Source organism: Prenolepis imparis, unplaced genomic scaffold (assembly GCF_030444845.1).
Source record: "Prenolepis imparis isolate NDT839.2.m4 unplaced genomic scaffold, iyPreImpa1.0 SCAF_23, whole genome shotgun sequence".
NCBI classification, from domain to species: Eukaryota; Metazoa; Arthropoda; class Insecta; order Hymenoptera; family Formicidae; genus Prenolepis; species Prenolepis imparis.
Window position 1 is genome coordinate 316,493 of NW_028141181.1, and position 71,230 is coordinate 387,722.

Here is a 71,230-nt window from a genome sequence, read left to right on the forward strand (position 1 = left end):
AATATCGGCGATTGGAATTCAGGCATCTGCTCGGGTTCTGTTGAACCGGGCGTCTTCTGGGTCGAGTGACGATGCACTCCGAAAGGAGAACTTACTCTTGCGTGGGCGGATATCGCTCTTGGAGGATGAACTCAAGAGTAAGGGGGGAGCTGATGCGGCACAGGACGACGACAAATCCGCAAGAAATAGGGGACCTCAACCCCGTTACAAGGAGTCCACTTCTCCCGAGCCTGACAAAGGTGCTATACCTTTGGCTGCGCTACCTCTGACTGCTCAAACTGTGGGGGAACTAAATAAAAAGGCTGCTCAGGCAATTGGTCTGCCTAGTGATGTGACGTCCGGCGGAGACGTTTTGTCTCCTCTGGTTGCTCGATTAGACTTACTAATTGAGCGGAAACTAGCTTCCGCGGTGGAATCCATCAAAATTCCTATACTAGAGTCTGTTCAGTCGTTGATGAAGGGATACGGGAGGGAGCCTCAGCCCCCTTCTGCCCCTGTATCAGTACGAGATCCTTCGGATGGAGGATGCGGGGATAACGGCATCCCGTTTATAGACTCTTCCGGGCCTAGAGTTCCCACTTATGCCAGTACGGTGGTCAAAGGGAAAACGGGTGCGGAAAACGCGAGGGGTAGGAAACTACAGAGTTCCGCTGCTTTAAGGCAGGCTCCGAATGTCGGTCCGCGATTGAGAAAACCGGATCCGGGGAGAACACGGATGGCGCGATCTATACGTCCTCCTGTCGCGGCTGCTGTCCTTATGACGGCAACCGGTAAGGAGAACACCAACACCTACGCGGATATCTTAAAAGAGGCTCGTTCGAAGGTTAAACTCTCGGACCTACAAATTACGAACACCAGAATGAAACGTAGTGCCACTGGGGGAATTATTGTAGAAATCCCGGGACAGGATTCGGGTGTTAAGGCCGACGAATTGGCTTTGCGACTCCAGGAGGTCGATAACCCAGACGTGATAATATCCAGACCACGAAAACTCGCGGAAATTAGACTCCGTGGTTTTCTGGGGGGAGGGATTGCAACTGGAGACAACATTACGGAAGCTCTCGTTACTTTAGACCAGTGCTGGGATTTACTTGCCATTTACGGCGAGATTTCGAGACGCACGCCTCTTGCCCCCCACTCCTCGCTCGCGCCGTAACAACGCAGCGCCGGCCGCTCGTAACTAAGGAGCGCGGCACATAGTCTCAGGAACGTGCGTATCAAACGCAATAGCACAATTAGCATTCTAATAGCAAAAGAACACATATACGTGATTAATAATAGAATAATAACTATTTGTATTATTAATACAAAATAAAAGATTGAATAGAAAATTTTAATAATAACTTTTGCTATTAGAATGCTAATTGTGCTATTACGTTTGATACGCACGTTCCTGAGACTATGTGCCGCGCTCCTTAGTTACGAGCGGCCGGCGCTGCGTTGCTATAGCGCGAGCGAGGAGTGGGGGGCAAGAGGCGTGCGTCTCGAAATCTCGCCGTAAATGGCAAGTAAATCCCAGCACTGCTTTAGACGGATGTCAGGCGATAGATGTGAGGGTCGGAGAAATTCGGCCCTCTGCATCATCTGACATGGGAACGGTATGGGTGCGTTGTCCGGCTCGCACCGCGAAAAAGGCTATACTCGCCGGTACATTAAATATGGGATGGGGGACTCTGACCGTCGAATTACTAAAACCGCGTCCCATTCAATGTTTCCGCTGCCTGGAATACGGTCATATCAGGCATCAATGTTCGGGTGTAGACAAGTCAGACTTGTGTTACCGTTGCGGAGTTTCAGGACATCGCGCGGCGGGATGCAGAGCCACTCCCCATTGCCCGTTGTGCACGGGCAAGGGTAAGTCGGCCAAACGCCGTCTGGGATCGCGGGAGTGCATGGAGCACTTTCCACTCAGACCACACGGCGCCGGGAAGGAAAGTGTTGCGCCAAATCGGAGGCAGGCTCCCGGTCGTCCCGATGGGGGACAACCTGGCGGAGCAAACAAGCCTCCACTGGTCCCCAGTGGAGGGGAGGTCGAGGGTATGGAGACCGATATCTGAAACTATGGTATCGGTCTTGCTCCCTCTCCTCCCTGGGTGTACCAAGAGAGCGGGGAATGGGAAGCCAATTTGGGGCACCCCTATAATTCCTGCTCTCCGTGGCGAATGTGCTCATGCACATTTTTATGTGAATCAATGTAATCGTAATCGTCGCTCAACTTGTATCGTAGTCCCACTGTTTAGTCCTTACCTCGGTAGACGTTAGTCCTCTGTATTCGTGGGGCCCGGAGGCAGGGGGGCTGAAATTATTGCCCTCCTACCCTCTACGGGGTTACCCCTTATGTCTTTTATGAATGTTGTTGACGTTTTTATCACTGGTTTGTCCGTGGTCCGGGGGAAGGTACACTTTCGGGTGTCCCTTTTTCCGTTTGAAGATTACAGGGGGGCATGAACGGGAGTTCCTGCTGCCCATTACACGTAATCTCTCGGGCGAGGGAGAAGGTCAGAGTAGCCGCTGAATCTTCTCCTGTTTTCTTAAGGGAAAACACGGGAGTCATAGGGTTTCGGCCCTCAAGGGGGGGCGCGTTTCATTCGTGCAAGGCCATGGATCCTCCCTGAAGTTATGCGGAAGCGGTTCCGGGGGGGATCTATCTCGTGCACGCGGCAGCTATCATCGAGTTTTAGTGAGGTATTATATCCCGATCCGCAAGGGTGGGGGTATCGAGTCCCACACTATCCTGGCATCCTCTCCCGAGGGGTCAGATGTGCGTAAATGCATTTCTCGATGTCAAAAAAAAAAAAAAAGGGTTAGCATGGGTGGAGTCCGGGATTGCACTAAGTCCGTTGTGGTACGTGGCTAATTTTTTGTCCACATAAAAGTGTGGTTTAATCGACTTAGTTTGTGTTGCTGAGTGTTTTGGGGCATCGATGGCGATAATCCATATCGTCATCTATGATGGTACATGGAGAACAAATGATCAGTGGCTTAATTAATTAATAATTAACATTTTTCTGTCGATCGGACTCCGTTACCTCTGAGTTTCTGCCTAGTGACATTACACGTGGCAGCTGAATATACTTTATAAGTGTTTTCTGAATTATGTTTGTGGTTTCGATAATTGATATACACTTTGGTGATATTAATATCGGCTGTGACTTTATTTTAAGTGCTTTTATTAACTCTATATATTTAATTTTTTTTTTGTTAGATTTAAGCGTTATAAATTCTTACTATAGCTGTCTTTGTCGCACTCGTGGGAAATTTTGCTCAGTCTAATTTCTATTAATATAAATTTATTTGGGAACTGGGGGTATTTTGCTACATTCTTTGTTCGTACACGAGCATTGTGCAAAGGATGCAGCGTCTTTTGTTTGTTAGTAACTGAGTAATTAATACTTTAATAATTGAGTAACTTTTCGCGTGCGCATTCTCTCGCGCAGACGAGTGTGACGTCACTTGCGCTCGCGTGTGCAAAAGTGTGGTGGCAACTCGTAATTTACTGAACACGTGACTGGTGAACGTGTTTGGATTGTTCTGCGTGGATGTCTGCGCAGCTTGTGGCTGTGTCGTCCGCTACAAGTGTGCTCGCGTGCTCAACACTGGGATGGCATCCCTGTATAGGCAGGTCTCCTTAGTCTTGGGGCGCAGGTGCATGCGGTGATTTCCAGCTGTCACGTCGGGGTCTTATACTTGGGTGTAGCTGATATTTGGTGACGTATTGCTTATAGGATGTATTTTACTTGGTCTATTATAGACTCACGTATATGCAAGTCCTGTATGTTATTACAACTTTACATTGCGACCGACAGGCGCTCACAGCTCGAATATTCCCGTTTCAGCAGCAGAGCCGAGACCTGGATCTTCCAAGGAGTGAAGCCAAGGTACCTGTAAATAAAAAGAGAGACATGTATATAGTTAGTTATAAGTTTATTTAAAATAATAGTTATAAAGTTTAAAAGGAAAAAAGAATTATAATTAAAATTATAATTGGAAAAGGAATAAAAAGTTAAATAAAGTTAAAATGTAAAATAATATAAATATTTAAAGGTAGATCAAAATAGACTTAAGTTATAAAGATAGAGTTTTGAATAAAAGAATAAGTTGTTTTTATTTTGTTTAGCAAACTTTAGGTTTGATAAGACTCTAATTATAGAATGCGCAAGAGCAAAAGTTAATTGAAATAATAAGAGCGCAGAAGGAATAGTTAATTTTGATTTATAATTAAAAGGAAAGATAAATCCTAGAGTTATTTTGAGTTGAAACATTAATTATAATATACGCACGATAGAGCGTACGAACAGAGGTTCGTAATATAATTAATAATAATCTTTTAATAATTAGAATAAGTTTGTAACGTTGGAAGAAATTGGAATATATGAAAACAAAATAAAAAGGAAAGAATTAGAGAACGATCCGTATGTGTATCAGTGCGAGGTCAATAAACGAAAGCTGACGAATCGTTATAAAACTCTAATTACGTAACCCTATAAATATTTAAAACACATTCCAATCATTAATTCAGTTAGGAAATTAATTTGAGTTAACGTAATGAAAAATCAATCATAAACAAGTGTTGAAAAATAAAGACACTGATTAAAAATTATTTTATAATTTAAAGCAAGCAGACAGATGCTATTTATTTTTAGTTTTATTAGAATTATTAATTGACGTTATTTTTAGTTGTGAAAATCAATCACGGTATGAAGTCAATTAACAACATTAATTTATTAATATTATGTTCAAGGAATAAATGATTGAAGTGTGTATATATGTAAATATGAATGTACAGATAGTTGTAAGCATTATAATATACGCGAAGCGTCCGCTAAGAACGCGAAAAGGGAAATGATATGATTGGCTAGCGCGAGCGTGGTGGGGATAACTAGGTGACTACCCAGCGGCGAGCGCGGACCATAACGAGATGCCTGACGCGCTATTGGCGCTGAACGACTGCCAGCGCGGAGGACACGGATTGGCCGGTGACCCAGTAGTGGGGAGACATAGTATAAGAAGCGGCGATCCGAAGACTCGAGAGCGAGAGTCTCACCGAATCCCGACGCGTAAGGATCGCTCGGCGATGGGGGTTTCCGCTCATACCCTCGTACCGCGTAGAAAAAACACGTTCAAGCTCGTTGACGCGAACGCGAAATAACTTGTAACGAAACGTGACGTGATATAAGTGCGAGAATTGTAACCGCGTTATTACCTGCCATAGTAAAACAGCGCGAGTTAATTTAATTGAGATTCCCTGTAACAAATCATAATTTCATTAAATATATATAACGTATTAGTGACAATAAAAATCGAGTGTTACTTACCTGTGATACTTACCCAATCCTAATCGGTTGAGTGACCATCCTTGTGAATGGTTGTCCTGTCGATGAATCAGGATCCTACGGGCGGTGCATCGATGTCCAACGGCGACCTGAAACAGAAAAAGAAGGAAGTCTAAATCGAGGAAATAGGGAAATTGGCCCGAAGAAGGATCTTTGGCCAAAGTTGTCCATCGTTACTTATCAAACAACCAAACCTTGGTATTTCCACTGGTTAAAATACCTGGCGACCGATGAAACTTGGCGAAAGCGTTGCAACCTGGGGACTGGTGAGTGATACGTACCACGCGTTACTCTCTAAAAACCGGTCACAACATAACTTAAAGTGAGATTGCCTGTCAATCAATTCTATTACAAGGTGTAACTAGTGCAGATGCACATGAAATTCGATACAATCTTCTTGTAATAATTTCCACTGAAAGCTGAAGCTATTATTTTCTTATCATCTGTATTTCCTAATGAACTATGGTGGAATGTGCGGGCATATGCCGTTTTGCTAAAGAAAACTGAGTGAATAAACAATTAAGTATCTAATCATTATTGGTCTGGGTGCTGCTGTTCGGTGTAGCTGCATAAGTTTGAGTTTTTTCCGTTTTGCAGCGCCACTTCAATGAGTAGAGTTGCATACCGGGTGTATTATTATTAAATTCACCGGAGTTACAAAGATTTGTTAACTTTATGTATACGTTGGCGGAATGACTTTATTGGACTTAATTTTCGAACAATGTGATAATATATGCTTCGTTGTTGTTATGCTGGACTTCTAGCAACAATTTTACAGGCATAGTCATATAATCTCCTGACGTTATATAGTTTAACTATCGTGTAAATTGAGTGGCTACAAACTGTATTTAAATACAGTTAAAGTTAATAGCATTGTTAATATTATAAATATTATTAATATTCTGATTAGTTTCTGAATTTGACATTTGGGTAATTGTTTATGAGACACTTGGTATGTGATACGGTGGCGAGACTCAAAACTATGGCGCTGGAGTTGTTAATGGAGCTAGCAGCGCCACCAGATACTTGAGTGTCTTGTTTAAGGGGTGTACTTCCTAATTTGCATCAATCTTATTGATTTACAATTTTTGGGGAATTATTAACTGATGTGTTTGAAAAGTTCTTATTATTATGTACTAAAGGTAATTTAGTTAGTACACTTACAAAATTGTGTTAAATAGTAGTTTCATTTAATTCTGAAACTTTTTGTGTGAATTAATGAAAAACAACTCTATTTGATTGACTAAAATGTGAAACAGTTACTTAGATAAGTTACATAACTATAACATTGTCTAAAAGACGTGTCTGTAAATATTGTGATAATAGTGATTTTTGACTTATAATTATTTAGGAAGTGATTTAATAGCAAACTATTTTCCTAGCTAATTTCTTAAAGTTATTAGCGAATTCAATATTGGTTATATTTATCAATATTGCTTAATTGTGAAGAATTTAACTTTGTATATTGTCTTGAGACCCGTTGTGATTTTGGTGGTGAGACTTGAGGGTGCGGCGCTAGTGTTGCTTTTACGCTTGCAGCGCCACCAGATGTTTGAGACTCACGGAGACTTAGTATAAGGGGTGTACAAATTAGTTTAATTTTTTCCTAAGTTTATAAGACTGTAGAAACAATCTGAGAACTTTTTCTAATTAAGGATAAGTCTAGAGTTGGTGTATGAGTGTATTGCAATGCCTCACATGTGACTTTTCAATTAAACCACTGATTTTGTAATTTTTAATAATTTATGGTTTAATTAATACTTTTTGGACACACTTTGTGTAGGTCAGTGAAATTCTGGCCTTTGACTTCAAGTACAGTAGGTACAGAAGTGTATATAAATTGGAAAATTAATCTGACTTATAATATAATTATTAATACTGTATGCAGTGGATGTTAGATCATAGATAAGGACATATATATTTAGATAAGGACATTGCCGTTGTATCCTATTCATATCTAAAGCAATCTATTTCCATCTTTGATTAATTTGGATTACTGGCAAGCACGTGGTTGATATTTTAAATTATTTCTGTCGCGGACTGTACTTTACGCAGCGGCAAAGTGCGAAACTTTGGCGCTGGTGGTGAGTGGCACTTGGCTGCGCTTTCTGCACTCAGGTTCTACACTGAGTTGTCGGGAACGGTATAGACACGTGCTCTTACAGTTAGTGAACAATTTGGATTATTTATTAACATTGTTGACTGAGGGGGGGCCTCAGCACCCTCCAGCGATAGTGCGGAGCGAACTATAGTGATCTATACATTTTCCCAGAGTGACAAGTGATCGTATATGCTGCCTGAAGACAGAAATAGTTTCGATATATATCGAAGTTAGTCTAGGAGTAACTTTCGTTAATTATTGCTATAATTAGTGTCTACTATTAAATACCAAGGGGCTGGTTAACGTTGTGGCGGTTCCCTGATGCACCGGAGTGCGTATCACATGCTTTTTCGTGTATTTATGATACCTTAGGCCTGGTTCACAGGGCGCCTGAGGTGTTATGTCCGGTTCACAGGTCTTGTGAACAATAATTGAATAAACACTTCTACGCGCTTCTGGCGATCTTAGGATCTAGTTTTTCGAACTTTTACATAGATATTTAGTTATAAATGACATTATTATTATTTTTCTTCATATCTTCGTTTATGAACGATTTATACTTACTTAATAGTTAATAAAATATGTACTAAGGATATTATAACAATAAGTTAGCATAATTAAGAAATCTCTTGCGAAATTCGTGTTTTGTAATACTTTGCTGGCATTTAGACATTTATAGCTTTATATATTTATACTTTTTTTTTGGATCATATGCTATAATTATTATTTTATAATTAATACTTAAATTCCGAGACACATGGTGTATTGCGGTGATCCTCGGAACCTTGGCGCTTGGATCGATGAGTGAAATTGTCCACTCGGTGACTCGATAATTTTAAGGTGCGAAACGATTGTAAAAGTGTATGGTCTGTGACGAAGCGAATTTGTACTTGTGAGTCACGGGTTGTATGGATTGGCCTGTCTTTTGGGGTGGCGCTCGCGTCGGGGTGGCGCTGATGGTTTCTACAAGCTATGTATGCGCCTGAGGTTCGTACATGGTTGTCAGTCCAGGAATGTGTGCAGGCGTGGCAGGACGCAGTATTGCTGCTCGGCTTTATTCATTTATTATACGGGTGAAATACTACTCTTCAATTGCTCGTGTTGTTACTAATTAGCTATAATTCTGCATTTTGAGGTATCAAACTGGAACGAGGGTGGTGTTGAACAGGACGCACTGCAATAGCGACGAGCGCAACGGTGTGTGCACATTGGATGGAGGCTTAGACGATCTCTGGCAAATTATACGTAGATGGGATGACGTGGCATACGGCTGATGTGTTGCAAAATCCGAAGAGGCTTTGTGAATGTATAGACTATACCTTTTAGGGAACGTGAAGTGATATATTTGTAGTTTTCAAACTAATCAGTGGTGCCTTCGATTAGATTTATAATTATAACATTTAAATTAGATTTAATTTGCTATAACGGGGAGTTCTTTGATACTCTCATACTATCTGCGGCGTAGTGTAAGATATTGGTTGTTTTACTATCGTTATTTCTATTGTTCCCATCATTCTTTTCGTAGGTCGGACATCCGGATCCAGGAGGCTCCTGTTGACTGTGTTGACCAGATTCTACCTAATTTAATTTAATTGATTAATTATTATTATTATTATTATTTCATTTATTTCATTATTATTTTCTTTATTATTTCTGTATTTCTATTTCTTCAATTGATTAATTAATTCTAAATTTAAATATTCTAATTAACTTTAACTATTTTATATTATTTTATTTTCCTTTTTGCTCTTTTTATTATTATCTTCTAGCAAGTGGTCAGCACGGTTTACGGAAAAGCTTACAAGCAGGTTTGTGCAGATTTGTACATAATTGTGGAAGATTGAAGTGAATATTATTGGGTATTATAGACTATATTACATTTTTGTTTAACTACGGGTAATCTGGGATTTGATAACCGGGCTTGAATACGACGCTTATTAACATTGGTGAGTGGGTATTTAGCTTGACTACCGATCTACTTAGCTAGTGTTATTTATAATACGTTGAATATTATTTTTATCGGGAGGGTAATCTAAATAGTTAATTCAAAGGTACTTTTCTTACATAATTAAACTTAATTAAATAGTAATATTAGCTTTCTTTAGCCTAGTTTAGGGTTCTATTACAAAGTAGAATAGTATCATTAAGAATACGCTAATTAGTGTTTTTTCTGCTTGCATCTTTAATTTTTCTGACCTTGGGCGATATTGTCGATACAATTTCTTCTCAGGGTGGCTTATATGCAAGTATACTGTATACGCGTAACCTAATCACATAAAACAGACCTCGGGAATCTTCCTTATTATTTATTTAATTCGAGTTAGGATTCTTATTAGGTCGAAATATTTTTCTCCTATCTCTATCGTAGAGTATTATTTAGACGTGTTTATACTATCAAAATGGAGCTATTTGATATTGAGGCAGGCATGGACGAATTATTGTTTGAGGGGGTATCGGCGGACAGGCTAGCAATGAACACAATTGAAAATCTCCACCAAGTAGAGAGATGTTTTCTACCGTATGAACATCGCCATATGCGTAACACAGTTAGGAAAACTATTTGTCTGGTTAAACTGCTATACGACCATGGACAACGAATGGATTTGGCGCGAAAAGTATTATTACATAAAACCAGGCAACAAGAGCTGGGACTTCAAAGACTAAATGATGAGATTAGCGTCATACGGGCGTTGTCATCTGGAGAGGAGCTCTCTTTTGATAAAAGCGGAGGTAAGGAATTGTCATCTGAATTGATCGAGGTTAAGGCTGCATCTTCTACTGATATAGATAGCAATGCCTTGTTAAACAAACTGGATTATGCTCGAGACACGCTTATCAATGTGTCACAGAAAATAGATGACAAGAAAATCGAGTTAATTTGTATCGACTGCGAGGTAGACATGGCTATGGCAAGCTTTGGGCACGACGGTAACCTCGATATAACAAATATGGAGACGCAGGACATCAGCTCTCATTGGACGGATAATACTATGCAAACTGGCGATCAACCGGACATGAGGGGAAGGATACCCCGGTATAAAACCAATTTAAATTATGATGACATGGACAAACATATGGAAAAAGAGTTACCACCACAGGAGGACTTCGGAACCTCCAGTGGTCGGCGTGTCGGCACGGTACCCGGTGCTGATCCGTCGTCATCGAGAGAGGGGAATGTCTGCACGTTGCCAGCGAGCGTGCAGGCTGATACAGCTATCGCCTTGGACCGCGCTCAATCTGAGGCAAGTCGGAGAGAACCTCTCGCTGACCATGAAGCATCGAGGGAGGCATTGCACGGTGAGGAGATTACTCCGGGAATCTCCTTATCTGTGAAAAGAAAAAATCCACCTTCACCAGAGGAGAAGGATGGTTTGGAGGAGGGTGGACCAACGAAGGCCAGAATTATTGAGGTTGCGGCAGTATATGAAGAAGCTACATCAAATTTGGCAACAGAAATGGAATTTACGGAGGACTCAAGTTTGGAAGAGCTAGATAAAAACAAATTAGCATCTTCATCTCCTGAAGTATCTAGAAGAAAAACTAGAAACGATACACGGAAGACTGAAACAAAGTCAAACTTTGGGGAACTGAAAGCCAAGAGAATAGAAAAACTTAACAAGAGCCTAAATATGAGCCAAAGCAGCAAGGTAAACTTGTCAAATGTAGTGGATAGCGACTCCAGTAATAAATCGGCAGGGTCTGCTGAGTTTATTAAACCTCAGAGGAAAAACATAACGCGGCAAATTACAAGTAATCAGAGTACAGGTAATCGGAGTGTATCTGAGAGCGAAGAGGAAACAAATACGTCCTTTAAATCGAGTGCAACAGAAGGATCTAAGAAGAAAGCTAGAAAAGCTAAAAAGGATACGGATTATGGAGAGGAAAAGGACACTCCTATTGCTGGTAATAGCGATAGCGAGGAAGAGGAATCGAGAGGCAGTAAAAGGGTTGTAAAAAAGGGTAAAGCAAAGACAGAGAAGACTTACCGCACACCAGTTAGAAGGAAGTCCAACAAAAAAGAAATTGTTTCCAAAGACGAGATAGACAACGAAATCACGTTTGATAGAGAAAAGTGGCTCGAATTTGATGGAGAAAAACTAGGAGCGAGAGGCTTGGACTATCTCGCGGAGCTTGAGCATCAAAGATCCATTTGTAATAACCTGGGAGGACGAGTCGAAGGTAAGCTCAAGAGCTGCAACGAGGTCGCCAGAAATATCTTCAAGGCTCTTATAGAAAAGGTGGTTGCCGAAGGAGATGTTCTCTACATGAAAAGCCAAAATTTTCAATTGAAAGAGGAAGTAAAAGAACTCAAGAGAAAAGAAATAAGACACAGTAAGGAGATGTTGGACATGCAAAACATGATCAAAGGCCTGCAAAAACAAATTACGGCAATGAAGGGGGGATGTGGTCCCTTTCAGGCACCAGATCCTCCTCCTTCTTCCTCTTACACAGGAAGTTATAGCAGTAGGGATACGCCAAAGAAAAAGAGGTCGCCAGAAACGGTGAGGAAAGTAATGGAGAAGGGTGAACCTAAATTTAAAACTAAGATATATTCTAATACTAATACTTACCGAGAAGACGATGGATCACCGATGGACAGCACGCCTGGTTGCTCGCGCAACGAGGAATATATGAACAGGAAAGATTCATGGCCGCAAGGTCCGGAGAGTATGGATTGGCAAACCCCGGAGCCTTCTGTCGAGCTATAAGGTGTGTTTAGAGTACCTAAAAATAAAAATAAAAATAGGGTAGATGTAGGACAGCGTAGGGACATCAAAATTATAGAAAATAAGCAACTCATTCCCCCGAGAGATGAGTGGAACAAAGTTGGGAGGGGAGGAAGGGTTAGTTATAATCCTTATCCTTCTCCTTCTCCTTCCAAGGTAAGGCTGTGACCGGTCTTTAGAGAGTAACGCGTGGTACGTATCACTCACCAGTCGCCAGGTTGCAACGCTTTCGCTAAGTTTCATCGGTCGCCAGGTATTTTAACCAATGGAAATACCAAGGTTTGGTTGTTTGGTAAGTAACGATGGACAACTTTGGCCAAAGATCCTTCTTCGTGCCAATTTCCCTATTTCCTCGATTTAGACTTCCTTCTTTTTCTGTTTCAGATCGCCGTTGGACATCGATGCACCGCCCGTAGGATCCGGATTCATCGACAGGACAACCATTCACAAGGATGGTCAACTCAACCGATTAGGATTGGGTAAGTATCACAGGTAAGTAACACTTTATTTTTATTGTCACTAACACGTTATATATATTTAATGAAATTATGATTTGTTACAGGGAATCTCAATTAAATTAACTCGCGCTGTTTTACTATGGCAGGTAATAACGCGGTTACAATTCTCGCACTTATATCACGTCACGTTTCGTTACAAGTTATTTCGCGTTCGCGTCAACGAGTTTGAACGTGTTTTTTCTACGCGGTACGAGGGTGTGAGCGGAAGCCCCCATCGCCGAGCGATCCTTGCGCGTCGGGAGTTGTTGAGACTAAAGCTCTCGAGTCTTCGGATCGCCGCTTCTTATACTATGTCTCCCCACTACTGGGTCACCGGCCAATCCGTGTCCTCCGCGCTGGCAGTCGTTCAGCGCCAATCGCGCGTCAGGCGTCTCGTTATGGTCCGCGCTCGCCGCTTGATAGTTACCTAGTTATCCCCACCACGCTCGCGCTAGCCAATCGTGTCATTTCCCTTTTCGCGTTCTTAGCGGACGCTTCGCGTATATTACAATGCTTAAAACTAACTGTACATATATATTTACATAGTTACACACTTCAATCATTCATCCCTTGAACATAATGCTGATAAAATAATATTATTAATTGACTACAAACCGTGATTATTTTTCACAACTAAAAATAACGTCAATTAATAATTTTAATAAAACTAAAAATAAATAGCATCTGTCTGCTTGCTTTAAATTATAAAATAATTTCCAATCAGTGTCTTTATTTTTCAACACCTGTTTATGATTGGTTTTTCATTACGTTAACTCAAATTAATTTCCTAACTGAATTAATGATTGGAATGTGTTTCAAATATTTATAAGGTTACGTTGTTAGAGTTTTATAACGATTCGTCAACTTTCGTTTATTGACCTCGCACTGATCATACGGATCGTTCTCTAATTCTTTCCTTTTTATTTTGTTTTCATATATTCTATTTTCTTCCAACGTTACAAACTTATCCTAATTATTAAAATATTATTATTAATTATATTACGAACCTCTGTTCGTACGCTCTATCGTGCGTATATTATAATTAATGTTTCAACTCAAAATAACTCTAGGATTTATCTTTCCTTTTAATTATAAATCAAAATTAACTATTCCTTCTGCGCTCTTATTATTTCAATTAACTTTTACTCTTGCGCATTCTATAATTAAAATCTTATCAAACCTAAAGTTTGCTAAACAAACTAAAAACAACTTATTCTTTTTTTCAAAACTCTATCTTTAAATATTTATATTATTTTACATTTTAACTTTATTTAACTTTTTATTCCTTTTCCAATTATAATTTTAATTATAATTCTTTTTTCCTTTTAAACTTTATAATTATTATTTTAAATAAACTTATAATTAACTATATACATTTCTCTGTTTTTATTTACAGGTACCTTGGCTTCACTCCTTGGAAGATCCAGGTCTCGGCTCTGCTGCTGAAACGGGAATATTCGATCTGTGAGCGCCTGTCGGTCGCAAGACCAAGGATTGAAAAACCTACGAATAGGAAGGTTAATCAATCGGATAACATTAAGCCGGGCAAAAGATTGGTAAAGCCAGCGGTGGTGACAATAACCAGTAGATCGGGGGGAGCCACTTACGCTGATATACTTGGCAAAGCTAAGAGCAGTGTCTCGCTTAAGAGCCTCGGGATTCAAAACACCCGCATGAGGAGGGTGATGAATGGAGCCATAGTGATCGAGATACCTGGACCGCAGGGCAAACAGCTGGCGGGTCAACTATGCTCTAGCCTCGGGGAAGCGCTTGGAGAGGATGCAAGAGTGGAGAACCCGGTAGCTATGGGGGAAATAAGACTGCGTGGTATCGATCCAGCAACGTCTCAAGAAGAAATAAGGCAGGAATTGGCGTGTATCAGCGACTGTCCACTATATGATATGAAAATTAGTGGTATCAGTACAATGCGCGACCGTATGGGCATCGCCTGGATATCCTGTCCACTGGAATACGCAGTTAAAATCGCGGAAAAAGGAAGTGTAATGCTAGGCTGGACGTCAGTTCGTATTGAATTATTAAAGAAGCGACCGATACAATGCTTCAAATGTTGGAAATTCGGGCACGTTCGAGTTAATTGCAGAGCTAGCGTAGATAGAACAGGTTCTTGCTTCAAATGTGGTCAGGCAGGGCATACAGCCAATGGCTGTAATCTTATTCCCAAGTGTGTAGTCTGTGAGGAAATAGGCAAGGACCATCGTCACAGATTGGGCTCACCTCGCTGTTTGGAGAATCAGGGTTTTCCCAGCGGGGTGCAAAGAATTAGAAGGGGTTCGGTGGCGGTAAATGGAGGTAACGCGCCTGTCCGCATTGGTGATATTTAATTATAGATACGATGGGTATAAAGATTTTACAGATAAATTTAAATAGAAGCTGGCCGGCCCTAGATCTGTTAAAACAATATATCATGGAGGAAAATATAGGATTATGTCTAATATCCGAACCTCCGGGAAACTTACGAGATTCCAATCGGTGGTTTGCAAGCGATGACAAGCTTGCGGCTATTATGTGGAGAGCGGAGAGTTCTTCAGGTTTAATATGTAAATGTACTAGGCGAGGTAGGGGGTTTGTGGCAGTTAAATGCGGGGATGTAAATTTTCTTTCGTGCTACATTTCACCCAACGTCAGTATTAGAGTTTATATGAACTTTCTTGAGGAGTTGGATATTTGTGTTTATAGTTTGACAGGCCCTGTGGTAGTATGCGGAGATTTTAACGCCTGGTCTGTCTTTTGGGGCTCCTCTTATACAGACAGAAGGGGTGAGTTATTGGAAAGGTGGGCAGCTTCGCGTGATTTAAGACTGATCAATCAGGGCAATTCATACACCTGTGTAAGGCCTCAGGGGGATTCGGTTGTCGACCTTACATGGACGACACCAAGTCTCCTTGGGCGTGTGGTAAACTGGGCGGTGTTGGAGCGTGTGGAATCTCTCTCCGATCACCGGTACATTGAGTTTGGAATCGGTAATTTTGTCAGTACCGTACGCGAACCCGCAAAGAGTAGGTGGAACCATAAAAAGATGAACAAGGAGCTATTTATGGCTACCTTGGAGTTTATAATCGACGCTCAGGTTCCGGACGAGGCTACTCTTTCTCCGGATCGTTACGCTAATTGGCTAATAAAGATAATTAGTGAATCGTGTAACGTCTCAACACCTAGGATACGTACAAACAACAAGAGGAGACAAATGTACTGGTGGTCGGAGGAGATCTCCGACTTAAGGAAGGCGTCTGTGCGTGCGAGAAGACGGCTCACTAGATTGAGAAGAGTGGGTGTCGCGGAAGATATCAGATCGGCGGAAGTTGGTTATGGATATGCGAAAAAAGCTCTGAGAAGAGCTATTAAGAGATCCAAGCATACTTCATGGGGGGAGTTGATCGATTCGATCGACAAGGACCCCTGGGGGGTTCCGTATAAGCTTGTGCTTATTGTGCGTAAATTGCGTAAGTCCAGTCCCACCCTATCGGAAGTTTTGGATAGGGACGTGCTAACTGGGCTTTTGGACTCCTTGTTCCCTGATGACGTGGGGGTCAAAGGCGTGCCTGAGACTCTTGCGGAAGAATGGAGCGAGGAGTGCGAGGTGAATTTTATGGAGGTTGAGGAATTTGTTAAAAAGCGCGCTTTGAGGGATGCCGCTCCGGGACCCGATAACATCAAGGCGGTAATCTGGAAAAGGACCCCGCGAATAGTTATGTGCCATTTGGCAAATTTATTCTCGCTTTGCCTCAAAGAGGGGGTTTTTCCGGTAGCATGGAAGAAGGCCGTTTTAGTGCTTATTCCAAAGGGTCCGGTGAACGCTCCGAACGAAGTAAGGGCACGACCCATCTGCTTGCTAGACGAAGTGGAGAAAACTTTGGAGCGAATAATCTCGATGCGTATTAACATTTGGTTGGAAAATAATCTAGAACACTCGCTTTCGGACAATCAATTTGGCTTCCGGAAAAACCGATCGACGGTAGACGCGCTTATTCGGGTAAGGGACTGCACTAAGAGCGTAGTGGACGAGGGTGGTTTTGCGATAGCGGTGGGGCTGGACATCGCGAACGCCTTCAACTCCATCCCATGGAGTGTGATCTTGACCGCGATGAAAGACAAGGACATACCGATGTACCTTAGGAGAATCGTTGCGAATTATCTCTCTCGTAGATCCGTAACGTACAAAAATCCGGATGGTTTGTTGGAAGAAAGAGCGGTGAGGGCTGGTGTTCCACAGGGGTCGGTAATGGGGCCGCTCCTGTGGAACATAGCCTTCGACTCAGTATTGGATCTGCACCTTGAGGACGGGTGCAAGATCATTTGCTACGCGGATGACACTTTAGTGATTGCTACCGCTGACAGGTTGTTTGAAGCAATTATGAATACGAATATTCAGGTAGCGCGTGTTCTTAGGCACATAAATAAGCTGGGTCTTACGGTATCCGAAAGTAAGACGGAAGCGGTGTTGTTTTGCAACAGAAATCCAGACGCCATGCCCCTGATTAGAGTCGGAAAGTCGGATATCGCGGTAGGTAAGTCCATGAAATACCTCGGGGTAATCATCAATGGCAAATGGAACTTTAGGTCGCACTTTGAATATATAGAGGCGAAATTAGCCAAAGTATCTAGAGCTTTGAGCCGCCTCATGCCAAATCTCCGGGGACCCGGTGAACGGAAACGAAGACTCTACTCAGGGATATTGACGTCTGTAGCAATGTATGCGGCGCCGGTCTGGAGTAGGGCGTTATCCTCTGCTCCGGATAAAGTTTTGCGTCCTCTGCGAAGGGTTCAGCGATCCGTTGCGATAAGGGTCATTGCGGCGTATCGTACCGTCTCTTTTGACGCGGCAACACTGCTCGCTCGAATGCCACCATGGGCTCTGGAGGCGTCCTTGAGACAAAGGACTTATCAGAGAATGACGGAACTAAGGAACAGCGACGAATGGAGCCTAGACGCAATAAAGGAAATAAGAATGGAGGAACGGATCCTGCTCCACAGACAATGGGCCATCTTCTTGAGCCGGCCAGGAGCCTGGGGGCGCAAGACTATCGATGCTGCGAAGCCGCACTTGGTACGCTGGATGGAGAGGGAGCACGGGGCTGTCACGTATCATCTCACCCAAATTTTAACTGGGCACGGCAGCTTCGGGCACTTTCTCTGGCGAATAGGCAAGAGGACAACCTCCGAATGCTACCACTGTCATGCCACCGACGACACGCTTGAGCACACGTTAGCGGTTTGGGCCAATCTAAGAGACAGACTATCGGGAGACTTGGGTCTGGACCCGGTTGAAGGCCTCACCTTGACAAAGGTAATGGACATTATCCTGATGAGGCAAGAATTCTGGACTGCGTTCATGGAATTCACATCCTCAGTCATGAAGATGAAGGAGGAAGAGGAGCGTAGACGGGAGGGGATGCTCTCCGTTTCTCCGTCATCGTCCTCTACATGATGGGCGAAATATTGTGAAACCTTTTATCCCTATCCTACATTTCCTATTCATACTTCCTTATTCCTCTTTACATAGAGTGCTAACCCATCATGCTTGGGGCAGGTGACACAAACGGGGTAGTTTGTGTGCGCCATAGCACGCCCGAATCATGGTGGGCAGGGCATTCCGGCAATTGCACGTGGCGTTGGAATGCCCTCTTCGAGTTGGTCGACCCGGGTCTTACATTGGCCCGGGTCTCTTAATTTTCGCGTTTTTAGTTTGTGCGTAATAACGCAGGCGCGAGGCAAATCCCCGGAAGTTATGCGCGAGCGGTTCCCGGGGAGTTGCCGCCAAGCGTCAGGATGCCACCGGTGAGGTTTAGTTGGTAGTCGGTCAGGTCGGCGGATGCGTCACCACCGGAGTCCAACACTACCCAATGCTTCCCCCGAAGCGGCGGGTGTCAGTAAAGACTGATTCCTCATCGAAAAAAAAAAAAAAAAAAGGGTTAGCATGGGTAGTCTCTTGTGTGCGCCGAGCCGTGCGGACGTGTCTCGATGAGCTCCGTATATGAGGAGTATCATTAAATGAAGTTTCGTAGTTTTGGCTAATAAATTGTGTTTCACGGTATATTGGAGTGACTATCTGTCGTCTGATACAGATAAAACTTGGGTGCAAGTGTTCTGGCAATTATAAACATTTGTTAAAATTTATCGTGGTAGTGGACTCTAATTTTCCATGCCACGTATGGAAGCCACGTGTGCAGAAAAGATAATCGTATGGATTTCTCAGTACATATGGGTATTTGACGGATGGATTGTGGGTGTTATATGCAGAATAGTATTCTGCATCTTTATATATAGTTTTCTTATGGTTTATTAGTAAGGATTATTAATATTTTGTGATAATTCTGCTCTTAAATTGAGCAGAGATTCTGCTTAAGATAACGCGCATGTGCGTTATTGAGCAGGAATTCTGCATTAAGTGGGACGCATGCGCGTCTATGACGGACAGTGGTATTAAGTGAATTAAGGTGAATTAGACTGAGATTTAGCCTTTAGACAGACACTTGATAGTGATTTGTGTTCTATACGGAAGGTTTTTGCTCCGTTTAAACTGGTTGTTGTGAGGTATTAGTTATATTAATATATTAAGGAGGAGATACTTAGAATCTAATTAAGCAGAGTTTCTACATGGTGTAGTGCGCATGCCTGTAGTCATGAGCTGCCTGGAAATTGAGCAGTGATTCTGCTTGGAGTTAGCACATGGGCAGGGACGGAGCTAGCAGTTGTTCTACATGTGACATAGAAGGATGGCTAATCTTTTACTTATGGTGTATTAGGGTGCAGCTACTTATGGTGATGTACAAGCTTTTATGTAGCTATACATGTGTATACTGCATTTCGTAATCTATGCTGTTGGATTATATTGTAATCTTAACTGGTTGTAATATTTAACTTAACATTTAACATTTATTCTTTGATAGTAAAATAGTGCCTTATATTATATATATATATATAAATTCTTAATGATATAATGACTATTGAAGGATATACTGCCTTACAATCTGTTTTAAATGCACATATTTAATTATTGGCAAGTGTATAAAACTTTTGGGTGAGATTGTACTCTGGCGTAACGGTAATGTTGGAAACATTGGCGCTGCTGTCATATGTACCTTCGATGTACTTTTGTTGTACTTCCGGCACTTAGTTTACACTGTAAATTAGCTGGAAGGCATATTGACAGGTGTTATTTTATTGGGTGATTTAATAGCGTTAAAAAGTTAATCGAGACTTGAGGGTGGCTATATTACACTCCTTATTAAGGATTTATATGATTAAGTTGTTGCCCTGGACAATGTGAGGAGTTCATTTGTGGTGAGATAAATGACATAAACTGCTTCGATATATCGAAGCTCTCTTTGAGTCTCTCTCCTAGTTATATCCTATATATAGGAACAGATGGATAAATATATTTGTGCTGTGAGCAACCTCTGCATATAGTCGAGGTCCGCTTTAATGGAGATGTGCTAATGGAGATGATTATTCTTATTGGCATTTTGACAGTTAATTAGGACTATTTGTGCGTGATCTGTAGTTGGTGATTGACGGTTTGCGCATCTGTTGCGCAAGACAGAAGCCCGCCTTAATGGGTATGCTGACGAAGGCGGAATCTCACCTTAATTTTGTAAGCGCAGATGAACGGCAGTAAAGAAATTGTTCTAAATCCCTCAGTGAAAAATAAGATAGAATATATTTGGCTCAAGATACAATATAATTTGGCAATGTCAACGGTATTAAATTCGAGCGAGGACTGTCTTTTCCGACAGTTAATCGGCTGTATTTATTTCTTTCGCTTAGACTTCTAGATAATTCTTGACTTTTCAGTTATTGCTTTGTCTTACGACCTCGTCAAGGTAATCGGAGATATTGTTTTTACTTGGCTGTCTCACGAAACAATCCGAGTCGACTTACATTGTTTTGTTTGCGTCCATATTATAATACCGAGTTTATCTCGAGTAAATATAACGGTCGAGACAAATACTTTTATTATCGATTCGCAATATCTAAGATAATTTATTCACGCGATACAATATTATAATTTAAAATAATTCCGATCCTACATTCGGCCGTTCTGACAATTAAATCTGTCCTCAGATTTCGTCATGATTATTATCGTCATCGCAAGAATCGTCGTTTTCTAGCCATGGTTTTATGTGATCGGCGGCTGTTGAAGTTTCGGTCCTTCGTGGTCGCCGATTTTTCTAACGACATATCTATCGTTGCGCAAAATTTTAACTATCTGATATGGTCCTAAAAATTTAGCGGCGCATTTTAAACCTGGTCCGGCCTGTGTTCTCTTAATAGCTACCAAATCGTCCTCGCGATACTGCTTCGCTTTTTTACGGCGCTTATTATAATTTCGCCTATTCTCGTCTTGTGTGCGCATTATACGTTCTCGCGCCTGCTCTCTTAACTCATCTCGACCAATACTGAACATCGCTTCCATTTCCTCTTCAATTAATTCTCTCAATTGCGGATTATCTCTCAGCCTCATATGCGTACCGAACATTACTTGAAATGGAGTTTTACCCGTGCTTCGACTCGATATCGCGTTTAAATATTGCTGAGTTTGACTCAAATATTTGTACCATTCGTCTGGTTTAGGAGCGGTCAATTGTCAATACCGGTATCAATGTTCGATTTATTCTTTCTACTTGCCCGTTCGCCCGAGGAACGCCTGTCGTAATTAATACGTGTTCGATATTTTCTTTTCGACAGTACTCATGAAATTCATTCGAAGTGAAGGCCGTTCCTCGATCCGAAATGATTCTTCTCGGGTTTCCGAAATTAACCGCCAATTTATCAAGCTTATCTATTACTTCCGCTGTATTAGTCGATCGCGTTCCGAAAAGCCATACGAATTTAGAGAATGCATCTACGACAACGAAAATGTGGTGATATCTTTTTTTCGTCGAAGGAAGCGGTCCTAGGTGGTCGATATGATATGTCTCAAGAGGTACATGACCTTTAAATATCGGATTTAGGTACCCATCTAATTTACCTGTCTTTTTGTTTGCTAAAATACAATTTACGCAATTCCGAATTATAGTTTCGACGATTTTACGCATGTTTGGGAACCAATAATTTTGCTTAATCAACGCTTCGGTTTTTTCAACCGCAAAGTGACCGTTTTCATGCGCGTGACGAGCTACCTGCGCTTGTAAACATTTCGGGACAATTACTTGTAGGTCGCCCTCGTTTTCTTTATACAACAGTCCGCTTCTCACTACATAACCGTCTCTCTCTCCTTTATTAGCTAATGTATAAATATCTCGCAAATTTACGTCCTCTCGCTGGGCCCTCCGAATTCTCGCAACCATACTCTCTTCTGATTCACTTATTAACATACTATGAGGTAACGGGTTTCGACTCAAGGTATCCACGTGAATCATATTCTTACCCGGACGATGTACAATAGTGTAACTGAATTCTTCTAATAGTAAAGCCCATCTAGCGACGCGAACGCACAGATCTTTTTTGTTCATTGTTAACGCAAATGCTTGACAATCTGTCACGATTTTAAAATTAATCCCCAACAAATAGACTCTAAATTTTCGCAGAGCCTTTATTATTGCTAGAGTTTCTAACTCGTAACTTGTATATTTCGCCTCGGCGTCCGTAGTTTTTCCGCTCGTGTAGTATATCGGGTGCAAAGCACCATCGTTATCGCACTTCTGGAACAATATAGCGCCGAAACCGTACATTGATGCGGTGTGTAATTCTGTTTCCGCTTTTTGCTTATACAATCTTAACAGCGGTTTTTCGCTCAATATAAATTTCAATTTATCAAAGGCTTCTTTTTCTTTCGCGCCGAACTCAAATTTCACATTCATTTTTAACAAATTGCTCAAAGGTCGGGCTATTAGCGCATAATTTTTAATAAATTTCCGGAAGTATCCGGTCAGTCCCAGAAATCTCTGTACTTGTTTTATCGTTTTCGGCTGCGGGAATCTCATCACGGCTTCCGTCTTATGTTCGGTTGGGCGCGTCGAACCATTTTCAATAATTAGGCCCAAAAACTCAACTCTAGTTTGCAAAAATTTACATTTCCCCCAATTGATATCTAACCCGAATTTCTCAGCAACGCACAAAACCTTCTCAAGGCCCGACAGCGCGACTTCAAAATTCGCAGACGGGACAATTATGTCATCCACGTAGGTTAAAACCACGCCGTCCCTAATCAGTTCTCGAAAGATCTGGTTTATGAATCTCTGGAATACTGCCGGAGAATTGCATAAATCGAAAGGCGCGTAGAGAAACTCGTATTGTCCATCCGGAACTACGAAGGAGGTGTACTTCCTACTCTCTTTTTCTACCGGCACGTGAAAGAATCCGTTTCTTAAATCGATTGTACTGTATACCGACGCCTCCTGCAACGCATCTAATTGATCATCAATTAATGGGAGTGGGTATCGATCTTTAATTATTTTTTTATTCAATTGCCGATAATCGACACACAATCTCGTTTCTCCCGTTTTTTTTTGTACTAGGACTACTGGACTCGCGTAGTCTGAAAGCGAAGGTTGAATAATACCGGTCAACCATTCGTTTACATGTGCGCTAACTTTTTCCTTCTCCGACGGAGACAAACGCCTCGGCCTTTGATAAACCGGTTCATCGTCGCGAAGTACAATAGTCATTTTATATTCGGTCTCGCATTTTTGGGTGGGATTATATTTATTAATTATGTCACTTACATTATTTTTATGCTCGCTCGTCAAATGAGATAAATCGACATCGCTAGACTCGCTCGTTAATTCGATTTTAAAAATTTCAGGGAGTCTGTTCGCCGCTCGGATCTCCGCACTAGGTTTTCGCACCGTAATTTTCCCTTCTTCGACATATAAATTAATTTTGTTTATTAAATCGGTTCCTAAAATCAAGCCATATTGCAGCAATTCGTTCAGCACTACCGATAGGCTTGTTAAGAAATAGTCGTCATCAATTTTAATTTCAATGTCGAATTTTCCCTTAGTTTTAAAGTTCTGTGCGCCTATACCGCGAAACACAATTTCTCGATGGGTCAAATTCGGTGACCCTATATTTAAATATTGATCCTCGCGAATTAGTGACAAATCGCTGCCCGTATCAATTAACGCGACTAAATTCTCGTTATCAATTTTTACGTCTTTAAGATATTTACGCTCCGTTTTCGCGATATCACACGCACTTTTAACTTCATTAATTTTAATTTTCTTTTTCTCACAATTCGCCGCTATATGGCCAAATTCTTTACATTCGAAACATCGTGTACCTTTTGCTTTAGAAGGACAGTTCGCTGCACGATGTCCCTGCGCCCCGCAATTATGGCACCGCATCACACTTTTTGTCGCCACTGAGTCCTCTCTCTCGGCACGTCCCTGGGCGCGCCGCTCTCCCGTGCTTCCTCGGGCTCCCGGCTGCTCTCTCCCTCGCAGCGACACTCTCTCGAACGCCTCAAGTAACGCCATCCTCGTTCGCAGCCGTTGCACTCGTGCCTGGTCTCGTAATACTGGATCCGGAATTCCCTCAATAACATATTCGACCATTTCGTCTTCCTCAATTTTAATTCGGTTTCCAAGAATTACTTTCTGATGCAAGTATTCGTTGAACGTCTCATCCCTTCGCCAGACACGCTGCTCGAACTGCTTCCTCATATGCACTCTTCCCGGCTCGTGGAAGAACATATTCTTCAACTCGAGTAACAGCTCGTCAACAGCGATCTCGGTGTACGTCGAATTGGAATGAAACCATTCTTGCGCCTTGCCTTTCAGGCGTGCTCCGATCAAAATTCTCGTTAGATCGTCTGTCAGATTATATGCACTTCTCAGGGATCCCACACGCTTCACCCAGGACTCAAACGTGCTGCCGTCCCCCTCGAAATATCCTAATAGACCCGCAATGGCGTTGATGTTGGTTGCGCCTGATTCATGGGAGGTCGTCGGACTCCTTGCTATCGTTTCATTTCTCGACTCGCCTCCGTCAATATTTGCATTTTGGGTGCGTCTTAATAAGTCATTCTCTCGCCGCATTAACTGCAGCTCGCGCTCCATCAATTGCTTATCTCTCCGACACAACTCCATTTCTCGTCGCAGATATTCGACCTCAGTGTCGATCACGCTCGGTTCGTCTACTTCCTCGTTACTCTCCTCCTCACTCGGCACCTGCGACATCCATCCTCCCGCTGGATCTCTCTCAAAAAGTCTGGCTATTAATTCATTTTTCGCGCCAGTAGTCGCCAGGCCCTTCTCTCGCAGTATCGCTTTAAGTTCGTTGACGGTGAAATTGTTTGCGTCTTTCTCAGTGCTTGCCATTCTCTCTCGTCAACCAATTTTCACAACAATCGCGAAAAATCAATACTTGTGGAACAATTATCAATTATCGATTTCGCGTCGCAGCCGTTCACTGCCCTTCGCAGCGTCAACTCACGTCAGATCCCGGCTGAGCCCCCAAAATTGTAAGCGCAGATGAACGGCAGTAAAGAAATTGTTCTAAATCCCTCAGTGAAAAATAAGATAGAATATATTTGGCTCAAGATACAATATAATTTGGCAATGTCAACGGTATTAAATTCGAGCGAGGACTGTCTTTTCCGACAGTTAATCGGCTGTATTTATTTTTTTCGCTTAGACTTCTAGATAATTCTTGACTTTTCGGTTATTGCTTTGTCTTACGACCTCGTCAAGGTAATCGGAGATATTGTTTTTACTTGGCTGTCTCACGAAACAATCCGAGTCGACTTACACTGTTTTGTTTGCGTCCATATTATAATACCGAGTTTGTCTCGAGTAAATATAACGGTCGAGACAAATACTTTTATTATCGATTCGCAATATCTAAGATAAATTATTCATGCGATACAATATTATAATTTAAAATAATTCCGATCCTACAATTTGTTGCGCGTTGGAATGTGCGTGAGCGGATTCTGCGCGTAGTTGGCTGCGCAATCCAGAAACTCGCCTTAATTCGAACTCGAGTAGAGATACAGTGCACGTGTGCTTGTGGCTAATTAGAGGCTGCCGTAATTATTACTGCCTAATTACTATTTAAATCAATAATTTCTCTCTTGATTGTTATTTACAATTAATATTGGAGTTGATGAACACGTGGTCGTATACTGCGCACTGTTGTGCGCAGTATCCGGTATGCCGACATAGGCAGAATCTCGCCTTAATTTGTTGCGCGTCGGAGTGTGCATGGGCTGATTCTGAATTCGAACTCGAATGAAGATACAGTGCACGTGTGCTTGTGGCTAATTGAGGGGTGCCTTAATTAATTAACTATTGCCTAATTACTATTTAAATCATTAATTTTTTCTTTGATTGTTATTTACAATTAATATTGGAGTTGATAAACAAGTGGTTGTATTCTGTGCACTGTTGTGCGCAGTATCCGGTATATGCTGAGGTAGACAGAATCTCGCCTTAATTTGTTGCGCGTCGGAGTGTGCGTGAGCTGATTCTATGCGCAGGTAGCGGCGCAGTTCAGAAGCTCACCTTAATTTCACCTTAATTTTTTATTCGAACTCGAATAGAGATACAGTGCACGTGTGCTTGTGGTTAATTAAGATGTTGACTTAATTAATTAATTAATTAATTATTGCCTAATTCTATCTAAATTATTAATTTTTCTTTTGATTGTTATTTACAATTAATATTGGAGTTGATTAGCACGTGGTTGTATTCGGCGCACTGTTGTGCGCAGTATCCGGTATTTTGCGCAGTTTTCCTACGCAATGACTAAACTTTGCCTAAGTAAAGGAGATTGTTATTGTTTGACAATAACTAATAAATTCTTATTGGCATTTTGTCAGATAATTTGGACTATTCGTGCGTGACCTGTAGTTGGTGACTGACGGTCTGCGCATTTCTGTTGAGCGAGGCAGAAGCCCGCCTTAATGGGTATGCTGATGAAGGCAAAATCCCGTATTAATCTGCTGCGTGTTGGAGTGTGCGTGAGCTGATTCTATGCGCAGTTGGTTGCGCGGTCAAGAAGCTCACCTTAATTTCACCTCAATATAATTTAATTCGAACTTGAATAAAGATAATCTATGCTGTGGATTGCATTGTAATCTTAATTGGTGTAATATGTAATATTTAATATTCTTTGATAGTAAAATAGTGCCTTATTTTATATAATTTATATATATATAAACTCTTATAGTGACTATTAAGGGATATACTGCATTATAATCTGTTTTTTTTAATGCATATATTTAGTTATTGACAAGTTTATAAAACTTTTGGGAGTGATTGTACTGTGGCGTAACGGCAATATTAGAAATATTGGCGCTGCTGTCATATGTACCTTTGATGTACTTTTGCTGTACTTCCGGCACTTAGTTTTCCACTGTAAATCAATTGGAAGACATCTAGACAGGTGTTATTTTGTTAGGTGATTTAATAGCGTTAATTAAAGTTAATCGAGACTTGAGGGTAGCTGTTGCGCGAGGCAGAGGCCAGCCTTAATGGGTATGCTGACAAAGGCGGAATCTCGCCTTAATTTGTTGCGTGTCGGAGTGTGCGTGAGCTGATTCTATGCGCAGTTAACTGCGCAGTTCAGAAGCTCACCTTAATTTCACTTTAATTTAATTTTAATTCGAACTTGATGAAGATACAGTGCACGAGTGCTTGTGGTTAATTAAGAGGTTGTCTTAATTAATTAATCATTGCCTAATTACTATTTAAATCATTATTTTTTCTTTGATTAATTATTTACAATATTTGAATGAATGAACACGTGGTCGTATTCTGTGCACTGTTGTGCGCAGTACCCGTTATTTTGCGCAGTTTTCCTCTTACGCAACGACTAAACTTGCCTAAGTAAAGGAGATTGTTACTGCTGGATAATAACCAATAAATAGTTCTTGTTTTTGTCATGGACGCACAATCCTCGAGTAGAAGTAAAACTTACAGCTGTAAGGAGTGCAATTTTGACTGTAAATATAAACAGTCACTTAATAATCATTACTTGAGGAAACATACGCAGGTGAAAAATTATGTATGCGATTTGTGTAGGAAGACCTTTAAGACTAAAAGCAATATATATATGCATACTAAGTACAATCATGAGAATGGTGATGACAAAATTTGTGACTCTTGTGATAAAACTTTCAGGAACTTACTTGCTCTAAAAAAGCATAAGAATCAGAAGCATAACGACTATAAATTTTCCTGTGTGGTGTGCAAGAAAAAGTTTGCAACTAAAGAATCTTTGGAGTCGCATACCGGTCTTCATGTTCGACAGAACAATTTTGCGTGCGAGATCTGTGATAAAACATATAAAAGAAAAGACACATTAGACAGACATATAAAGATTCACTTTGACATAAGGCCGTTCATCTGTAAGACCTGTAAAAAGGCATTTAGGAATAATAATGCGTTTAAACAGCATTTGCTGATCCACACCCGAGCAAAGCTGTATGCTTGTGATGTGTGTAAAAAGAAGTTTAACCAAAGAACCGGACTACTAGAGCACAGGAAGAAACACCCTGGACCACTGCCGTTTCTTCCAGTTGTGGTTATAGATGACTTTATTAGACATTTGTTTTGATCTGATTTGTTATTGACTATTTTGTTTATTACTGTTTATTTTTGATTACTCATAGTGTTAGATTATATGAATTGTATGCGTGCGGTATGCGGTATCCTTTGCGGTCTCTGCGATGGTTGAGCATTGACTTAATTTTAATTTTGCTCTCCGCCTTAATGTTTGATTTAATTTTGATTTGATTTTTGTTTTAGTTTGCGATTTATTTACTGCATTATATGAAATTATAGTTATTTGTTTTTTCATTATATGAATTGTGTGGTGTGCTGCTTCTACACAAATCAGAAGTTCACCTTAAATCTAATTCTACCAAAAATTTAGTATTAGCAGCGACATCTGTTAATTAAATCAGAACACCGCCTTAATTTCTATAATACAGAAGTCCGTCTTAATAAGTGCGCTCCGCCTTAATTTCCTCTCCGCCTTAATAAGTGTTATTAAGGAGATATTCTAAATATATTACTGTAAGCTATTATTAGAATAAGGACGTTTGGATATTAGTCCTAGGAGTTGAAATAGGAAATTTATATTCTTCTGAATAATGTGTAGTGTATAGTATTATTATTATTTTTGTTGTTCCTATCTTTTCTTGTAGGAAAGCTGGAATTTAAGGAGGTACGGCTGTGTAAATTTAATTTCTAATTCTAATTCTAATTTCTCTTTTTATTTCTTTTCTTTCTTTTTCTTTATATTATTATTTTTTCTTTTTTCTTTTTTCTTTTCTTTTACTAAGCCAACACAGTCTCATATACAGGTATATGCAGGTTTGTACAAAACTGTGGTAACTATCGGTAGCTCTTATACTTTTTGTCTTTAAAAATCTAAAATATCGAATAGTAACACGTAGCGAAGGGGAATGAATTTTATCCTCCTCCTTAAAGTCACCTCTTTTATATCATTTATAAAACGGGTAGTACTTGTCTTTTCGCTTGCGTGTGACTTCATAAATAAGTTTAGGTATATTCAGTAAATTAATATAAGTTTTGATATGATTCTGTGATCTTGGGGGGAGAGTTTGAGTCCTATTTTGTTTTGCATTAACATATTAGTGATCTTGAACCCCTTTTCTTGAGTAAACGGAATTATTATTAATTATACGAGGTTATATGTATTATTTTTCTCTTTCTCTTTCTTTTTCTTTTGAGTTTCTTTTAAGTTCTTTATATCTATACATTCTGTTTCTTTAATATAAAATACACAATGGCGAATATTTTAGATATTGAAGAATTAATTACTAGATTAACTAGAGGTAATATAACGCCTGAAGAACTGATTGGTAGAACAATCAGAAACCTATACTCGTTGGAAAGCATGACCAGAAATAACATCGTTACTAGGAATATGATAAGAGCTACAATTGGATATACGAAAGTGATGTATGATTGTGGACAAAACATGTTTCTGGCAAAACAATATTAGATGCAAAGAGTTAAGGTTCTGAAGGTGAGAGAGGATGATCTAAACCTTGAAGTAAGCACTCTTAGAGAACAATCTTCTTCCTCCTCATCGGCTGGAGAGGTTTCCTTTCTCTCAGCAAAAAACACGAGTGAGGAAAGAAATAGGAAGTCAGTAAATGATAACTCTGTTTTAGAAGTTATTAATGAAACGCAGGCTAAGTTTCTTGAACTTAGAGAGGAACTGGAAGCTGAGAAACGGGCTCTAGTGGATATAAATAATAAAATTGACGGAATAACTTGCAGCCTCGTTATTGGAAATCGAGTTGAAGAACATTTGATTGCTGCACCGTCCAATAATAATAATGAGAATTTTTACAACCTGAATTCTATAGGAGAGGGGCACTCGTATGTACAAAAAGGCTCTAGGGTTGGGGGGCCCCGAATGAGTCCCCCAAAATATAATAAAACTATGATGAATACAGATATAGGAATAGAACTTTCTGAGGGTTCGGATACTCAGAGCGGGCAGGGTGGTGCTACCCGGCACCACCAGATCCTTATCATGCAAGGGGATTTCGTCTGTGGGTGCAGCGTGCGCAGACGGAATTATGGCTACTGCTGTGAAACAAATAGAAGGAGAAAATCAGAATACTCCTGATAACGAGGATAAAGAAAAGTTGGCTGCATTGGTACAGCCTTCTATTTCGACTAAAAGGAAAGCTACATCGTCGCTCTCTCCTCCGGATAGATTGAGAAAAATTGGAGCCTCTGATGAAAAAGAAGAACTGGAGAGTATGGATGCTTCTGTAGAAGAGATTGAAGGTGAAGAGGTTACCGTAGAAGAACAGAATAGCGGAAGGTCTTCTGTAGTGGAGGAAATAGAGGGCGTTGCTCAGAGCTGTAAACTGCCGTTTTCTTCTTCTCATGAAGAGAAGAATGTAATTATTAGAGATGGTAAAAAAGGACGGAAAAATATGCTACAGTTTCTGAAAAGAATGAAGAAGTTGAAGTTGCGAGTAAATTCTTGCCACTAATGAAGCAGAGGGAGGATAAAGCTATGGGTATAAATAATAAAGAAAGACTGAACAGAGGAATAACTAATGATAAAGATATAGAGAGGTCTTCCTAGAAAAGTGAGAGCAAAGAACCAGCTAGAAGGAAATCTTCAAGACAGATAGTTAAACAGATAACTGAGAATTTAGGTAAATCAGGCTATGGATACTATGAAAGCGAAGAAGAGGATGATGACAAAGAGTCGATAGAAGGTAGTGAAGAGGAGTCATATGATTCGGATATAGGAAGGAAGAGAAACTCGAAAAAAAAACGTAGTGGTACACCTGATGTTAAACAATCATGTGAGGATGATAGTGATAACGAAGAAGGAAAGAGAGAAATCAGGAGAAAGAATAAAGTTAAAAATAAAGATGTTACGGTTAAAAATCCCACGAGCTCAAGGAGAGGAACAAAAATACCAATAGTAGTGGATAAAGAGACTTCAGATACAGAAAAAGCGTATACTATTGAAAGATGGTTAAAAATGAGTGGAGCAGAATTAGACGAACGAGGTTATGACTATGTTAGAGAGATTGAAAGACAGAGAGGAATTTGCACCAGATTATCCGGTGGGGTTGAAGGAAGGATGAAAGATTGTGCGTTTATTATTGGTAAGATATTTGAAGCTTTTACGGAAAAAACAGAAACATTAAGTGATTCATCTTATTTGAAGATACAAAATACTAAATTATCTGATGAAGTGGATAAACTTAGGAGACAGATGGATGCAAGAGACCAAGAAATGCAAGAAATGAGGAGACATATTATATACCTAGAAAGACAGTTGAATGTATTTAAGGAAGGAAATAGTATATATGAGAGAATAACGCCGAATAAGAGAGGAAAAGAGGAGATTCATACAAAGAGGAAGGAAAATAATAGAGAAGGAACTAAAATAACAGCTGAAGAATCAAAAAATGTAGAGATGGAAGTAGATGCAACGCCGGGATGTTCATCGGATATAAATTATATGAATAGGTCAAATGAATGGCCGAAAGGAAACGATTCTATGAGTTGGGAGCCTGTACAAGAGAAAGGTGGAAGTCAGGAAATTCAGCATGTAAATCAAGATAAAGATCGAGATCAGGATAATAAATTTAAACAGAAGGTGTATAGATATAATGAATGAGAGGCTAGAATTAGAAATGAAAGAATAAAACCTGCAATTAAAATTGTTGATGACAGGCAACTTGTGTCTCCTAGATTAGTGAAAGATAAAGGGTCTAAAGATGGTGATAATGATAATAATAACTGGATAAACGTTAATAGAGGGGGGAGAAAGCAATCTTTTGCCTCCGGAAAGAATACTTATTTAAATAAGGCTTCCCAATTAACGAGAGATGATATTGGTCAATCTAAAGTAAATAGAGATAATCGTAAAAACAGTGTTACTAGTGTAGGTAGTAATAGACTTAAAAGACCGGCGGTAGTCACGATTACCAATAGAGAAGGTGGACCTTCAGAGGCGGACATACTAAAGATTGCGAGAGAAAAAGTAGATCTTAAATCGTTAGGAATAGAGAATACTAAAGTAAGATGGGCAATGAGCGGTAGCATGATTATTGAGGTCCCGGGACCTAAAGGTAAAGAGTTAGCAAGTGTATTATGTCGCGAACTAACTGGCGCATTAAATAACGAAGCTAGAGTATTCAACCCGGTGGAAATGGGAGAGATCCGGCTTAGGGGAATTGACCCATCAACATCGCATAAAGAGATCTCCGATGCTTTGTTAAAAATTGCGGATTGTTCACCAGTGGATTTATAGATCAGTGAAATAAGAAGTATGCGTGATAATTTAGGTATAGTATGGGTTCAATGCCCTATGGATGTTGCGGTTAAAATCGCTGAAAAGGAGGTTGTAGCACTGGGCTGGACGAGAGTACGTCTTGAACTTCTAAGGAAGCGTCCGGTTCAGTGCTACAAGTGTTGGAAGTTTGGACACGTTAGGACTAAATGCCAGGCAGAGATTGATAGAATGGGAACATGTTTTAGATGTGGTGGAAAAGGACATAAAGCGAATGACTGCGTGAATGTTCTAAATTGTGTGGTATGTAAAGAAATGGGTAAAGACTGCAGACATCGTATGGGAGCGTTGGTTTGTTTAAATAATCAAGGTTTCCCTGCTGGAGTCCAGAAATTTGATCAAAGAAAGGTAGATTTTAACAATGATGGAATTTAAAATTGTACAAGCTAATCTTAATAGAAGCTGGTTAGCCTTGGATATGCTTAAAAAGTACGTGATTGAGACTAATATTGGTATAGGTATCATCTCTGAACCCCCTCGGGGTATAGGAAATGATTCGAGATGGTTTTCCAGCGGGGATAATCTTGCGGCGGTTATGTGGGGTGATAAACGTACTGGTAATGCGGTCTGCAAACTCCATTCGAAAGATGACAATTTTGTGATAGTCAAGGTGTCTGATATTTTCTTTGTATCGGTTTACATATCGCCGAATATATCAATATGTGGCGGTACTCGCCACAAGAAGCACGGCGACGCTTCCGTCGCCGCCGCTAGGCGGCGCGCGCCGGGAAACTAATCCGAAGATGAAAGACGGCGCGGAGGCTACATAAACGCGCGCCGCGCAGTACCGAAAACCTCCGCTAGGCGTCGCACGCCAAGTTTCCTTTCCCGAAAGTAAGAAACAGTTAATCGGGTATATAAAGAGGACCCCCGCAGAGAAAAACAGAATCTCTGCCCACGCATTTTTACAAGCGCTCGACGCTCCACCAGAAAGAAGACAAAAGAGACAGCAAAATTCTGGGCGCTAAGGAAAATCTTCCTCCTCTGGAGGAAGCTACGGCTCGCAGGCGAACCCAGCCGACGCCACTTCATCTCCTCAGCAAGAGGAATCAACAAACAGGCGTTACACGCCAACGATCCGGCAACTCTTCGCCTGCCTCTGGCGCCCTGCGCCTCGACACCGGCGTTATACGCCAACGATCCGGCGACTCTTCGCCTGTCTTTGGCGCTCTGCGCCCCGACACCGGCGTTACACGCCAACGATCCGGCAACTCTTCGCCTGCCTCTGGCGCCCTGCGCCTCGACACCGGCGTTATACGCCAACGATCCGGCGACTCTTCGCCTGTCTCTGGCGCTCTGCGCCCCGACACCGGCGTTACACGCCAACGATCCGGCAACTCTTCGCCTGCCTCTGGCGCCCTGCGCCTCGACACCGGCGTTATACGCCAACGATCCGGCGACTCTTCGCCTGTCTCTGGCGCCCTGCGCCTCGACACCGGCGTTATACGCCAACGATCCGGCGACTCTTCGCCTGTCTCTGGCGCTCTGCGCCCCGACACCGGCGTTACACGCCAACGATCCGGCAACTCTTCGCCTGCCTCTGGCGCCCTGCGCCTCGACACCGGCGTTATACGCCAACGATCCGGCGACTCTTCGCCTGCCTCTGGCGCCCGGCGCCTCGATACAGGCATAACGCACCAACGACCCGACGACTCGTCACCTACCTCTGGCGCCTGTACGCCGTGGTCGCAACGACGGCACAAAATCCTAGGCGTTAGGATATTCCAAGACTCCAACAAGAAGACTGGCGGCAAACGTCCACGATCCGGCGACAAACGCCCGCGATCTAGCGACAAACGTCCACGACCCGGTACTAAACGTCCGCGTCCCAAGGACGGCCACCTACCTGGGGAAAAACCGTGCCCAAAGACCACACAGCGGGTCTACACGCCGTCTCCCGAGCCAGATACGACGAGTTCGGAACCCGAGTTGACTCTGCATCCTTCGTCGCCGCTAACATTGTTGACGGCCTGCGTGACCCCGGAACGGGTCGTATCGACTACCCAATCGCAGTCACCTCAGACACGGTCACCATCTCGTTCTGTCGCTGTCGGTACGCAGACGGAAGAGCCGAGAACGACCAGGCCAGACGTTCAGGACCAAGCAACGCAAACGAAGGACGAGGCCACGCCATCCCACAAGGACCAGGGGACTCAGACGAAGAAACGGGGAGGACTAGTGAAATATGTACCCTTCGACTACCGTACACAGACACGTAAACACCTGTAAATAATGTAAATATAATGTGTTAACTGCACTAAAGAATTTCGTCACTGCGCACACTTCAGCATCCAACTACCTGTCCCTACCTCTACGAGTATAAAATAGTAGTAACTAACCTACAAATTGGTGACCCCGACGATAGAGAAATGGAGGACGAAGGTAGAGAAATCGTCCATAAGGTTGCGATCAAAATCCCTCCTTTTTGGAACGACGAACCGGAATTATGGTTCGCTCAGCTAGAGGGACAATTTACGCTCAGCGGCATAACGCAGGATTCCACGAAATACTCCTATGTCCTTTCTCAGCTAGATTCTCGACAAATAAAAGAGGTGAAGGACATAATCACGCAAGCTCCCGAAGCTGATAAATACGGGACGATAAAAAAAGCTCTCATTCAGCGAATGTCAGTCTCTCAAGAGCAGCGGACGCGACAATTACTGGAGCTCGAGGAGATTGGAGACCGCAGACCCTCCCAATTCTTGCGGCATCTCCGAACACTAGCAGGAGAGAACGTGCCCGACCCTCTACTAAGAACACTATGGCTAGGAAGGCTTCCAAATCAGATGCAGATGATTCTCGCCACCCGCACAGAGGATCGTCTCGACGACGTGGCTGAACAAGCCGATCGCATACATGAGATGTCATCGAGGGCCGTAGTAGCAGTGGCAAACCCCCCAAAACAAAAGGGGACATTAGAAGCGCAAATTCAAGCGCTAACGAAACAAGTCGCAACCCTGGCCACTCATCTCTCAAGGGGAAGATCTAAAGAAAAAAATCTGGACAGGAGAGATCGAAGCCGAAGCCGAAGCCGAAGTCAAGCTGCAAGCAAGGAATACAATAGAGACTACTGCTTCTACCACAATCGATTCGGTGATGAGGCTAAGAAATGTACGCAACCATGTACATATAAAAAACCGGAAAAAGAGAAGGGCAACCACTGATGGCGGCCAGTGGTTCCGCCCCAACCCTTCGCCGCCTCTACGTAACGTGTCGGACAACAAAAACACAGTTTCTTGTGGACACAGGCTCCGACATAAGCGTATATCCCCGTTCGATGACAACAGGACGATTATTGCCAACGAATTATGAATTATTCGCAGCAAATGGTTCTATAATCACTACGTACGGATGGACCACGCTACAACCAAACCTCGGTTTACGGCGTGCATTCCCTTGGCGTTTCGTAATTGCAAACGTCACATCGCCCATTATCGGAGCGGACTTCCTAGCCTACTACCACCTCCTGCCTGATTTGCAAAAAGGGGTATTGTTGGACGGCAAAACGAAATTCCTTATCAGAGGGACAGCGGAAACGGGGTCGATCGAATCAATAAAGGTGCTGGCAATTGAAAACACGTATCATCGCATCCTGGCAGAATTTCCCGAAATCACGAGGGCTACTGCCAGCGCACGAACCGTCAAACATTCAACGGCACATCACATTAAAATTACAGATGGACCACCGGAAGCATGTCGCCCCCGTCGATTAGATCCCAATAAACTAAAAGCAGCAAAAGCAGAATTTAACCTTCTACTCCAAGAGGGGATTATACAAGCATCAAAAAGCCCTTGGTCAGCCCCCCTACACATGGTGCAAAAGAAGGATAGTGCGTGGAGACCATGCGGCGACTATAGGCGCCTTAACGCAAGAACGATACCTGATCGCTATCCGATCCCGCACATAGAGGATTTTTCACAAACCCTCCATAACAAAAGCATCTTCTCAACATTAGACCTAGTCCGGGCATATAATCAGATTCCCGTGCACCCGGACGACATACCAAAGACGGCCATCACCACACCCTTCGGCCTGTTCGAATTTCGTTACATGCCGTTTGGGCTACGCAACGCGGCACAAACATTCCAACGCTTTATTAATGAAGTTACGAGCGACTTGGAATTTTGTTACGCCTATATAGACGATATTTTGGTGGCCTCAAACAATGAAGAAGAGCATAAGGTTCATTTACGAAAGCTCTTCAAGCGACTGGCGGAGAATGGCATTCTGCTGAGTCCCGCCAAATGCGTGTTCGGAGCCAGACGGGTACTTTTTCTGGGCTACGAGGTATCTGACGAAGGAACGCGACCTCCGCCAGAAAGGATCGAGGCAATAAAAAGGTTTCCTAAACCAGAAAATATCCAGCAGATGCGACAGTTCCTGGGGACGCTGAATTTTTACCGCAGATTCATCCCCGAAGCAGCTAGAGAACAAGTACTATTGAACGACGTACTCAGCGGCCCGAAGGTCAAGAAAAAGTCTCCCGTAACCTGGAACGAAGAACTGGAAGAGGCCTTCCAGAAATGCAAAGAGAGCCTCGCCAGAGCAACAATGCTGGCACATCCTAACCCCGAAGCCGAAATAACACTTACCACGGACGCATCCGACAGAGCAATGGGTGCAGTGGTTCAACAGCGGATGGGAGAAGAATGGCAGCCACTAGCGTTCTTCAGCAAAAAGTTAAACCCAGCACAGCAAAAATATAGCCCCTACGACAGAGAGCTATTGGCGATTTATGCCGCTATAAAGCATTATCGCCATATGCTCGAGGGTAGGAATTTCACGGTTTATACAGACCACAAGCCGATTACTTACGCCTTTCAGCAGGATCCATTGCATAGTTCACCGAGGCAAGCTAGACACCTACAATATATCGGGCAGTTTACCACCGATATACGCCACATCTCGGGGAAGGATAACACGGTCGCTGACGCACTCTCAAGAATCGAAAAGATCCAAGTAGCGGCTAATTTGGAGGACCTGGCAAAAGCGCAAAAAGAGGACGCTGAGTTACAAGAGCTTTTAAACGCGGACTCGGCGCTTAAACTACAAAAGGTGCAAATTCCGGGGACACATTCCGCCCTATATTGTGACACGTCAACACAAATTGCAAGACCATTTGTCACAAAGGAGTTTAGGAAACAGGTGTTTCAAGCGCTACATAGCTTGTCCCACCCAGGAATAAAAGCGACAGCGAAACTGGTCGCAGAGCGTTACGTTTGGCCGAAAATAAAAACGGATTGCCGCGAATGGGCACAAGCTTGCATCAACTGCCAACGAGCCAAAATCCAGAAACACAACCGATCACCGCTCGGCAATTTCAAGAATCCCTCAAGACGATTCGAGCATATACATATAGATCTAGTAGGCCCTCTACCTATGTCAAGAGGCTACAGATACTGCCTTACAATGATCGATCGATTCACCAAATGGCCCGAAGCGATACCGGTGACAGACATATCTGCAGAAACGATAGCCCAAAATCTGTTCACCCATTGGATCGCGAGATTTGGCACACCTGTTCGGATTACAACGGATCAAGGAAGGCAATTCGAAGCCGACTTGTTCCGCCAATTAACCAAAATAACGGGTACAATACACATACACACAACGGCCTACCACCCAGCAGCTAACGGGATGGTAGAACGTTTTCATCGCCAAATGAAAACAGCCATTAAGTGCCACGCAACAGAAGCATGGACGGAAGTACTACCCGTTGTCATGATGGGAATCAGGGCAGCCTTCAAAGAGGATCTCCAAGCAACACCGGCAGAAATGGTGTACGGAGAAACAATAAAACTCCCTGGCGAATTTCTGCAAGAATCACAAGGCACAACGGACAGCACGAGCGACTTCATTTTCCGACTCAAACAAACAATGAAGAAGTTACGACCACAACCGAGCAAAAGGCATGGTACTCCAGCAGTCTTCGAACATAAGGATTTGGAAACTACGTCACATGTCTTCATCAGACATGACGCACCAACACGGGCCCTCCAACCAACCTACGATGGTCCGTATGAAGTCCTCGGCAAAACAGAAAAAGTCTATAAGTTACGGATTAACGGAAAGACCGTCCACGTAACAAAAGACCGATTAAAACCGGCGTACATATTGGCAAAGGAGTCAATACCCATAAGAGAAAAACTGGAGACTCAAAATATTCCAGCACACGCAACGCCAGCAGCACAGGAACCGCCACCTAAGGAAATAAAAACACGGAGTGGAAGAACATCGCGCAAAACAGTGCGATTCCAACTACTCCAGTGAAATACAACGCAGGGGGTAATGTGGCGGTACTCGCCACAAGAAGCACGGCGACGCTTCCGTCGCCGCCGCTAGGCGGCGCGCGCCGGGAAACTAATCCGAAGATGAAAGACGGCGCGGAGGCTACATAAACGCGCGCCGCGCAGTACCGAAAACCTCCGCTAGGCGTCGCACGCCAAGTTTCCTTTCCCGAAAGTAAGAAACAGTTAATCGGGTATATAAAGAGGACCCCCGCAGAGAAAAACAGAATCTCTGCCCACGCATTTTTACAAGCGCTCGACGCTCCACCAGAAAGAAGACAAAAGAGACAGCAAAATTCTGGGCGCTAAGGAAAATCTTCCTCCTCTGGAGGAAGCTACGGCTCGCAGGCGAACCCAGCCGACGCCACTTCATCTCCTCAGCAAGAGGAATCAACAAACAGGCGTTACACGCCAACGATCCGGCAACTCTTCGCCTGCCTCTGGCGCCCTGCGCCTCGACACCGGCGTTATACGCCAACGATCCGGCGACTCTTCGCCTGTCTTTGGCGCTCTGCGCCCCGACACCGGCGTTACACGCCAACGATCCGGCAACTCTTCGCCTGCCTCTGGCGCCCTGCGCCTCGACACCGGCGTTATACGCCAACGATCCGGCGACTCTTCGCCTGTCTCTGGCGCTCTGCGCCCCGACACCGGCGTTACACGCCAACGATCCGGCAACTCTTCGCCTGCCTCTGGCGCCCTGCGCCTCGACACCGGCGTTATACGCCAACGATCCGGCGACTCTTCGCCTGTCTCTGGCGCCCTGCGCCTCGACACCGGCGTTATACGCCAACGATCCGGCGACTCTTCGCCTGTCTCTGGCGCTCTGCGCCCCGACACCGGCGTTACACGCCAACGATCCGGCAACTCTTCGCCTGCCTCTGGCGCCCTGCGCCTCGACACCGGCGTTATACGCCAACGATCCGGCGACTCTTCGCCTGCCTCTGGCGCCCGGCGCCTCGATACAGGCATAACGCACCAACGACCCGACGACTCGTCACCTACCTCTGGCGCCTGTACGCCGTGGTCGCAACGACGGCACAAAATCCTAGGCGTTAGGATATTCCAAGACTCCAACAAGAAGACTGGCGGCAAACGTCCACGATCCGGCGACAAACGCCCGCGATCTAGCGACAAACGTCCACGACCCGGTACTAAACGTCCGCGTCCCAAGGACGGCCACCTACCTGGGGAAAAACCGTGCCCAAAGACCACACAGCGGGTCTACACGCCGTCTCCCGAGCCAGATACGACGAGTTCGGAACCCGAGTTGACTCTGCATCCTTCGTCGCCGCTAACATTGTTGACGGCCTGCGTGACCCCGGAACGGGTCGTATCGACTACCCAATCGCAGTCACCTCAGACACGGTCACCATCTCGTTCTGTCGCTGTCGGTACGCAGACGGAAGAGCCGAGAACGACCAGGCCAGACGTTCAGGACCAAGCAACGCAAACGAAGGACGAGGCCACGCCATCCCACAAGGACCAGGGGACTCAGACGAAGAAACGGGGAGGACTAGTGAAATATGTACCCTTCGACTACCGTACACAGACACGTAAACACCTGTAAATAATGTAAATATAATGTGTTAACTGCACTAAAGAATTTCGTCACTGCGCACACTTCAGCATCCAACTACCTGTCCCTACCTCTACGAGTATAAAATAGTAGTAACTAACCTACAAATTGGTGACCCCGACGATAGAGAAATGGAGGACGAAGGTAGAGAAATCGTCCATAAGGTTGCGATCAAAATCCCTCCTTTTTGGAACGACGAACCGGAATTATGGTTCGCTCAGCTAGAGGGACAATTTACGCTCAGCGGCATAACGCAGGATTCCACGAAATACTCCTATGTCCTTTCTCAGCTAGATTCTCGACAAATAAAAGAGGTGAAGGACATAATCACGCAAGCTCCCGAAGCTGATAAATACGGGACGATAAAAAAAGCTCTCATTCAGCGAATGTCAGTCTCTCAAGAGCAGCGGACGCGACAATTACTGGAGCTCGAGGAGATTGGAGACCGCAGACCCTCCCAATTCTTGCGGCATCTCCGAACACTAGCAGGAGAGAACGTGCCCGACCCTCTACTAAGAACACTATGGCTAGGAAGGCTTCCAAATCAGATGCAGATGATTCTCGCCACCCGCACAGAGGATCGTCTCGACGACGTGGCTGAACAAGCCGATCGCATACATGAGATGTCATCGAGGGCCGTAGTAGCAGTGGCAAACCCCCCAAAACAAAAGGGGACATTAGAAGCGCAAATTCAAGCGCTAACGAAACAAGTCGCAACCCTGGCCACTCATCTCTCAAGGGGAAGATCTAAAGAAAAAAATCTGGACAGGAGAGATCGAAGCCGAAGCCGAAGCCGAAGTCAAGCTGCAAGCAAGGAATACAATAGAGACTACTGCTTCTACCACAATCGATTCGGTGATGAGGCTAAGAAATGTACGCAACCATGTACATATAAAAAACCGGAAAAAGAGAAGGGCAACCACTGATGGCGGCCAGTGGTTCCGCCCCAACCCTTCGCCGCCTCTACGTAACGTGTCGGACAACAAAAACACAGTTTCTTGTGGACACAGGCTCCGACATAAGCGTATATCCCCGTTCGATGACAACAGGACGATTATTGCCAACGAATTATGAATTATTCGCAGCAAATGGTTCTATAATCACTACGTACGGATGGACCACGCTACAACCAAACCTCGGTTTACGGCGTGCATTCCCTTGGCGTTTCGTAATTGCAAACGTCACATCGCCCATTATCGGAGCGGACTTCCTAGCCTACTACCACCTCCTGCCTGATTTGCAAAAAGGGGTATTGTTGGACGGCAAAACGAAATTCCTTATCAGAGGGACAGCGGAAACGGGGTCGATCGAATCAATAAAGGTGCTGGCAATTGAAAACACGTATCATCGCATCCTGGCAGAATTTCCCGAAATCACGAGGGCTACTGCCAGCGCACGAACCGTCAAACATTCAACGGCACATCACATTAAAATTACAGATGGACCACCGGAAGCATGTCGCCCCCGTCGATTAGATCCCAATAAACTAAAAGCAGCAAAAGCAGAATTTAACCTTCTACTCCAAGAGGGGATTATACAAGCATCAAAAAGCCCTTGGTCAGCCCCCCTACACATGGTGCAAAAGAAGGATAGTGCGTGGAGACCATGCGGCGACTATAGGCGCCTTAACGCAAGAACGATACCTGATCGCTATCCGATCCCGCACATAGAGGATTTTTCACAAACCCTCCATAACAAAAGCATCTTCTCAACATTAGACCTAGTCCGGGCATATAATCAGATTCCCGTGCACCCGGACGACATACCAAAGACGGCCATCACCACACCCTTCGGCCTGTTCGAATTTCGTTACATGCCGTTTGGGCTACGCAACGCGGCACAAACATTCCAACGCTTTATTAATGAAGTTACGAGCGACTTGGAATTTTGTTACGCCTATATAGACGATATTTTGGTGGCCTCAAACAATGAAGAAGAGCATAAGGTTCATTTACGAAAGCTCTTCAAGCGACTGGCGGAGAATGGCATTCTGCTGAGTCCCGCCAAATGCGTGTTCGGAGCCAGACGGGTACTTTTTCTGGGCTACGAGGTATCTGACGAAGGAACGCGACCTCCGCCAGAAAGGATCGAGGCAATAAAAAGGTTTCCTAAACCAGAAAATATCCAGCAGATGCGACAGTTCCTGGGGACGCTGAATTTTTACCGCAGATTCATCCCCGAAGCAGCTAGAGAACAAGTACTATTGAACGACGTACTCAGCGGCCCGAAGGTCAAGAAAAAGTCTCCCGTAACCTGGAACGAAGAACTGGAAGAGGCCTTCCAGAAATGCAAAGAGAGCCTCGCCAGAGCAACAATGCTGGCACATCCTAACCCCGAAGCCGAAATAACACTTACCACGGACGCATCCGACAGAGCAATGGGTGCAGTGGTTCAACAGCGGATGGGAGAAGAATGGCAGCCACTAGCGTTCTTCAGCAAAAAGTTAAACCCAGCACAGCAAAAATATAGCCCCTACGACAGAGAGCTATTGGCGATTTATGCCGCTATAAAGCATTATCGCCATATGCTCGAGGGTAGGAATTTCACGGTTTATACAGACCACAAGCCGATTACTTACGCCTTTCAGCAGGATCCATTGCATAGTTCACCGAGGCAAGCTAGACACCTACAATATATCGGGCAGTTTACCACCGATATACGCCACATCTCGGGGAAGGATAACACGGTCGCTGACGCACTCTCAAGAATCGAAAAGATCCAAGTAGCGGCTAATTTGGAGGACCTGGCAAAAGCGCAAAAAGAGGACGCTGAGTTACAAGAGCTTTTAAACGCGGACTCGGCGCTTAAACTACAAAAGGTGCAAATTCCGGGGACACATTCCGCCCTATATTGTGACACGTCAACACAAATTGCAAGACCATTTGTCACAAAGGAGTTTAGGAAACAGGTGTTTCAAGCGCTACATAGCTTGTCCCACCCAGGAATAAAAGCGACAGCGAAACTGGTCGCAGAGCGTTACGTTTGGCCGAAAATAAAAACGGATTGCCGCGAATGGGCACAAGCTTGCATCAACTGCCAACGAGCCAAAATCCAGAAACACAACCGATCACCGCTCGGCAATTTCAAGAATCCCTCAAGACGATTCGAGCATATACATATAGATCTAGTAGGCCCTCTACCTATGTCAAGAGGCTACAGATACTGCCTTACAATGATCGATCGATTCACCAAATGGCCCGAAGCGATACCGGTGACAGACATATCTGCAGAAACGATAGCCCAAAATCTGTTCACCCATTGGATCGCGAGATTTGGCACACCTGTTCGGATTACAACGGATCAAGGAAGGCAATTCGAAGCCGACTTGTTCCGCCAATTAACCAAAATAACGGGTACAATACACATACACACAACGGCCTACCACCCAGCAGCTAACGGGATGGTAGAACGTTTTCATCGCCAAATGAAAACAGCCATTAAGTGCCACGCAACAGAAGCATGGACGGAAGTACTACCCGTTGTCATGATGGGAATCAGGGCAGCCTTCAAAGAGGATCTCCAAGCAACACCGGCAGAAATGGTGTACGGAGAAACAATAAAACTCCCTGGCGAATTTCTGCAAGAATCACAAGGCACAACGGACAGCACGAGCGACTTCATTTTCCGACTCAAACAAACAATGAAGAAGTTACGACCACAACCGAGCAAAAGGCATGGTACTCCAGCAGTCTTCGAACATAAGGATTTGGAAACTACGTCACATGTCTTCATCAGACATGACGCACCAACACGGGCCCTCCAACCAACCTACGATGGTCCGTATGAAGTCCTCGGCAAAACAGAAAAAGTCTATAAGTTACGGATTAACGGAAAGACCGTCCACGTAACAAAAGACCGATTAAAACCGGCGTACATATTGGCAAAGGAGTCAATACCCATAAGAGAAAAACTGGAGACTCAAAATATTCCAGCACACGCAACGCCAGCAGCACAGGAACCGCCACCTAAGGAAATAAAAACACGGAGTGGAAGAACATCGCGCAAAACAGTGCGATTCCAACTACTCCAGTGAAATACAACGCAGGGGGTAATGTGGCGGTACTCGCCACAAGAAGCACGGCGACGCTTCCGTCGCCGCCGCTAGGCGGCGCGCGCCGGGAAACTAATCCGAAGATGAAAGACGGCGCGGAGGCTACATAAACGCGCGCCGCGCAGTACCGAAAACCTCCGCTAGGCGTCGCACGCCAAGTTTCCTTTCCCGAAAGTAAGAAACAGTTAATCGGGTATATAAAGAGGACCCCCGCAGAGAAAAACAGAATCTCTGCCCACGCATTTTTACAAGCGCTCGACGCTCCACCAGAAAGAAGACAAAAGAGACAGCAAAATTCTGGGCGCTAAGGAAAATCTTCCTCCTCTGGAGGAAGCTACGGCTCGCAGGCGAACCCAGCCGACGCCACTTCATCTCCTCAGCAAGAGGAATCAACAAACAGGCGTTACACGCCAACGATCCGGCAACTCTTCGCCTGCCTCTGGCGCCCTGCGCCTCGACACCGGCGTTATACGCCAACGATCCGGCGACTCTTCGCCTGTCTTTGGCGCTCTGCGCCCCGACACCGGCGTTACACGCCAACGATCCGGCAACTCTTCGCCTGCCTCTGGCGCCCTGCGCCTCGACACCGGCGTTATACGCCAACGATCCGGCGACTCTTCGCCTGTCTCTGGCGCTCTGCGCCCCGACACCGGCGTTACACGCCAACGATCCGGCAACTCTTCGCCTGCCTCTGGCGCCCTGCGCCTCGACACCGGCGTTATACGCCAACGATCCGGCGACTCTTCGCCTGTCTCTGGCGCCCTGCGCCTCGACACCGGCGTTATACGCCAACGATCCGGCGACTCTTCGCCTGTCTCTGGCGCTCTGCGCCCCGACACCGGCGTTACACGCCAACGATCCGGCAACTCTTCGCCTGCCTCTGGCGCCCTGCGCCTCGACACCGGCGTTATACGCCAACGATCCGGCGACTCTTCGCCTGCCTCTGGCGCCCGGCGCCTCGATACAGGCATAACGCACCAACGACCCGACGACTCGTCACCTACCTCTGGCGCCTGTACGCCGTGGTCGCAACGACGGCACAAAATCCTAGGCGTTAGGATATTCCAAGACTCCAACAAGAAGACTGGCGGCAAACGTCCACGATCCGGCGACAAACGCCCGCGATCTAGCGACAAACGTCCACGACCCGGTACTAAACGTCCGCGTCCCAAGGACGGCCACCTACCTGGGGAAAAACCGTGCCCAAAGACCACACAGCGGGTCTACACGCCGTCTCCCGAGCCAGATACGACGAGTTCGGAACCCGAGTTGACTCTGCATCCTTCGTCGCCGCTAACATTGTTGACGGCCTGCGTGACCCCGGAACGGGTCGTATCGACTACCCAATCGCAGTCACCTCAGACACGGTCACCATCTCGTTCTGTCGCTGTCGGTACGCAGACGGAAGAGCCGAGAACGACCAGGCCAGACGTTCAGGACCAAGCAACGCAAACGAAGGACGAGGCCACGCCATCCCACAAGGACCAGGGGACTCAGACGAAGAAACGGGGAGGACTAGTGAAATATGTACCCTTCGACTACCGTACACAGACACGTAAACACCTGTAAATAATGTAAATATAATGTGTTAACTGCACTAAACAATTTCGTCACTGCGCACACTTCAGCATCCAACTACCTGTCCCTACCTCTACGAGTATAAAATAGTAGTAACTAACCTACACAATAGAATCCTTTGAGGATACACTGGTTGATCTGGGTATTCAAATAAGGAACATAAGGGGAAAAATAATCGTTGGGGGCGATTTTAATTCTAAGTCTATTCTTTGGGGTTCAACTCTGACCGATAGAAGGGGAGATCTGTTGGAGGGATGGTCTGTATCTAACGGTTTGTTAATTGTTAACGAGGGAAATGTGCCGACGTGCGTTAGACCTCAGGGTGATTCTATAGTCGATCTTACCTGGTCTACTAGTAACTTGATTCGCCAGATAAATGAATGGAAAGTTTTGGAGGATGTTGAGTCGATGTCCGATCACCAATATATTGGCTATAAAATTGGGAATATGGCAGTTGATAAACCGGTTAAAAAGAAAAGATGGAATTTTAAAAAGATAAATGTCGATTTGTTTATAGAGACACTTAATTTTCTTGCAGAGGCTAAGAATAGCGAAAGTTTTGCAAACAACCCTATTGAGTACACTGATTGGCTAAATAAAATAATGAAAAACGCGTGTGATGTGTCCATACCTAAGATTACATTAAGTAATATCAAAAGATGTGTATATTGGTGGTCGGATGATATCGCGGGCCTTAGGAGATTGTCGATAAGTGCGAGGCGCGAATGGACGAGATCCAAAAGAAGGTTATACGATGCAGACATGATAGAAAGCAAAAGATTGAGGTATAAAGAGGCGAAAAAGACCCTAAAAGCGGCCATTAGTAAGGCCAAAAGTGAATCATGGTACGAATTGATTGGATCGATCGAGGAGGATCCTTGGTGTCTTCCGTATAAGCTGGTAATGAGTAAGTTGCGGAGGTCTGGTCCTGCCCTATCAGAAAACATTAGACAGGAATGATCTGAATAAACTCTTGAACTCGCTATTTCCTAATAGTGGGTTTAAGAGCAAGAATAGTAATTATGCGCAAGTCGAATGGTTAGATGAATTCGACGTTACTCCTGGTGAAATCAGGGAACACGTCAAGAAACGTATCGCGAAAAATAAGGCCCCGGGGCCTGATGGGCTTAAGAGCAGGGTATGGAAGATGGTTCCTGAAATTATTATTAAGCATATGGCCGCTATTATGACGGAATGTTTAAGAGCTGGGTGTTTCCCGAGAACTTGGAAGAGGGCTTTATTGGTTCTTATACCAAAAGGAACTATTAAGCCTCCGTTAGAGGTTAAGGCTCGTCCAATTTGCCTATTGGACGAGATAAGTAAAACGTTTGAGAGGGTAATAGCGATGAGGATGAATAGATGGATGGATGGAAGTCCGGGGCATGCTCTTTCAGAGAGTCAGTTTGGCTTCAGAAGGGGCATGTCTACCGTGGACGCACTCTTCCGGGTCCGGGAGATAACTCGCGGGGCCTCTGGGGGTGACGGTTTCGCAGTGGTGGTAGGGCTAGATATCAGCAATGCCTTTAATTCGATTCCGTTTGATGCCATTATGCAGGCGATAAGGGTTAAGCGGTTTCCACTATACCTGAGACGCATAATTAAGGATTATCTTTCCAACAGAGTTATTACGTATTGTAATGCAGACGGGGTCATTGAGGAGCGAGTAGTGAGGGCAGGTGTTCCACAGGGGTCGGTCTTAGGACCACTGCTGTGGAACATAGCCTTTGACCCGGTACTGAAGGTCTTTAGAGAGGAGGGTTGTCACGTCATATGTTATGCCGATGACACCCTCTTGATCGTAGCTTCGGATAGACTCTTTAGTGCGGTTGTTAGAATGAATGTCGTTATCGCGAGGGTTATGCGTGTTATCTCAGAGTTGGGTCTCAAAGTGGCAGAGGAAAAGACGGAAGCGATGGTGTTTTGCGGTAAACTCCCACAAAGACTGCCTAATGTAAGAGTCGGGAAGACATTGATCCCTTTGAAGGATCACATGAAGTATTTAGGGATCATGATCGATTCTAGGTGGAAATTTGTCCGACACTTTGACTATGTTAGAGTAAAAGTGGCTAAAGTCTCTAGGGCTCTTTGCAGGTTAATGCCTAACCTCAGAGGTCCTAGAGAAAGTAAAAGGAGATTGTATATGAACATTGTGACTTCGGTTGCCATGTATGCGGCTCCTGTTTGGAGCGAGGAGTTATCATCCTCGAGGGATAAAATAGTTAGATCTCTTAAGAGTTGTCAGAGAGTGATTGCCATAAGGGTTGTCGCAGCGTACAGGACTGTTTCATTCAACGCGGCAACCCTTTTGGCTAGAATGCCACCATGGACGCTTGACGCTGCAATGAGAAGAAGAGTTTATGTAAGAGCCGCCGAAGTAAAGAATAGAACGGATTATACAACCAGCGTACTTAAAGAAATTAAGGAGCAGGAAGTACTACTAATGCGTAGACAGTGGTTCATTTAGTTGGATAGGGACAATGTATGGGAACAGAGAACCATCAAAGCGATTATGCCTCAGTGGTACGAGTGGTTAGATAGGAAGTTTGGGGGGCTCTCTTTTAGGGTCACTTAGCTTTTAACGGGACATGGCTGTTTTGGCCATTTTACTCATAGGATAGGTAAACGTGAAACTCCAGTGTTTTCACTGTAGCGCGGAAGACGACACTGCCGAACACAAGTTAACGCAATGTGTTGCCTGGAATGTAGAGCGCGATATGCTAGTGGAAGAATTAGACTATAATAATTTGAATACAGTATTAAGTTTGGAAAACATTGTTAAAACCATGTTAGAAAGCAAGGACAAGTGGAATAGCTTTGTAGTTTTTGCGAATAGTGTGATGTTTAAGAAAGAGGAGGAGGAGCGAAGAAGGGAAGGACTCCCTGATTCTGTAAGCCCTCCACCTCCGGATCCTTGAATGATGATATGAATGTACGAACGTATGTATTTTTTCTCCTTTGATTTTGCACTTTTGCAATTAGTTCGTATAACCCCATACCGACTCTTCAAAGATGAGTGAGCGGGACGTCTCACTGATCATTGCACGAGAAGGGTCGGTTTGGGCGAGATGGATCGGCATTGCACGAGGCGCCGATTTCATCTCTAATAGCGAAACGTCCTCCTGAATGAATGGTTCCGTTTTATACACACATGTATAAACGGACCATTACTTAATGACTATGAGAACTCCAGAGGGTAACTCCTTCTGAGTTCTCAATATTAGTAATGAAATCTTCGAGTCAGTGCGTCTTATACGCGGAGCCTGGAGGTGGTCCGGAAGTTATGCGAAAGCGGTTCCCGGGTCACTTCCACTTGACATTGTTGGCCTCAGTTGGGGTTTAGTGGGTAGTCAGGCCTTCCGCCTGGAGTCCCACACTATCCAATGTCTCTCCCGAGACGGAGGATGTGCATCAACCAACAGACCTTCAGTCTGGCATTCCCCAACTATAAAAAAAAAAAAAAAAAAAAAAGGGTTAGCATAGGTGGTTAGACTATCTTATTCATGGACGGACGTTCTTTGAGAGTGTGGTTTAATAGACGTGATTTTCGATGCTGAATCGATTAAACATAGTCCTAAAGTGGATATTTTCGGAAACTTTTTAAGTTACAGAACACCAAAAAGTTCAGGTAAGCGTGTTTTGTGCATTAAATATTGTTTATTTAGTGTCTAAAGTTTTTCGCATGTGTTGGCCGTATTCTCCCGTGGCCATGATTACGTGGCCACGTATTGCGATCTTTAGAACATTATTGTAAATTGAATATACATTTGTGAGATTTAGGGAATTTTGTGGATGTTCTTTCAAGTACTCTTAATCGTGTTTTTAATACTAAAAGACTGTGCATAGTATCTTTGGACAGAAATTAATTGCCAAAGTACAGTTTGTGTGACTGCTCTCTATCTCCTTCTCTCTCTGACACATGGGAGTAAAGTGTCTCGTTGGCAGAAAGAAATTGCTTATTATAAAGTTATAGATACTTTTGTGACTTGTAAAACTATTGTTTATTGTGTATTGTGCCTTTAACTTTGGACTAGGATTGTGTTTTAGCTCGTGGAATTTGTTGAATTATATATTTCAACAAATTAAAGGACATGGATATTGTACTTTGTCATACTGTTCACTCTTATGCTTGAATGTGAAAGATTAATTATTTTACTGCAAAGAGTGTTTCAGTTATTCATATTATCATAAACAGACTATTTTAGTGTTAATTATTAATTATAATTATTAGGAGGCTTGTGTATAGTCCTTTAAACATTATTTTACAGTGGATGTATAGTGCATTATTCGGGAGGCATGAGATTGCTCTCTCTGTACTTTTAGACACCTTTTGTTATTAAAACAGTGCTAATTCTTGACTTAAGAACGATATTATTTGATTATGTTATTAGTATCTAACGGTTTATTTGCTTAGTTAAGTAAAATTACATAGATTTATTATACTAGGCACATGTTATCTGTGAATGTGAACTATACAGATTTTTTCATCTATAATTTCTAATATTAACTATTAAACAGTCTTTAGTTATATTAAGTGATGATGAAGTTAAGGTGATTAACATTTAATATCAGTTTACATGATTAAATGATGTTTAGAAACTGTAATTTATGCTCTGATTAGTGAGTATGTCATATGCGAGTGAGAGGGTAGTCTCATTTGCAACTTGGGATATTAAACGTTAAATAATATTCTTTTTATACGCTAAATAGCATTAATTAGAGGGTTGCTATTATTCAATAGTGAATAATTAATCTATTTAGATTTATTGAACATATAAGACTGAGTTTATGTTATGAATGGAATGTATGCGCGTAAGCATTGAGAGATAATAATATCCTGTAAGACATATGTCATATGTGTGACTTGTGACTTTTTGTGAAAGAAGAATATTATAATAATTATACTTTTTATATTATAATAGTCTTTAGAAATAAGTTTAGGTGCCTCAGTGAGTGTACATGGAGTTCCTGGGACATGCACAAGGAGATCTTGCTGTGGACCCAGAAAGGCGCACATTTAATGTGTGGATTCTGTGGTTTTTTGCTGAGCTGTGCAGTTTGGAATATTTGAGAGGATCAATAATTAATTATGTACAATGTATGCATAATTGATTAACTAAGTGAGTTCTATGTATATAAACTGTTTGTCTTATAATGTACGCTCAGGAAATACGATCTTATAATGCTCTAAATTGTGAGCTTTCTGTCTCGCATTATGACATATGATATTAATAATTACTTGATTAATTAATACAGTAATTAAAGTTAAAATATTAAACGCTGTGTATTCACATGGTAGTGATACGGTTTAATAATAGAGACTTTACATATTTTATATGCTATAAGTTTGATGCGAAGACTTGAGATAATAATATGCATTTTGCTGTAATTTGATTATTTAGCCTTTAGAGAACTTGACATTTCTTTATTTGATTAGTATTATTAGTTAATTATTTTGTGACTAGTTAAATATATATAAGTTTATTGACTCATTTAATCTGTGCATTGGTTTATGCGAGTGCGAGCAGAGATTTTGGTGACTAATATATACTCTTAACTATATTTGAGTAATATCTGATAGTTAGCGTACTGTGTTTTGTGTAAATCGTGCCGTTAACATTTTATATTATTATGTGATGTTATACTATATTAATCTGTGATATTTGATTATGACTTTCATATATAATTATGAATTTGCTATCTTACGATTTGAGGCATCATTTATGACTGTCTCATAGTTTAAAAGTGAAATATAATTTAAAAAACCGGGTTTTATAAATTACAAAGTGTTAAACTTAGGTTTGAACCATAAGGGGGTATATAATAAATATAAACTAAATAGTTACACAGTTTGTAAACTATATAATTTGTCTTGATACAAGTGTGTTATATTTACACTGACTGATAGAATCTAATTTACATAATTAATAATGTGATGATTGGATAGTTTACTATATTTCTTGAGTACTTACTATTATGATTAATTTGAGTATAATATATTAACTGAATTGATTATAATTCGTAAATAGACGCGAATAATACTATGACATATATTGTGTTGTTATATTTATATTATAAGAATAGCATATATATATCCTAATTTGGATTATAATTATTTTGTAATTATACATTTTGTGTTGCGATTTGATATAATAATGTATTATTGGATATTTATCCATATATTGTATAATTAGGCACTATTATTATTACTGCCTTCTATAAGGAACTGTCATATATAAGTTGTAATAAGTCGTAATAATATAAATAATCTAGTAGTAGTTGCTTCATTTTTTGATATTTTGGTCGTTGATATGAGGTTGGATTTTTGTACATTTTTCGGAGGATATAATCTTAAATATATACTTAAGATATTCTTAAATGTGTAATAATCCATGGCTGACATTTGCTGGTTTAATAGAAGTTTCTTCATAGTGACTCGCATAGAGGTATATATCTGGATTTTGCTGATTTTGGCATATCATAGTAGATTGTTTGCATACAGTGAGTCTCCTGTAATCAAATAAGATTATACTGTTATTTTCATTTGGAAAGTTATAACTTTAATTATATTTACTTAATTTATGCATAAAATAGTCTGTATGTGTTTGCTAAGGGTTGATAAATCATACTTTTGTGTTTTTGACAATATAATTCAAGTTTACTATCCATGAATTAGATATAGTGTTATTTAGAATTATTTTTCATATTGTTTAAGGATATAATCTTAATTGTGTAATTCAATATATTTAAGTATGCTATAAATCAACTTTTGGATTCACTGGATTAATAGAAGTTACTGTACTGCGACTTGTATAGAGATATAAATAATACTAAAGTTGTAATATTACACAGAATTTGTCTGTTATATATTGATTGAGGATATGATCTTAAATGTATACTCATGATATACTTAAATGTGTAATAATCCACAACTTTGATTTGTCGGATTGATGTAAGTTGTCGCACAGTGACTCGCATAGGATTATATAACTTAATTTCCTGCTGCTTTGACACATCGTACAAAGTTGTTTGCATATAATAGGTTTCCTGTAATTAAAACAAGATTATTTAGTCGTTATTTTTCATTTGGAAAGTTAAATTAGCCTATACTTACCAAATTATGTATAAAGTAGCATGAATTTGCTTGCTAAAGGCTGACAGTATAGCTGCTTGTATTCTGCGATTATATAGTTTTAGTTTATTTATAAACCAGGCATAATATCATTCGGAGCTCTTTGATATATTGATTGAGGGTATAATTCTTAAATATATATTTATAATATACCCAAGTGCGTTATAATCCGCAGTCTGTCTCTATGAATTATTAGAAGTTGCTGTCTGGTGACTCGCATGGGAACATATGAGTAGATTTTGTTGCTCTTCGGTACATCGCATTGGATTGCTAGGATATACTAAGCTTCCTGTAATTAATTGAGGATTATATTGTTATTTTTCGTACGATAGGCTAAATTTATTCATACTTACTGAATTTAAGGCTAAGATGGCTCGATGTTGGCTGTTAAATATATTTTCTGTATCCTGTGTTCATGTAATAATTTTTAGGTTATTATGTATAAGTTGAGTATGTCATTACTTAATTTGTTAATATAATATCTTAATTGATGCGTAATAGAAGGTTGGTCGTACCTCTGCGAGCAAGTATACACTGCCCCTGGGCTTTTTACTTATGCGTTGTCTTGATGCGATGATTGTGGAATGGCTCTCTGATACAAATATCATTTTTCCTTGACTCTTTGGAATACTGTAGGTTCTTGGAAGCCATCCATACGTTGAGATCGATCATTATAGTGTGGTGGCTGCATGCAAATGAAGGGAATCTGTGAAATAGAGATATTATTAAATCTGACTTGAAGATATATATATACATATATTTTTTGATACGTGATTCTACTATTGGGTAAAATCATTGAGAAATAGAGTCTCTGCATGTCGTTTAAACTGTACTATAATGATTTAATGCTTGCTGTGACAATTAATTAGAGAAATCTGATGTTAGATGATATTACATACAAATGAGGTTAGAGTACATATAGAATTTCTATTAACCTTGTACTTATTAGTTTTGTGCGCACTACCGCTTGATGAATGATTATTTTGTCAATAATAAGGATACTTACATTATATTGATTTTCGGTCTCTGAGGCACAGGTTAGTTGTCACTCTGAAGGTAAACTATAAAATTATTAGAGAGAAGACCCAGTGGTAAGTCTTGTATAGATAGGAAACTCGGTGTGGATTTTAATTTTGTCCAGTTATATTTTTGAACTTTGGAGAGGCGTAACTTTACTAACTTTGATCGGGCATAAATTATTTAAGCACTAGAGTGCTCGGCGGCTTCTTCTCTCTAACATATCAAATCTGGGGAATTTCCCCTAGATCTGGGGATTTTCCCCTAGATTTGTTATCTGAGCCTTAGAGACCTTCTAATTATGTATTCGAGGTTTATTTTGTGTTTTGATTGTTAGTTTAAAAGTTATTAGGCTCCAAAGTTAGTGATTATTGGTGAATTCTAGTAACTTTTGTAATTCTTGCTGTTAATGTCTGGGAACGCAATTTAAGTTATTTATTATGTTATTTAACATATGCGGCTGATGATTAGGATTCGTATTCATTATTTTTGATATTATTTTAACTATTTTTTAGTTATTCTTTAATTTAGTTGATCGAAAATTGATTGTTAATTATATCTTATTTTGTGTCTCCGGGTATATATTCATATCTTAGTTGTAAGGTTTATATTAGGGATATTTGTGATATCTATTTCTATTATTAACTTTAAATGTATTATTATATTAAAGGCTAATATTGTGATTGATAAATAGATTTAGATAAGGAATTGTCTTTTGTTAGGTTTGATGGATTGCTTGATGTGTAAGACGCCATTGACATTTCTATAAGACGGTATTATTTTGTATTCTAGTTTAATTTTTGTTTGAGTGGACACCTGTCTAATTTTGATTTTATTTGAGTTGTTTTGTCAATTATTTTGGTTATTATAAGTTGTTGTTACTTTTCAATTATGGAGGGTAGCCAGAGTATTGACGAAATCATGGATCAGATCCTAAAGTCTGGTTTAGATTACGATGGTTTTGCGTTAAATTGCATTACCACGTTAAATCATATAGAAAATATGAGTTTTACACATGAAATGTCGGGTAGTCTTGCGTATCTGGTAAATCGTGTTAAGGCGTTAAAATAATGTATGATTATGGCGTGCGTATGAATAGCGCAAGAATGCATCTATTATGTAAAGTTAAGCAGTTAGAGTCGCGTGTCGATGATCTAGATATAAGTGTTATGAGGATGGATCATGTAAATGATGTTAATCCATCCCTGGCAGGCAGTACATTGGATAGCGAATCTTTATCTTTATCTGGTGGTCAAAAGCAAGATTTGCCATCAGTAAGTGGGTTGTACACTTCCTTGGAAGACCAGTTGAGGAGTGTTTCGGCACTTAGTAAATTAGAAGAATCTTTTGAGATTCTGAATGATGTGAGTAACGAGCTTAATATCACAAAGGAAGATATTATTTGTATTGAATCGAAAATAGATGCGATCATTGAGCAGGATGGATTTAAATTACGACGACCTGGCTATCTATTGGATCACTCTAAAGGAGGAAGGTCACCTCTTGAAAAAACCGACTTTATAATGACAATGGCAGAACAAATGATAAATGAGAATATCCCCCTGGATTCGGAAACCAGGGACCAGCGTTCAACAGTACCCGCTGTTGACACGTCGTCATTATGCAAGGGTACTTCCGATGCGGGGGCAGCATGCGTACCGGAAGTTATAGCTACTACTGTTGCTAAAGATAAAAACGAAGAAGTTGAGGAAGATAAAAATGCTTCTGAATTTGTCAGAATCATTAATTGCTGGAATTGAAGATAAAATTAAGGAAAGAGTTGTGAGCAAAAGGAAGGCTCAATCATCACCCGAAGAGGCTGTCGAGAAGCAGTCTGGTGAAAAAGGAGGAAGAACTAGGAAATGTAGGATTGTTGGATCAGATGAGGAAATTGATCGAGCTAATTTGGATAAGGAAATGGCTGGCGATGAGGAGATGGTTATATCCTCTTCGCCGGAATCTACGATATCCTGCAGGAGAAGTCAAAGATTTGTCAAACCTAAGGAGGTTACTCGTTCTGCTTTTAACAAGCTTATCAAGAAGAGAGAAGAGAAGAGAGAAGGGCGTTATTCAAGGTCTGGAAAGATGTTAGCCTCCTCTGAAATAGAAGAGAGCTTTGCGGAGTCCAGCCACTGTGAGGAAGATATTTCTCCTCGAAGTATGAGTCCGGATAATAGTGTGTCGTCTCGGATAAGTAAATCTAGCTTTAGTAAGACTAGGAATATGGATCCTATAGAGATTTTGGATGACAGCGAGGAAGATGGAGATTACGTTCCTGGCTCGAAACATAAGGAGAAGGCTAAGCATAAGAATAAAACTGGGCCTAAACCGAAGACAAAGGATAGGGGTTCCACGAGGAAGAAGACGAAGATTCCTGAGATATTGTCGAAAGATGATATAGATAAGGAACTGAGAGTTGACGTTGCAAGTTGGATAAAGATGAGTGGTGCTGATCTGGGCTCTCGTTGTCTAGACTATTTGGCAGAGATGGAAAGGCAACGTGGATTATGTTCTAATCTTGCTGGCCAGGTTAATGGTAGACTAAAGGACTGCGGAAGGGTGGCCAAGACTTTAGTTAGTGCTTTAATTGAGAAGATTGATTCTTCGGGGGATGTCTTGTTCTTGAAGAATCAAAACTTCGAGCTGCAGGAAAGGCAGAAGGAATTGGAAAGGAAGATGGAGAGACAGAGTAACGAGTTAATTGAACTTAGGAAACTCATTATAGAGAGGGAAAAGGAGAACAGAGCTTTGAAGGAGGGTTGTGGACCCTTTCCTCCTCTTCCTGCTCGCTCTATGGTTGCTGCAAATTCAGCGGAACGGAAACCTACCAGTATGTACCAGGAAAAGAAGAGATCTGATGGGAAATCGAGTGTACAACAACAAGAAGAGCATGATATGGAAATCGATTCCACTCCTGGTTATTCTGGAGACGATCCTTATATGCGCAGAAATAAGAAATGGCCTAGTGGACGGGACACTGTGTCTTGGCATTCGAACGATGCTAATGTTATAAAAGACTCTAAAGCTAATACTAGTTTTAAGCCTAATGTTAAGGAAAATAGGAAAAATATTAAGATATTGGAAAATGTACAAGTCGCTCCGCCTAGGAATTATAAGGATGTAAGTCGCGTTGATGAACCTAATAGGTGGTTAAAGATAGGTAAAAAGGGTAGAATCTTAGGTAATGATAATTATGGGCGCCGGGGCTCTCAGAGTTCTCCCATCTCAAGCTCGCAGGCTCCTGAAAGTGAAAGTGAGTTACCTATTCCTAAATCTAAAACTAAACCTAAAAATAAGATAACACCTAAACCTGAAAATAAAAGTGTGATTAGTGTTAAAAATAGTGGATTAAACTTACCTTATAAAAAGTTTGTGAGACCTGCTGTGGTCACTATAACGGCTAATGATGGTGGTCCGTCTTACGTTGAAATCTTGCGGAAAGCAAGAGAGAGTGTTTCGCTCCAGTCTATTGGTGTTGAAAATACGCGTGTGAGATGGGCTGTGAACGGCTCTATGGTTATTGAGATCCCGGGCCCTCGGGGTCCCCAGTTGGCTGGTCAGCTGCGTGAGAGATTGACCGAGGCTCTTCAGGGAGATGCAAGAGTCAACAATCCTGTGGAGGCTGGTGAAATCAGGCTTCGCGGTTTGGATCCTTCAACGTCACAGGAGGAGATCCGCAGTGCATTGGCCGACCTTGGGGAATGCTCCATATTAGATCTAAAGGTTAGTGAGGTTGGAAGAATGAGAGACGGAATGGGAGTGGTGTGGATACGATGCCCGTTAGCGATTGCGGCGAAAATTGCGGGGGTCGGAACTATTACCTTAGGATGGACTAGGGTCCATGTAGAGTTATTAAAAAAGCGTCCGATACAATGTTTCCGTTGCTGGAGATTCGGACATGTGCGCCCTGCATGTAAATCGGAAGTTGATCGGCAAGGGGCCTGCTTTAGATGCGGATTACACGGTCATTCTGCGAATAGGTGTTCTGCGGTCCCCTGTTGCGTAGTTTGTCGTGATCTAAAGCTTGAACATAACCATAGAATGGGATCACAAGTCTGTCTTACTAATCAGGGTTTTGCTAGTGGCGTAATGAGGGTTAGAGGTCCTGCTTTTGGAGGAGCTCGAGGCAACTTTAATAAATAATATGAGACTTAATTTTATTCAAATAAATCTAAACAGGAGTTGGTATGCCCTGGACATTTTGCGACAATATATGATTGAGGCAAACGTTAGTGTTTGTATCGTATCAGAACCCCTTCGTGAAATCAGGGAATCGAATAGGGTATTTATTAGTTTGGATGGCTTATCGGCTGTTTTGTGGCGACCGGAGGGCTCTACTGGCATTATCTGTAGGCTTTTGTATCGCGGAAACAGTTTTGTGGCTGTGCAATTTGGAGATATTAAAATAATCTCTTGTTATTCTTCTCCAAATATCGGGATTAATGAATTTAGTGGAAATTTATGGGAAATGGAAGCTTTGACCTCTACTCTAGTATATCAATAGAGGTTCTCATAAGTTATTTGTTGGGAGCGATTTTAACGTCAGATCTGTTTTGTGGGGCTCTCCGGTTACGGATAGAAGAGGTGAGCTGTTGGAGCGGTTTGCGGCTTCTTTGGATCTGCGGCTGGCGAATGTTGGGGCTGAGTACACGTGTGAAAGGCCCCAGGGTTCGTCGGTCGTGGATTTGACGTGGGTTTCTGCGGGTCTTATGGGACTTATCGATGGTTGGTCGGTTCTTAAGGATTTCGAGACACACTCTGACCATTTGTATATATTCATTAAACTAAGATTGACTACATCAATTAATATTATTAACAAGAAGCGCTGGAACATTAAGAAATTAAATGAAGATTTATTTGTTCAGGTATTGGAATATTTTAATAGCTCAATTGTACCCGAAGAAGTTAACGAAAATGCGGAAATCTATGTTAAAAGAATTAACGATTTAATTAAGGACGCTTGTAACATTGCAATGCCGAAAATCGCATGTACAAATAAGAGAAAGAATGTTTACTGGTGGTCGGGTGAGATCTCGGATTTAAGGGGGGCTTCTACGAGAGCCAGAAGAATCTGGACAAAAGCTAAAAAGAAAGATAATGCATTGGTCACTGAGAAGAGCGTATAAAGCGGCCAAAAAAGAATTGAGGTTAGCTATTAAGAAAGCGAAAAATAGTGCTTGGAATGAATTAATTAGAACCATCGATGAGGACCCATGAGGCCTTCCATACAAGCTTGTGTTGAACAAGTTAAGGCGGTCTAGTCCCACCCTATCGGAAACCCTGGATAAAGATGTTTTGGATAAATTGTTAGATTCTTTGTTTCCTTGTAACATTAAAGGGAAAATAGTTCGCGTTCCTGAAATAGAATGGAGAGATGATTTTGCGGTTAGTACCAGAGAAGTGCAAGAGTACATCAAAAAGCGTCCAACTAAGAATACGGCCCCTGGGCCTGATGGAGTTAAATTTGGGGTTCTTAAGAAGGTACCGGACATTATTATTTCGCATTTTGCCAATTTGTTCACGATCTGTTTGAAGAGCGGTGTGTTCCCGGAGCCTTGGAAGAGGGCATCCTTGGTTCTTATACCTAAAGGACCTGTAAATGTTTCGGGACAAGTCAAGGCTAGACCCATTTGTCTACTGGATGAATTGGGAAAGGCTTTTGAGCGTGTTTTGTCGGACAGGATTACCCGCTGGATGGATGATGATCCTTTGAGATCGTTGTCCGATAACCAGTTTGGGTTTAGACGGGCGAGATCGACTGTGGATGCTCTTCTGAGGCTTCGGGAGTACACTGCGGAAACGGTCGATAATGGAGGTTACGCGATAGCGGTGGGACTAGATATTGCGAATGCTTTTAATTCGGTTCCCTGGGGGGTCATCAATGAGGTATTGGGGGAGCGGGATTTCCCTCCTTATTTAAGAAGGGTCATTTACAATTATCTTTCGAATAGGTATATTACCTATACGAGTGCGAGTGGTCGCGTCGAGGAGCGGGCCGTTAGGGCGGGTGTTCCGCAGGGGTCGGTCTTAGGACCACTCCTGTGGAACATTGCATTCGACTCGGTTCTTCGGTTGTATGCGGAGGATAATTGCCGCGTTATATGTTACGCTGATGACACCCTGTTGGTCGTTACGGCTGATAGGTTGTTTGATGTGATAACGGGTATTAATGTCCAGATTGCCAGGGTATACCGACACATTACAAAGTTGGGTCTCAGAATATCTGAGGAAAAGACGGACGCAGTACTATTCTGCAAACGGAAACCGCGCGTTTTTCCTAGTGTTTTAGTTGGAAATACTAGAGTAGAGGTCAAAGCTTCCATGAAGTATTTGGGAGTCATCGTAAATTGTACGTGGAGCTTTCGCGATCATTTTAATTATATAGAAGGAAAAGTAGCCAAGGTTACAAGAGCGTTAAGTAGATTGATGCCTAACTTAAAGGGTCCAGGGGAGAGGAAACGACAACTTTATGCTAAGGTGTTATCCTCTGTAGTTATGTATGGAGCTCCGATTTGGAGCAGAGCATTAGCATCCTCGCCGGAAAAGGTTATCCGTCCTTTGCGTAGGTTGCAGCGTGCCGTTGCTGTTAGAGTCGTTTCGGCTTATAGAACGGTTTCGTTCGACGCGGTGACGTTATTGGCCAGGATGGCACCTTGGTTCTTAGAAGCTGCTTTTAGACGCAGAATTTATGAACGAGTATCCGATCTTAAAAGGGATAATAATTTGACGCAAGACGCGGTAGAAGAAATTAAGTCGGAAGAACTAATTCTTCTTCGTAGACAGTGGCAATTGTACCTAAATAGAACTGGTGTTTGGGGGAAAAAGACAATTGTTGCGATCCGCCCGTACTTTAATGAATGGCTCGATAGAAAACACGGGGAAATGAATTTCCGATTATCGCAGATCTATATGGGACATGGTAATTTTGGCCATTTCCTGGATAGATTGAATAGAAGAGTTAGTGCGAATTGTTATCATTGTCCGTGCAACGACGATACATCCGAACATACACTGACCTTTTGTGCAGCCTGGAGCGATCAAAGGCAAGTGCTTATGAACTATATGAACATTGATAGGGAAGAATTGCTCACGTTAGAGAAATTAACAGGGTTTATTTTAGAGAATGTATCTAATTGACAAAAAGCTATTACTTATGTTAATGCGGTGTTAATTTTGAAAGAGGAGGAGGAAAGGAGAAGGGAGGGAATAACTTAGCCTAACCTCTCTGTGTTGTCCACTTTACATCTCATGCATTTGTCATTTAATTACACATTTCATTTCACTTTCATTTCATCTCCATCCCATTCTGAGTGTTTATTATAGAGTGATAACCCGCCATGATCGTTGGACAGGTAATTCAAACGGGGTTGTTTGAATACGCCATAGCACGTCCTCGGTCATGGCGGGCGGGGGCGAGCGGCATTGCACGTGGCGCTGTCTCACCCTCTTCGTATATAATAGTGTTTTTATTGGCCCTTTGCATTGGGGCCATCAATGAATAATTTATAGACTTAATTTTGTATAATCTAATTCGGTTCTCTTTAGATATGTGTGCCCTTTTGAGCACAGGCGCAAGAGGGCTTCCCGGAAGTTATCCGCAAGCGGTTCCCGGGAAGCCCTCGCTAAGCGTCAGGATGCCACCGGTGAGGTTTAGCGCGTAGTGGGTTAGGAATGGATGCAGTCCTGCCTGAGCCGTCGCACTACCCGAAGCTTCCCCCGAAGTGGAGAGTGTCAGTAAAGACTGTGATTCCTCATCGTGAAAAAAAAAAAAAAAAAAGGGTTAGCATGGGTGGTTGGAGTGTCGACTATGCCCCACATGGTATGTGGATAATTGTAGTGCATCTAAAAGTGTGGTTTAATCGTGTTAATTCTTCTGGAAAAATATTTTGGTATACATTTGTGGAAAGAATACTTTTTGAAGTATACGTGAAAGTGTGGGTTTTGCTAGGAATTGCTTAATTTATTAATAATTAATGATTTATGTGATGTACGGTCTCCTTCCCCTAGTGATTTTACCAGGTGGCATATGAGAAGATGGTTCAGAGCCTATTATTAGTTAAAGGCTTGTTATAGACGTTATCGCTAGATAGTGTGATTGATTTTAGACATGGGTGGTGCGTAATATGTTGCTACGTGCTATTTTTCATTAATAATATCGCTTTCTAAAGATTTATAGTGCTGTCTCTCTCTATCCAACGGGACGTAGTAATAATGCTTAAAGTGAATTAAATAAGGTTATCTCACATATCAAATTTTTGGAGAAGCTAACTGAGACATGCAGAAAGCTGCATATGTGTGTATTAATTGTATAAATTATGTTATTAACTTAAATATTGTAACTTTAGTGTCTGCCATTGAGTGGCAGCGCGCAGAGATCTGCGCATTCTTAGTAAGAATACATGTGCGCGCGTATTCAGTTTTGGGTTGGCATCGGTCTCATCTTGTTGGCGGCACACCATTGGACGAGCATCGATCCCAGGATGCATCGCGAAATGCGCTCGCGTGCTCAAATCAAGGATGGTAGCATTGACTTGTAATTTCTGGAGGTTAAAGAGTAACGTACTACACTTATGTCTTTTTATTAACACCTAAAATTATGTCTATAGAGGCAGTGTATTAATATGTATAATTTTTGATAATAATTGGTGAAAGTTGACAATTATAATAGCCATATGCTGAATGATTGTTTAACTATTAAATCCGTGATTATTTAGTGCAACTTACTTATTCACTTGCTTACTTACTTATGAACTTTTATCAATTACTTAAGATATAATTTATTATTTTAAGGAATAATTATTAATCTATAATTTAGATTCCTATTTTGGATTATTACTACTAATGGATAATATATACTCATGATTTGCTATTTTAACTATAATTTATTTATAATACACAGTTTCTATCCATATGTGAGTGCATACTGTTATTAACTAATTATGAGTGACTAATATGTGTATGCTGACTAGCAATGATAATAAACTAAATATTGCTAGCAGTTATTGTCTGAATTGTGCAAGTGTTGAGTGTTAAATATAAGAATTATTTTGTGGGATTATTACCTTTGTTCTTACCTTTTCAATCCCTCGCAACACTCAGCGATAAGAGAAACCATTGGTCTCATGAGGAAAATCTTTATTAGTTGATTTGATTATGTGGATAATTATCCTGGTATGACAATAATTTACAGATTTGCAATCTTATTAACTTATAATAATGTGATGTAACGTTACGTGATAATAATCTATATAGACTATATAAATTACGTATTTTCTAGAATTATGTATTCAATTGGATAACTTTTACATAATCCAATTATTTATTCACATAGTTATAATTGCTTATGCAGAATAGCCTAGCTTAATTTGAATAATTAATCTCTACTATAGTCTCTATTTTGTTGTGTACTATCATTAATGCTTTATACTTAATGATAATTAAACTGTTTATTTAAAAGTTACCATCTCTTTTTTATCTTTTATTGTTACAATACATATTGTCTTGTATCGGTATTGACAATCATGTAAGTTAATTTAATTTAACACAATTAATAAACAGAAATTATACATTCATGAGACCCAGCGTTACAAATGTCACAAGTAAGTACCAACTACAAATTAATATTTGCATAGTACGCTATACATAGGTTTATTGCACAGAAACCTTATTTATATAAAGAGTTGATAGTTATCTTTCTGATTACTTATACATACTTATAAATACATATGATAGTGTCTAAATTTGTCACATCTAATAAGTCATATGGAATAAGTATAGAAATGATTAGTTTAATTGATTTAATATTGAATGAAGTAGAATATCCTATCTGTTGTATGCTTTATTATAAATTATAAATAGTTATTGAGAATAATAAATTTACTTTCAATAAGCAATCTAGTGGAATAAGCCTTCTATGCATAATTTATGATAATGACTTAATTAATGGTTATTTATAACTGTTGATGATAGTTGATTGAATATGTGCAATCTACCTTGTACAGAGAGAAATAGACTTCTCTCTCTCTCTCTCTCTTTATTGTCGCTTTGATATATAAACTTGTAATATGTACTTAGAAGATATATGTATAAATTGATTTAAGTAATTAACTATATGCGGATTATATACATACTTATGCTTATAATAGAAACGCATGTATGCAGAAACTTTCAAGTACTTAAGTGAGATAATTATAGATATTAAATTTAAATGATTCTTGAATAGATACTATTATTTATTATTGGAGTACTCTTGATTTATTTTTACTTAACATACTATTCTAAAATAGATAATATTAATTCTACCAAACCATAAAGTGACCTATAAATATTATTTTGAAGATGTTTTGCCCGGTTTGAATTTTAATTGTTTTCACAAGCTTTACAATATACATTATATACATTATTGATATATAAAATTGTTAAATGATATAGAAGTGGAAATTGGGAATCATTTTCTTGTACATCAAATAATAGATAAATTGAATTAAATAAACCAATAAATAGTATGTTATACATTTGTTCTTGTCACGTAATAATGAAGATACTTCTCGGCATATGTTCACTGCCTAGGGTCCATATGTTGAGGTTTCTTGATAATTTGCTTATTTCTTGAAACTGTATAATAATAATGTATAAATTCACCTAACAGAATTTATCTGGTGTGCTGACTGGCCAAGTTTTCGCGTTTTGACTCGCTTGTCTAAAGTCAGCACTCCTTCCTATTAGAACCACTATTTTTTCCATTATTTTTATATATTTATACACTGAAATATATATTAATAATAATTTAGCATGTTTTGAATTTATAAAATAATATTCTTTGAATTGATTATACATTATACTTTAATTATGAATAATTTGTTTTTCTGAGATAAAAGTTTTATATACTATTAAAATCAAAAGATAAATATGTATTCTGTTTTATTCTGTTTTTAAAACAAACAACAAGAGGACTTCTGCATTGGGCTTGTGGCGGAATTTTGCATGAAGTAATGTACAGGTCGAACATCCTTAGATAATATAGTAATGAATAAATTAATTGAGTAATACGATTTAATACCTACTTATATCTTTGGAGGTATGCTGCATATATGATCTTTGCTTTGACTATACTGACTCCCTCATTTTTGGGTTGGGTTGATATGACACGAAACTAAGCCTGTATTCCAATCCACTCGTTGATTGTTGGATCAGTCAATTTGTTCTGAAATTTATTGAGAAGTTGGTTAGTATAAAATATCGACTAGACAGTAAATGGGCATATCATTTAATTTGGGTAAAGGGTGCTAAAATTTACTACAGATTTAAATATAAATATTAAATAGAAACACTATATATACTATATAATATTGTTTGGCGCTCACCAATTGTTCGTGTCGTATGTTAGTTTGTCTATTATTGTTATCGCGCTAGTTATATTTTCTTTAACATGTTTGTCGTTTCGAATGCTTATTGTAAATTATTTTGACTTTATTGTAACGTATTGCCGATGGATAGCGAATCGGAGCCCAAAGGTAATCGATTAACTAAACGGTGCTGCCATCGCTATCCATCGATCCAAATTATTGAGTGTGGGAGCACACTACTCGCTTGCCGTGCCTTACAGGAAGAAGGCTCGGACACTTGCTCACGAGATCCGCTCCGGAACACTTGTTCGAACACTGGCAGTATCTACACGACTGGTTGCTCATATCTCACTGGAAGAGAGGAGACTTCATTCCTTTGCAGGAGTTGAAATTGCATGGATGGAAGGAACTGCATTCGGCACGCTTATCTCGCTCTCTCTCTCTTACGTACACTGCTTTATCGCTTAACGCTCACTGCATGCTGCACGGAAAAGCTTTGGAGGATCTGCTTGAGAAGCACGAGGCACGCATCGCACGATGAGTCGCTTACCTTTGCTCATTAATTGCATAATCTCGCTATCCACGCGGCTTTGCGTAATTAACGTTTTATGTAAAGCATTCGCGTCGCTTTCGTATCGTTTCTTTTCATAAAACGTTCGCTATCATTCGCAATATTCGCAAAGGGGAGAATTGTAGATACCCTCCCCTAACAAATATATTCAAAATTATAAAATGATCCTTAATAAATTCTACACCAACTATGTAAATAAATAAAACAAATTGGTAATATTTAATCCATAAGGGGATAATTAATTTCAAATTGACTATTAACTATAATATCTTGTTTCTATACAGGATTCTGAATTATAAATTTAACAGATTAGTATATCACATCTATATTATACTACAGAAATTATTAATAATTACAATAATCCATTTTAAGTTAGGTACAATATAGAATTTGATACTTAAAATCAATTCTATGAAAAATAATAAATCATTGATGTAATAAAAGATATACACAATGAAAATATAGTATATCGTCTTATGAATGCATATTTGACGGGTATATGATGCTTTGTATGCTGTATCTGGTATGCTGTAATGCCCTGATACTGGGAATCCTTAGTTGTCGATTTTTGAATCAAGCAGTTGTTCTGAAATATATTGAGAAAACAATTAGTATTTGTATTGATTGAATAGACAAGGATACTGCATTTGAATTTGGGTATGAGCATTTAAAATCTATCACAGTTTGATAGAATAAATAAATGCTATCTAATATATTCAAATAGAAATAGAGTCTTAAACATTTTCAATTTATACTGACACTTAATTCATAATTACGTCCATAAATAAAATAAAAGATGTCATCAATATAATAGTTCTTACCAAAGTTAAATACTACAACAATAATATAGAATCTGGAGACTTTATATATTTATTTTATGTTGATTTCTTAATCATAGAGTCTCTGACCTGAAATATTATGGGAAATTAATTAATATAATATATCCAGTTTGTAACCAGAGATAATAGTTATATTTCACTCAAAATAGTTGGAAAACATTAATGACCTTAAATAGTTGGCTTATATGTATATTAAATTAGATAACGATATTAAATTGATAATATTGAATTTTGCTTTCCTCACACTCTCTGAATCTTAAATATACTTAACATTTCTACTATATAAAGTTAATAAGATTACGTTTATCCTTACTGAATTCTCATATAATATAGAATCTCTACAATTAATAATTAAATGTATTAATTCATGATAAATAACGATTGAAAATATACAATACGAGAATATATTGTATCATTGTGAAACTTATTGATTGATGCATTGTGTATTGTGTATTGGGTTTAGTACCTCTTTAAGCCACCTTGATGCGTCCTTAAAGTAGAATTATGACAGGTAATTGATCACTGCTCGCCTTGTAGAATGAATTAATCAAATATGTAAGCGGGCAATAGATATATACTGTTAAATAACAATGAAACTTTTACAGAAGATAAACAATGGTAAAGATATTAAACAGTAATAAACGGCAGAATTTTATAACAAATTAAGAAGTGAATTGAAGGATTAATTAAATTGGATTATATATTGATATACCTTTATAAGTCTGGACAATAACATAAAACCAACTGTATCGTTGACACTGTCTCTGCGACACTAAAAATTTTGATTGTTGGGAGTAACAACTCATAATTTATAACCTATAACATATGGATAAACATTAATAAACAAGTGGTATTCAATCATCATATTATAAAACAGTAACGATACAGGAAAATCTTAAATAATAAATAATTATATGTTCAATATTAGTTAAACAAATAAATAAATAAACAAATAAATATAGTAAATAACAATCACATTTACTTAATCCCAATAGCTGAATATATCAAACAATAATCGCATGGTAATGAGAAGTCTTTGACACATATAGCTTGGAGATACCAGCTTAGTATTTCCTAATGATTTCTTCACAGCATAAGACTGGAAAGTTTTATATATAACAATAATGGATATCTAATAATAAGTTTACAGACTACTGATGATACAAGTAATATTTGACAGATAGAATAACCTTATTAATGTGCCCACAAATATGTGAGCACATTTTCTCCTAACACAGAGTAAAAATTAACAACATTTCAATAATTAATCAATAATAAATAAAGTCAGTAAATATTCTATCTTGGATGACTGGCTGAAGTTAGAATCCAAAACTGAAATTAAACTGTCCAGATCACTGTACAATATTGATGAGACAAAACCATTGAACTGAACCATATACTAAAAATGTACATAGATGGAAAACGGTAAGTAGTTATAAGCCCGGTTTCTAATGCAAAACCTGAGACACAATATCCAACATGTAGATGCGAAACTCGGTATATAGAACTGATAATAACATATTCCTTATATAATGACTACGTTTACACGGCCCGATTTAAGCCGAAGTTTTAACATCGATGTTATAACTACCGACGGTAGATGCCGTGTAAACGCTCTTTTATGACGAAGTTATTACATCGATGTAGTAACTCAAAGTCATTTGATGAAGAGGCTTAGGGTTATTACATCGACGTAAAAAGGACGTGTAAACGGTCGCAGTGTAACGATGGCAATAATGCCAACCATAAAAATTAAACATTTTAATTCTCCATTGTTTGCAGAGTTGGTTATTCTGTATTCCATACCATAGTACGTATAGAACGAAAGTTATTAAGCTATTTCAGCTTGATGGCAATAAGATGAGTCTCAACGTGTAAACGCAACTCATCTTAAGTAGGAGTTATAACATCAGCGTTATTAAGTCGAAGTTAGAAGCCGTGTAAACGTAGTCATTGACCAAATGTAATTAAATTACAATGTTTTTAGGCCGCGTTCACAGGTTGTGTATTGATTATAATATCAAGTCATAGAATACCATAGAATCAAGTTTAATCTAGTTTATAAAAATAGTTTTAATATAGTAATAATGAAGTTATGTATATTGATAATCTAACGATAGATATTGTATTTATGTATAAACAGTTAGAAATTGTAATTTCATGTTGGGTTTTTAAATTTGGATAAATTTGAATAATAATTAAGAAATAATAAGCAAAGTGTTCTTAAACAATCAAATAAATAAACAAACAAATAATTCTAATGAATTATAGCTATCTCAAGATCGTCAGAGATAAATAGAATACTCGGAACATATTTGTTAATTACTAATCTGGTCTAGTTTTTAGGTTGAATTCAAATAAACTAAACTAATATTAACGACTTTGTAACTTGGAGCCCTAAGAATAGGTCAATTTTTAAACACTAAATTGATAAAAGTAAAAATAGGGTTGATTATATATATGTTTACACTACACTTTAAAGCTATATACACAAATAGCGCCCTTATAATTCAAGTATTATTGCCTATAGAAGTTATTATAAATTTATATCCATCTCACTAGAGGTTCTTTAGTAAATAGTACCTAATTAATTGATTACATGCTTTTGCCCGGTTGTATATAAGTTACTTTACATTATTTAAATTATAAAATATAAAAGAACAAAAAAAAATTAGTTGTAGTGTTATTAGACTTTATTAAGATTAGTTATTGTTAATTTGTAAATCATAAAACTGAATAAAACCCTGAGTGTACCGGACGGGAACTCCAAATCCTTAACAACAACTTAGGAAAATTGGCGTACCTCTTTATCCTTTGATGGATAAATGAAGGTGAACCAGCGGAGTCACCCGATACACCTGTCCGGTGCAAACACTGTTAAAAATATAACAATATAATTAATTGATTATAGGTTTAGGTATTATGAATTATAATAGTAATCGGAAGGAATATACACCTCCAACAGTTTCTGGCTTTCGGGGGGTCCTGGTTATTGCTAGAGCAATGACTTTGTTGACTCGCGATGAGCCAGAAGTAAATGCAACTTTCTACCAAGTAATAAATAACAATTTAACTCTGCTAACTGAAGATTCCACTTGTATCTTCCTTGCCTAAAATAAAAATCCTTGCAATATGCACATTAATTTTGGAATAGGTCAATATATACTTATTCCTTTTTACCTCTGACACTTTACCCTACTCTATACAGTACTTAGTTTAGTAATTATAAATAAAACACAAAAGCACAAAAATAAAAATAGTAGTTAGTCCTAGTATTAATTTAGTATTAAGCCTTGCAAGATATTTTATTTATATTTATGTCACATATAATTGTATTCAACCGTCTTAGATAAATGTAACGATCTGTGAATATAAACTGATCAAATCTCGGGGGCACTGAATAAAAACTTTGTTCAGTGCACCCGACTAAACTAAGCATAGTTAGTAATGTTAGTATAAGTTGGGCCTATAGGCTTAATTACTTGAAAATCTGTAGATAATAAGCGGTAGTGGAAATATATTTTCACAACTTCCTGGTGACCTTGGGATCCTGGTTATTGGTTAGACAATAATTCTTAGCGATTCACGGTAAACCGGGAATTGAGACTAACGCGATAATGGGTCTATACCCCATACTATAAAGTAACACCCAAATTAGTAATCGCGATACAAGGATAGACACACCAGACAATGAAGAATATACACGAAATATACTGCACAACATCTGAAGAACCTAGCGGCAGGTTTAAAAGGCACCTGCTTGGAACCGAAGAATTTTGCTGCTATAAATACGTAGAATGGACAAAAAAAAATAATAAAGTGATACTTTGCGATCTTGAAGAAATCGCGGAGTTGAGACGATAGAATAAAATAAAATACAATAAATATATGGACAGAGAACGCCTGCTTCTGTGCAAAACACCAGCCAGAGTTAGGCAGGATCTCGCCGCTCTCTGTCTACAAAGAATCTGCTTACAACAAGGGTTCTTAATGGGATGAGTGTGCCCAAAGACAATTAAATTATTTTCTATAAATGAAGATACACTCTAGGAGAGGGGTACCCCGATCTCAAACCCAAATTTATACAAAAATGGCATGTCAAAAATGAATGATGAAACCCTCGAGGACTTCGGACCCTCGAACCGGCACAGTGACGCGGTACCCGGCGTCACTGGGTCGTTATCCAGTAAGGGGTTATCACACATGGATGCGGCGTGCGTGTGTGACGAATATGCAACTGCTGCAATTATTGATAAAGAGAGGATAAACTCTCAAGAAAAAGAGGACATAACATCTTGTCCAATAGATGTAGTGTTGGACTTGACAACACAGCAGACGGGTGGAAAGAGGAAAGCCCTCTCCTCACCTGAAACTACCGAGGAAAATATTAATCCGGAAATAC

General features: G+C 40.9%; 2 protein-coding genes and 2 long non-coding RNA genes across 5 annotated transcripts; 2 read left to right on the forward strand and 2 right to left on the reverse strand.

The window, feature by feature from the left end:
- Positions 1-34,800: 34,800 nt before the first annotated feature.
- Positions 34,801-35,595, forward strand: LOC145946827 (uncharacterized). The gene has a single exon (XM_083056582.1). It carries the CDS (start codon positions 34,801-34,803, stop codon positions 35,593-35,595), a length of 795 nt encoding a protein of 264 aa, XP_082912708.1.
- A 4,834-nt stretch (positions 35,596-40,429) lies between these two features.
- LOC145946829 (uncharacterized) lies at positions 40,430-41,224 on the forward strand. Its single transcript, XM_083056583.1, has one exon. It carries the CDS (start codon positions 40,430-40,432, stop codon positions 41,222-41,224), a length of 795 nt encoding a protein of 264 aa, XP_082912709.1.
- A 10,858-nt stretch (positions 41,225-52,082) lies between these two features.
- On the reverse strand, positions 52,083-54,117 carry LOC145946837 (uncharacterized). 2 transcript variants are annotated; one of them, XR_014427082.1, is made up of 6 exons: positions 54,063-54,117; positions 53,572-53,762; positions 53,410-53,463; positions 53,210-53,345; positions 53,039-53,101; positions 52,083-52,971 (listed from the first exon to the last, which is right to left on the reverse strand). It is a non-coding gene; the product is annotated as an uncharacterized LOC145946837 (long non-coding RNA). The 2 variants fall into 2 exon arrangements; XR_014427083.1 differs by lacking the exon at positions 54,063-54,117 and adding an exon at positions 53,992-54,033.
- Positions 54,118-66,533: 12,416 nt separating this feature from the next.
- On the reverse strand, positions 66,534-67,329 carry LOC145946839 (uncharacterized). Its single transcript, XR_014427085.1, has 3 exons — positions 67,295-67,329; positions 66,811-66,897; positions 66,534-66,575 (listed from the first exon to the last, which is right to left on the reverse strand). It is a non-coding gene; the product is annotated as an uncharacterized LOC145946839 (long non-coding RNA).
- Positions 67,330-71,230: the final 3,901 nt, after the last annotated feature.

What these genes read in the sequence shown, in the direction of transcription:
- LOC145946829 (XM_083056583.1), top strand. Translation starts at nt 40,430, where the DNA reads ATGGAGGACGAAGGTAGAGAAATCGTCCATAAGGTTGCGATCAAAATC.
- LOC145946827 (XM_083056582.1), top strand. Translation starts at nt 34,801, where the DNA reads ATGGAGGACGAAGGTAGAGAAATCGTCCATAAGGTTGCGATCAAAATC.